Source organism: Dryobates pubescens, chromosome 3, assembly GCF_014839835.1.
Source record: "Dryobates pubescens isolate bDryPub1 chromosome 3, bDryPub1.pri, whole genome shotgun sequence".
Lineage (NCBI taxonomy): Eukaryota > Metazoa > Chordata > Aves > Piciformes > Picidae > Dryobates > Dryobates pubescens.
Window position 1 is genome coordinate 2,802,648 of NC_071614.1, and position 72,089 is coordinate 2,874,736.

The window sequence follows — 72,089 nt, forward strand, 5'->3', positions numbered from 1 at the left end:
CTGCTATCATTTCCATACCTGGCAGATATTGTGAAAGAAATGGATTATTTGCACAGAAAACTGCTCCTCAGACCTGTGGGAATGAAAAAAATGCAACCTGTTCAGTGAGGCTTTACCTGCTATGCCTAATTTTGCAGAGAGAGATGGAAAGGTGAAAAGGAAGGGCAACAAATGTAAGTAGCTTAGTTCTTAAGCTCAATTATGACCAGAAGCCATGAAAACTATGGAAAGCCATAGAAAGTATTTATTGCTAAACAGGAACTCACCAGGCTGTTAATGTTGCCCCTCATAAGTCTGAAATTCTAGAACAGATGTCCCACAGGAAAGCTACTTCAGGAAAAGGGCTTAATGGAGAGCATGAATGAAGTGTGGTGCTCCAAGGGAATGAACCCAGCCTCCTAGGATTGTTTATTTCAAAATGTGAGGATCTGTCTGAAGAGGGCAATAAATTTCCAGTCAGATGGACCAGAATAAGTGATGATGTAGGGGAATGCTTATTTTTCCCCCCCCCCCATGTGATCAAGCCAGGATTCAAAGGGACTGACACAAACACCTAGTGTGTGTTGTTTAAGAAGTCATTAGAGGATAAAAAATTAACAACCAACAAAGCCACTTTGGTATGGGAGACAGGTATGCATATACATGATATTTATAGCTAAAATTCATGCTAACCCCCCCGAGTTTTCTCTTTGTGCTGATGTCAGGTGCTTGCTATGTAAGGAAAAAGTTTGATTGTTTCCTTCAGCAAGCTGCAGCAGGGTTGTAGTTTGTCTGGGTGGCATGTATTCTGTCAAACCATCCATAGTAAAGATAGTAACTCATCATCCTGCAGAAGGGAACTTGTGTTTCTGTTCTGATCTTGGAAAAAAACCAAACCACCTCAGTACATTCCACTTCTTCTGTCCTAATTTTCTTGCATGCAGCTTGCATGAGCCAGTACTCTCTTTCATTAATGAATTTCCAGCTCAGTCCTTCTCCTTCCAGCTCAGTTTCACACTGATGGTAATTTCTGCTCCCATGTCAGCCCTGCACAGGAATCACAGGTACTACAGCTGAGCTGGGGAACACTGAAGCACAATGAGGTCCACACCCAGACCAAACCTTGTGGATCAACATCATGGGATCAGGATGTTATCCTCATCAGATACCAAGATGCAAGGATGTCTGGTCACTGTTTTTATGTGCCCAAGGATGGTAAGCAAAAGGCACTTCAGGGTTCCCATTCCCCTTGCTGTCACTGATGCAAGTGTTTGGGTCACTGCCTATGGGACATCGCTGTTACAGAGGAAGGAACAGATTGAAAAGAACTTCTGGAGATCATTTGTCCAAATCCCCTGCTCCAGCATGGCCACCCAGAGCTAGTTCCCCAGGCCCACGTTCAGATAAATATCTTCAGGAAGGGAGACCACAACCTCCCCAGGCAACCTGCACCAGGGCTTAGTCACTCTTACAGCAAAACCTTTCCTGATGTTCAGAGGGAACCTCTCCTGTTTTAGTTTGTGTGCCTTGTATCAGATCCTGTCACTGGTCACCACAGAATAGAGCCTGACTCTGTCCTCTTTGCATCTTCCCTGCAGGTATTTGTGCACACCAGTGAGATCCTCTCGAGCCTGCTCTTTTCCAAGCTGAACTATCCCAGGTCTCTCATGTTTTCCTCATAAGAGATGCTTCAGTCTCTTGACTGAACTCTCTTCATTATGCCTGTGTCTCTCTTGTATTGGGGACCTCAGAACTGGATCCAGCACCTCACCATTGCTGAGCAGAGGGGCAGCATCACTCCCTTGACCTGCTGGCATTGCTTTGCTTAATGTGACTTAAGGTATCATTCACCATCTTGCAGACAAGGGAACATTGCTGGCTCATGTCCAGCCTGGTGCCCACAGAATCTTAGCATGGTATGGGTTGGTAGGGAACTCTGGAGATCATCTAGTCCAACTCTGCATAAAGCAGGATCTCCCACAGCAGGCTGCAGACCCACAAGCTGCTCTCCAGCCTGATGGCCCCCAGTGTATACCTGTGCCTGGGCTGCTCCCCTCCAGGAGCAGGGCTTTGAAATTGCTCTCCCCGCGTGTTCCCTGGATGACAGCCTGTGCCCAGCTCCAGGGGCAGAGGGAGCTGCAGGCACACAGACCCACCCACCACCTACCCACCACCCACCCACCTAGGCGAGAGGAATAGCCTGAGGACGGAGGGAGGGCAAGGGGGCAGCCACCCAACACGGGACACCTATCCCGGACTGCGACTCCCGCTACCGACCCGCTCCCCTTTCACAGCTCCGCCGGCTGCCACCTCACCCCTCGCCCGCCCCTCTGGGACAGCCACCGGCTCCCGGACCCGCCCGGCGGCCGGCGGGGGCGGAGGGCGGTCCGCGGCGCGGTGCGGAGCGCAGGCAGCCTGCCTCGCCTCCTCGCACACGCTCGCAGCCACACGCCGCGACCGGCCGACGGCAGCCGGGGCTGCTCGCCCATGGCTGACAGGAGCCTGATCGAGGGCGACGAGCCCCTCCCGAACCGCGAGGAGGCTCCGGAGTGGGGCTACGAGGAAGGTGAGGAGCGGGCGGGCGGCTACGGAAGGGGAGAAACTTTCGCCGCGGCTAGGCAAAGGAGGAGGTGGCGGAGCGGAGGGAAAGTCGCACCCCCGGGTCTTCCCGAGGCGCGGGGAGCGGGGAAGCGGCGGCGAGCAGCGGTCCAGCACCGCAGGCTGAAGAGCAAAGCGGGGCGGCGGCGGCCACCGTGGAGCATCCCGGCAGCGCCTGTGATCTCGGCGGGGCCGGGGTGCCGCGGAGCAGTCCGGTAGCATCGCCGGTACCGGCGGAACGAGGTGCCGCGGAGCCGCCCTCTCCCCGCAGCCCGGCGGTGGGTGAGGGCAGCGGGCAGCCGCCGGGCAGCGCAGGGTGCCGCCGGTAATAGCTTTTTCTTGTGTCTCAGGAGTGGAGTGGGGGCTGATTTTCCCGGACGCTAACGGGGAGTACCAGTCGCCTATTAACTTGAACTCGAGGGAAGCTAAATACGACCCTTCGCTCCTGGAAGTGCGGCTGTCGCCAAACTACGTGGTTTGTCGTGACTGCGAAGTGATCAACGACGGGCACTCCATTCAGATTGCCCTGAAGTCAAAATCAGGTATGCTGAAACACGGGCTTTGCCTTCCTTGCTAAAGCTTGTGTCGCCTTGAGACCGGCGTATGGGTTGTGCTCCTTCGGCGAGGACTGTGCACAGTAAGGGCGTTGCTGGTAACTTCGAAAAGGAGCAAGCTTCGCCTCGGGAGCTGCAAGTTTCAACTTCAAACTGTCAGGTTGCTTCAGTGCATGGCCGGTATTTCCTTTGTGAAGGTGCCGTCTAATTCACTGGCATTAGCAGCCATCTGCAGTCAGAAGCAGTCCAGGCTATTGCTAGGATAGCTGGAAAAACATGTCCTTGATCTGAAGACCATGTATGTTTAAAGAGCTTTCTCCACTGATTTAAGTGGGCTCTGAATGCTAACTGCAGAACTGGGCACATTAAGATAAAGAATCCAGTTAGACCTGCTTGCAGCATTGATGAAGAGCAGGTAGCAAAGCAGACCTCATTTCTTAAGGGCTTTTATAGTGTCATTCATCAAATAAGAATTAGAAGCAAATAATAAAAGAAACCATTCCAACTTTAAGTGAAATTGCAGTATCTCATTCAGACCTTTCCTCTGGGTAAACTGCTCTGCATGAAGGAGACAACTGTCAAGAAAGTAGGCGGGGGCAGGGGGAAAGAAGTCCGTGGTGCTTTCCAGCACTCTGGTGGTTCTTAGCATGTGTTTGGAAGAGCATCCAAGTTATTCTAACCAGTCTTAGCTACTAACAGCATTTTGGGGGGTTGGGGGAAATTTAAGCAGCTGAGTACAGTCAAACCCTGAGGCTTTCCAACTTCTGTTTCCTTCTGAGATCCCGGTAGTCCTGGGAGTTGCAGCTGTGCTGAGAGCAAGAGTCAGTAGTTCAGTTTTACACTGAATTTTTGGTTCAAAAGGAAGGGTTTGTTATTTTTAACAACACTGCTTTCCTTTATACTTTTCTTCCCGTGATAAGTCCCACGGATTACTGCAAGGCAGAAAGCTTCTTTCTGCAGAATTTTGCAGGTTTGCAAAAGAATACACATTTTGTGCTTCCAGGCAGTTTTACTGCCTTAATCAGAAGCAGAGCTCTTTCCCATGGAGTAAGACTTTTTCTCGGTAGGATCAGGAAAGTTCTTGAATTCTCCTGTGGAGGAAGTGAGGGTGACCACAAATGACATCATTGCTCACACGCCAAAATGCAACTCCTTCAGCTCTGCCTTTCCCAAGAGCAGTTTGTCACTCGGTAGCAATAATTACTTAAGATGGAATCAACACCTCTAAAAGCATGTGTGAAACCACTGGAGGCTTTAGGGGGAAAAAAATTCCTCTTGAACTGGAATGTGGTTTGACACTGGACTGAATAGGCTTGAAACACAAGAAAATGTGAAATAGAATAAAAGTTTATGGCTGAGGTATGGGATTATGAGCTAGGAATTCTCCTTCTAGTTTCCACTTTTCCTTAGGTTTCATGCTATGTAATTTCCCATTCTCCATTTGTAAACTGGAGATAACTTTCCATTTTTGGGAGGGGAAGGACAACCTTTATTATCCCTACCAAGAGGAGAAAGGAGTTAATAAGCTGAGTTTGACCTAGTTTTCTGGCCAGTTTGGGGGGATTGTGGAAACTCCTGCAGCTTCTTTTCCTCACAGGGGAGCTCTGATGACAAATCCATTTAGCCAGATTATTTTAATGGGGAACTGTTGAGCCCTAAATGCTATTGAAACTCTGTCCAATTAATATGGAAGAGATCCTCAACTCATTGTAACCTTAGCAGTCAAAGAAAAACTTTTTTTGTGGGGGGAAAAAAAAAGTAAGCTGATTAAGATACATACTAAAAATTAATTTGTCATTGCTGGTGATCGATTTTATCCTTTAATTCAGGACACACAATCCATCTGGAAATCCCAAATCCTTCTCATTACTTAATTTCCAACATTTTCACGGGCTGTTTCCAGTTTGATCACTGTACATGTGTTGTGCATTAGGTGGGAGAAGCATGACCAGCTCTGTAATGGAACTGCACGTTGAAAAACGCTTTGGAGGGTATATGACTTAACAGACAGCCTTCTCCTGAGCCAGCTGTGCATTGCACAGGGATAGATGGTTTCAGAGGAATTTTCTAATGAGGATCAAAAACTGCTGAAAGGCAAAGGGAAGTTCTAAACATGCTTCATGCATTGACCTTGAGCACAAGCCCTATGAGGAGAGGCTGAGGGAGCTGGGATTGTTTAGCCCGGAGAAGAGAAGGATCAGAGGTGACCTCATTGCCCTCTACAACTACCTGAAAGGTGGTTGTAGACAGGAGGGGGTTGGTCTCTTCTCCCAGGCAACCAGCACCAGAACAAGGGGACACAGTCTCAAGCTGTGCCAGGGGACGTTTAGACTCGAGGTGAGGAGAAAGTTCTTCACTGAGCGAGTCGTTCGTCATTGGAATGGGCTGCCCAGGGAGGTGGTGGAGTCGCCGTCCCTGGAGGTGTTCAAGGGGAGATTGGACGTGGCACTTGGTGCCATGGTCTAGTTGTGAGGTCTGTTGGAACAGGTTGGACTTGATGATCCTTGGGGTCTCTTCCAACCTTAGTTACTGTGATACTGTGTGATACTGTGATACTGTGACAAGGATCAAGATATGAAAGGCAAAGGGAAGATAAACAGGTGTCCTGAACTGAAATACTGTTATCAACTTGAGCCTCAGAGATACACTTTATGAAGCTCCTGGAGATCCAGAATTACTTCATGAAGAGAACACTTGCTCAAGTTACACTTTCTCTAGGAGCAGTGTATTAAAACAGAGTAAATGCTCCATTTCCCTATAAATGGCACCAATTCAGTATCATGTTCCTTTTGATTTGTGCAGATTTCCCCAAATACTTTACTTGAGTGTTCCCCCCACAATGTTCACCAGACTTGCAGGCATTCCCATGGGCAATCCCTACAGGATGTATTTACTCACTGCAGAGGGGTTGGACTAGATGACCTTCACAGGTCCCTTCCAACCCAAACTGTCAGATAGTCATAGATAGAATAAAGCAAATTTAAGAGACAAATCTGAATCTCTTAACTACATGTAGGACATTTCAGTTTAGAAACCTAATGGCTGTTAGATTAGTTATGAGAATTATTAAAGAGAGATTAATTGGACTATTTTTCCTCTTTTCTCCAACACAATTGCTTATGAAACCCATAACTGATCAGTTTCCTTCCATTTCTTTATAGTTCTGTACTGTTGGATTTTGTGTTTATCCAGTTAGAATGTGGTTGCTGAATGAGGGTTTAGTATTACACTGGTTCTTGTGCTCCAAACTAAGGCCATTTACTTTCTGTGTCAAAATAACTTGATATTATGGAAGTTTAAATCCCTAAAGCTGTAGGCTATGCAGTTAAATAATCATTATCAATTATCAGGGACTGTAAAAGATTCATTCAGAGTCTATGAAATGTAAGCTAGGATTTAATGGATTCTGGGGAGGGCTGTGAATTCCCCCAAGGTTTAGATTGGCTATTAGGAAAATATTTCTTTACAGAAAGAGTGGTCAAGCACTGTAATGGGTTGCCCAGGGAGGTGGTGGAGTCACCATTCTTGGAGATGCTCAAGAAATGTGTGGACATGGCACTTTGGGACATGCTTTAATGGCCATGGTGGTGTTGGGTTGATGATTAAACTCAGTGATCTTAGAGGGCTTTTCCAACCAAAACAATTCTATGATTCTGCCCTGCCTAGAAGCCAATATTCAGTGATTTCAGTGGGAAGTGACCTACAGCTTGTGAGTAAAATTTACTCTGAAGCAGATCCAGAAATCCCTGGGCAAAATGTTTCCATTGATCAATTCCAAAGAGGATTTGGCCTCACGAAGTATAATTCCTTGCATTTACCACTTGTGGTGGAAGTCTCAATGCCAAACTATTGAGGTACTGTATCACTTATGTGTGTGTGTGTGTTGCAGTTGCGGACAGATGCTTTTAAGGAATTCTGGGTATTAAAACAACTGAAATCAATAAAGTCAGGGCTGCCTAAAAGCTGTTCTCAAGTTAACAAGCTTTGTTGTTGCTCCTGTGTGTAGGTTTGATTATATTTGGATATGGAGACATTCTGTGCCTCGGAAGCCTGACAGGTGGTATATGATTGAACTCCTTTACCTACCAGAATACTGGCAATCAAAAGTTTTCTATCAGTTTCTGTGACTCACAGCAAATAAAGGTGATGGATATTAAGGACTGGGATAGTTGGAGGCAGTTCCCAGGTCAATTCAGACCTCCCCTCACCATCTGCTTACAGCACACAGCTACTGTCTTGATAAGAGCAATAAACATATTCACTCTTTTGGCTAATAAAGGTACAATGCTTTTATTTTGTGTTGTGACCAGCTGGTCTGGCTCATAAAATGAGCACAGCATGACAGCAGCTTCACTGCCTGAATTCTGTGCCTGCACAGTGCCTCAAAAGTAAATATCTTAAGTCCATCGACTTCACTCTTCTCCTCTCCAATTCTGCTGATAATAAAGAGGCTTGCAACAATCTCCCCATTGTATGTGGGTAGCATATTCAGTAGCTTGGCTGCTTTGAAAGCCAAGTTCCTCACCAGTTGTCTTCTTTCCCAGTGTTAATAGGGGGGCCGTTACCTCGAGGACATGAGTTTGAGCTCCACGACGTTCGGTTTCACTGGGGGAGAGAAAACCAGCGTGGTTCTGAGCACACTGTTAACTTTAAGGCCTTTCCCATGGAGGTAAGAGTGCCACTGCACCGTATGACACCCACTGAATGCAAAAGATTTCATTTCATGGCCTGAATTCCTGGTAGCTCAAAAGAGAGTTTCTTTTTTTGCTCAGCTTTGTATTGTTTTAGATTTCAGCTGCTGAGGTGTGCTTGAGTGCAGGTAAATGAGGATGTGCATCTGGAACAGAATGCCTCCAGCACTCATCACCTTGGATGATTTATTGGCCATAAAGTTAACTTGCAGAATTATTAACTTCTGTCTTAATAATATTAATGTTCTAACAAGATCTGCCCTTTCAACACTTCCTCTGTCACCTTGAGTAATAGCTCTGGAGGGGAAGAACTAACCACTGGAAATATTTCCCTGGTGAATAATAACAGCTTAGGTAAATTTGGACTAAGTGCAGAGCAATTTGTTCATGAAATAGCTTGACACACCTGAAAATTGAAGATGATGTGATGTTCTTGGATATGTTCTGTACTATCTGAATGAATTACAAGATTCTGAAACACACAGCAAAGTGATAAAGCAATCTGAGAGAATTCAGCTGTTTGTGGGGTGTCACTCTGGACTCCTGGGCAACCCAAAATGCTGGGACTTATTTCTCTTGCCTTCCAGCAGCCATTTGTCACAGTACATTCGTGCAACTTTCTCCAGCAGTCTTTCTCACCAAGTTCTTCTCCTGCATGTAAACAGTGGTACTTTGCCTTTTGGCCAAAGTTACTTTGGCCACTGCTTGTGCTAAATACTTGGTAATGGTTTAAACATTGATAGCCTGCATTTTGCCAACAAAAGGAATAAGCTACCAAGGATTAGGTTGTGATTTACAGTACACACATCCAGAGAGTAGTAAAATCCACACCTACCTGAGTGACTTACCTGAGCCTGCTTTAGCGGTAAGAAGAAGAGGAAACACTTAACATCCTTATTCTTCTCCTTCATGCCAAGAGGATGGAGTGGAGAAGGAGGAGGAGCAAATAAAAATCTAATGAAACTCCTGACACTCTCCCTTACCTTTTTTGTGCAACAGGGAAGTGGACTGGGACAGGACTAGCAAATTGTTGCTGCTTATTTTTGTTAGCTAAGTTAAAACAGGAGCAGCTAAAATGGGAGTCTCATTGTACCCAATCTCTGCATCACCACAGCATATTGTTGTGGCAAGCTGAATCAACATGCAGATAAAAAAGACAAGAAAGACAGCAGGAGAAAGTGAACCATATGATGGTATCAGTGCTGTCTTATGGGGGGAAGAAAAAAAAGTAAAAATGTTTTCACTGCTTCTAAAGTGTAGGGAAACAAGAGAAATTATGCCTGAAGGGTGTCTCTTCCTCTCAGTTACTCAAGTGGTGGTGTGACCAAAGGCACAATCTCACCATAATGGAACAGTTGTTCCCAGGCTGCTGCTCTGAAATAGAACTGGTATCTGAGAAAATAAAAAGGTTCCTTTCACCACTTGTAGTATATCCAGGAGGATAATTCTCTGTAATCCATCCTCTTTAAAATGTAGGATTATAGTAGTTGTGAAACCATGTGAAAGCTCTCAGTAGAAGAGGATTGGCAGAAAATCATTTAAAAAATGTTTCCACGATGTGCAGGGAGATTAAAACCTCTGTTACTGTCAGCCCCATGGTTTTTGAGGAGAACAGAAGAAAATCCAGTTGCCTGAAGGGCCAGAATCAGGAAAAATGAATAAATAAAAGAAGAAGTTGTGTAGAGAGGAGCAGACTGATTCATTCTGTGGCTTCTTCCAGAGTTACTGAAATACTTAAATACAATGCAAAAAAACCCACATCCTACCCTTGATCTGACTTAAGCCATTAAGATTCCTTTTGTTCATGTGAAGCGATGCCTGCCTAAAGGTCTCACCAAGCAGAGGTGCAGCTTTAGGGCTTCAGGTTAGGCTGTTAACATTCTGCTTTCATAGAATCAACAAGGTTGGAAAAGACCTCAAAGATCATCAAGTCCAACCTGTCACCACAGACCTCATGCCTATTAGACCATGGCACCAAGTGCCACATCCAATCCCCTCTTGAACACCTCCAGGGACGCTGACTCCACCACCTCCCTGGGCAGCACATTCCAATGGCTAACAACTCTCTCAGTGAAGAACTTTCTCCTCACCTCCAGCCTAAACTTCCCCTGGCACAGCTTGAGACTGTGTCCTCTTGTTCTGGTGCTGGTTGCCTGGGAGAAGAGACCAACCCCCTCCTGGCCTCAACCACCCTTCAGGTAGTTGTAGACAGCAATAAGGTCTCCCCTGAGCCTCCTCTTCTCCAGGCTAAGCAACCCCAGCTCCCTCAGCCTCTCCTCACAGGGCTGTGCTCCAGACCCTTCCCCAGCCTTGTTGCCCTTCTCTGGACATGTTCAAGTATCTCAATGTCCTTCTTAAACTGAGGGGCCCTGAACTGGACACAGGACTCAAGGTCTTTACAGCCTTTATGAGTGTGGGGATTTCCCCATGCCCAGCGCTGAAATCAGATAGCTGCACACTGTGCATCTCCCTCCTGGCATTTCTGGTGAGGAGGTGTCTTGCCTTCATTAGGGAAATTTATTCTTTGCCAGCTTTTAATGTTCTTTGCCTCCATTATTTCATCTTGCTCTCTGTTTTAATATTTTTTTTAATTAGCTTGTTAGTAAATTATTTGGTTTAAAGCATGAGAGCAGCAACTGCAAAGGAAGGCCTGGGAGGTAGTGTGCACACAGGAAGAGTCTCTCCCTCTTCACACAGGGACTTACAAACTGGGGAGGGAATGGGTGGGTGAGAGTGACAGGCAGGATTTAATCCCTGATGACAGCAGTTTCTAATGTGTGAGCTCAGATCTGAGGATTTTTGTTTTGCCAGTAGCTGTAATGGGACTATGATCCCTGTCATAAACACTCAAAGAAAAGGCTTTAAACCAAGGAGTAAATTTTGTTGCCTCTGCTGATTGCATTCATTACCTGCTTGTGAAAAAGCAATTACTAATTCAACTCCCTTGTGCAGCACCATTGCTGTGAATGAGGAGTATCTTGCTTGGGAAGTCTCAAATTTAACAGGAGGCAAAGGGAACAGATTCCATTAGGCTTTCTGTAGCTCTGTGCTGAGCTCTGGAGCTCTGCTCAGAACTGATCCAAGTTTTCTGGTGGAAAATTAACTTCTTACTCCAAGGCTTGGATGATCTCCTATGTTTTGGAATCATTGCAGATGAACACTCTGAGCTGTGATTAAAACAGTGAGTCTTGTAAGAAAATGATGACATCCATGTAATAGTTCCATCCTTGGCAGGTTATGAATAACATATTAATAATGGTTTAAAGTGGATATGCCCATTGGACATTATCTAATTTCTGGGGGGCAGAGCTGTGGAAAAACACTGGGATATCAGGCCGAGAGCTCAGCAGATGTTTTCAGTTTTGTTGTCCAAATCTGTAATGATTTACACAGCAACCATTTTTTACACGTTATGTCAAAGCCACTTAAGAACATAACAATAATACTGAGCTTTACACAGCACTCCAGGGGCAAAATTGGTTCTCCTAATTGCTGTGACTTCTGTTTGATTTTTTCCCTTTTTTTTTTGTGTGTGGTAGTGGCACAAAGCTGGGGGGTTTCCATCCCCCTCCCAGTATATACTGGGAAACAGAAAACCAGCAACAAGATAAAGCCAAAGTCACCACCGTTGTAAAAAGCACACATGAGCTGCTTATGGCTCCTGAGATTGCCAGCTGCTAAGTGCTTCCAATATTATATTTTTACTGTGGCTGAGGGTTAATTTGACCTAAATAGGCACATTTAGTCTCTGCAGTAGGCTTTGTTTCTAGGCAATTTGTCAATAGGTGCTTGGCTTGGCCCTTGTTTTGCTCGCTCGTGGAGAGTCTGAACTTTGCAGGGACCACATCGATGTGCTTTGTGCTGGGGGTTTGTGCAAGCAGCTGCAGAAATGGGCTGATGTGCTAGCACAAACATGCTTTGGACTTGGCCAGCACCTCAGAAATGCTCAGGTAAGCTCTGTGGTAGAGTTGGACACGTCATCAGAGGTAGAAAATGTGATTTCCCTTCTCTGCATAATCTGCAGCTTATTTATTGGATTGTGGGAGACGTACAAACTGCCAGACACCAGGTCAAAGAAGAGTCTATAGCAAAGCTTCTTCATCCTCCTATCTCCCTTTTAAATGTTATCTTATGTACAGCCAGTTCTGTGTGGAGAATCTTTGCGGCTAATATGCAGCTAAAACTCTTTTGAGGTGGCAGTTACAGTAGTCTGTGATTTGTAACTTCTACCAGGATGGAAAATGTCTATATTCTATAAAGAAATCAATGGCCCAAGCTACAAATGACTGAGCAGAACAGGAAAAACTCTTCTAAGGAGAAATCTTTCAGCTGGAGACAAGTTTGTAGAACAGTTTTGGTCGGAAGGAACCTTAAAAGGTCATCTAGTCACACCCCCCCTGCAGTCAGCAGGGACATCTGCACCTAGAGCAGGGTGCTCAGAGCCCCAGACAACCCAACCTGGAATGGTTCCAGAGATGAGGCATCTACCACCACTCCCAACTTTAACAAGATGCCTACTTCTGTTTTCTTTCTGCTGTGGGAGAAGAGCTTGTACAGTTGTTTACAAGGTATGGCTCTGTAAAAGATTTAAACCCAGGTTTGAGTGCAACAAGATGACTTCTCGAGTCTCTTCCTCACCATTGTTCTTGGCTGTGTGCCCTTGCCATGATTTCCTTCACCTGTACATCATTTTCTGATTTCTGCCATGATCATGGCTGGCACTCTGCTGACTTCTTGCTTCAGTTTCCTGGTGCCTTGGTTTTCCTGTTTGGTTTTCCTTGGCACTTTTCCCTAACCACTAGACCTAACTGTATTTCTCAGACCTCTTACTTGTAGAAGAAGCTGGGAGAGTGGGCTGCTTATTTAGTCATTTTCCATGCTGCATGCTTGGGTCAGGACTGGTTCCTAGACTGGCCCCAGTGCATGAGTGAATACACTAAGAAAGGTAAAATAGCTTTCTGATGCTAATCCCCAAATGCTATGGTGTTTTTTTGTGTGCTGACACTGCATGCCTGGCTCTTAAGAAGCAAAGGATGAAATCTGTAGATCTGAAAACCTTAGAAAGCTTCCACAAGTATTTGCTGTCATGCCTGAGTGCTTCCCAAGCACAAATAATGTAATCCTTAAGACATCAGTTTGAGGAAGACAAGTTCTGCTATTGCCAACAAACTGGTAGCAAACAAGTTCAGGGGGATTATATTGTTTGGCCGTGGTCACACAATGCCATTTTCAGCACTGACAGAAAACTGACTCATGATTCCTGGATGGCTGAGTTCTGGTAAGACTTCCAGACACTGCAGGACTGAAATACCTGCCTTAGGTTGTAAATCCCAGCTCAGCAATTTAACCACAGGGACAGACTGTTTACTGGAGAGAGACTGTTTACAAAGGCTTGCAGCGATAGGATGAGGGGCAATGGCTTCAAACTAGAGGAGAGCAGATTCAGATTGGATGTGAGGAACAAGTTCTGCACAGTGAGGGTGGTGGAACACTGCAACAGGTTGCCCATGGAGGTAGTTGAGGCCCCATCCCTAGAGATATTCAAGGTGAAGCTTGACAGGGCTCTGGGCAACCTGATCTAGTTGAGAATGTCCCTGCTGACTGCAGAGGGGCTTGGATTGGATGACATTTGGAGGTCCTATCCAACCCAGACCAATCTATGATTCTATGATCTGATGGCCTAGGCCATAGCCCATGCTGTGAGACAGTCCAACTGGTCATTCCTACCTTCTCTCTGTGCCAGCATGAAGCCATGTAATGAAGTGGCCTAAGGGAGCAGTTAAAGTTTAACAAAATTGGGAGAGTTTATGGAACTATGGGAGAGGAGAAAATTATGACACCCTTATGCAATCTGCAAACTGTCAGTTCAGAAGAAAACTGCTGGAGAGGCACAATGAAATCGATCATTTCAGTGGAAGCTGAGCCAACATTGCAGACACAAACTTAGACTGAGTTGCCTGGGGGAGTGTAGTGTGGAAGAGCAACTGCCCACTGGAGAACAGTCAAGATCATGGCTCAAGAAGATAATATGCAGCTGCAGATTCTCATCTCTGCAGAGAGACCCTTAGCTCTGAATCACAGGGAACTGTGGGCTTCACATCAGTTATTAATACAGCCTAGTAAATCAGCAGGGAAGGAGTGTTTTTTATTTCTGCCTTCATTAGAGGATCTATTGTTGAAAATTAAAGTAGTGATTTAAAGCCTCCTGCATATGAACAGTCTGGTTTGAAATCCAAGACAACAGATTGCAGCCAAAGCTTTGTGCAACTGGACATGCTTAGTCCTATTAATAACACTTCCAGAACTGAGTGCTTAACCCACAGCACTTTGTGTTTTCTGCCTTCTTGATGGCATTTTTAGTCTGTAAGATCATCAGCTGTTCATCAAGGGCCAGTCCTTCCAAGCTTCACTCTTCCTAACTGTGGAGCTATCAAAGCAGATTCAGACATGCATGTTCACCCACCCAGGCTGGCAAGAGTCCAGAGTAAAAGCAGGCTGGGGTCTCCTGCACTAAAATCCGTGGGTTTTTTCCCTTCTTGGTCTTCATAGTTCAAGGGAAGGAAAATGAAAGCCTGGAATGTGTATTTATTGCTGTCAGCACAGGTAAGGGCAGACCCAGGGCACCTCAGCCTGCATGTTTGCTGGGGCTGGACATGGTATCAAGGAACAATAACCTGCTCCATGTAGCTCCTTGCTTCACACACTGAGCAGAAACTTGGCACAGGGAGAAGCCTGACCTAGGAATCTGACAGGAATAACTGCACAGCTATTAATTTTCTTACTGATTTAGGTTGATACCAAAACTCAGTCAGCACTGAGGGCTCTTTGCCTGTTTTATTCCTTTTCTTAGCTTATATACTTCCATTAAAGTGGGACAAAATGTTAGTTTTTGATTAATTCATGGTTTCTTTCCATTTCCTTTGCATGCCAGTAGAAACAAGCACTGCCTGTGCTTTCAAATGGGAAGAAAAAATAAATCCACACAAATTACAAACTACAACATCCTCAGTTTGCCCTCTGCCCTTTGATGTTTTTGCCAATGAGCCTCCTAAGAAACAGGCAAGCTACTGTTACATGGCAGCAGCTTCTGTGGGCAAGCAAGGAGATACTTGGAACTTCTGTTCAAGGCCTGGACAAAAAGGTCTAAGTGGGATTTGCAGATTGATGAACAGAAACTTGTTGCTTGGCTGGCTTGTTGGAAAAGAGAATAGACTTGGAAAGGAGTCTTTGTAACCCTCACTTTTATGATGCAACTGAAGTGATTTTATTTACAGCCATGGTATAGTTCCACCCTCTGTCAAAGGCATGCATGGGGAGCATCAGACAGCAAAGGTCCTGGGCTACCCTGACGTCCTGGTCTGCACGTTTTTGCTGTGCAATTAGCTTTGGGCCAGAGACCTGCAGTGTCCCACACTATGACTGCCAAGTTGGTTAAACAGTGTCTCCAGGATACCTTGTACTCTGCTCCAACTTAATTTGTTTGCACTGAATTTCTCTGATTTTAGATTACAGACTTCTTTGTTCAGGGAATGTCATCTTGTTCCATGCTTGGAGCCTGGACAGTTCACCCACAGACTAAACCTGCTCTGTCTTTAACACTTTCAGTGACTTGCAACAAGCAGCAGCTGAGAGAAGCTGTGCTCTCCCTTCTCCCACATGATATTAATCAGGAGGTTTTTAATGCTAACCATGTTGTCATCTGTGTTTCTTGGCACTGCTTCCAGCTTGTCTCTCTCAGTGCTGAAATTAGCCTTGCTTTCAAAGATAGGCACCGAGTTCCTTTGATGACATTTTTAATGGCAGTGATCTCAGATAGGAAATTCTAAAGAAGTTTTAATTCCTACTGAAATTCAGTGGCAGCTTGGCACCTCTCCACAACAGGAGCATTGAAAAATTCAAGTCTACCAGCAGCAACCAAGCACTCTGCTTAATAACCTAACTCCCTGGGTACTTCCTCAGCCCTTTCTTCTTGGTTTTGTCCAGAGTTCATGATTTAGTCATTTGCTTTTATTTGCATTTTTAAAGGAAGGCTGTTCACCTTGACTGAACTGCAATGCTCAACCATGAAGGCTTTGCTACTTCATGAGTTTTAGTTTCTTTGTCTTGTGGCATGAAGTATGCACACCTCCTCCTCCTCCTTCTCCTAAGATGTTTCCAAACAGCCTCTCCATCAGTTCCATTAACTTTCATTTCCTAAACCTCTCCTTCAGGCTGTTAATCACTAACTTTCTATTTTTTAAATCACTTTTCTTGCAGCTGTATGTGCCCTGGTCATACCCTTGGTTAGGTCCCCTTGTGAGGATTTAGGACTTAATTACTGTATGTTATGGTCAGTGCCAGCAGCTTAGTCAATTACTTCCTGAAACAATTCAGTGCCAAGTCAAGTATCAACTTATAAGTTCTTGTGCACATGTATAATGGCAAACCACAACTTGTCTGTGTTTTTGTCCTCCTGTGGTGTTGTTTACACAATATTTGTGCAGAAATTGCACATCATTTTTGTACAGCTAGGTTGTGTTGCCTTCCATTCTTACCAGCTGAAATCCTCAGCTTCATTTCATCCCCTTCAAACCAGGAAAGAGGCTCTATGCTGAGTTTCCCATTTGTGCTTTTCCCTCCTCCGCTTCTATGGCATGTTGTGAATGAGACTGCAATACACTGATCTCTAATAAACCTGGGTGAGTCCAGGAGAACACTTCCTAGCTTCACAATCTTCAGCAGAGCAGCTCCAAAGCTGTTTTAATTCATCTTAGGGACATAGCTTCATCCCTGTGATGGCATTTATGGGAAATCAAAGCAGCATTTCAGCTCCACTTTTATTCTCAGTGACAGACAAAAAGAAATGCTCAAAGGTTCCAGACTGCCATGTTTTAGATGCAGCTGGTTAAGATGTGCAGCTGCAGAATTAACCTCTTAGTCTTTTGAGGTACAGCTTATATGAACTGATAGGAGAGCTGGGAAGAGATCAGTAATGTATTTTTCATCCTTAGATGGCTTCTTGTCCTGTAGTATCACCAGACAGAGCCAGATTCTACAGGAGCTTGTAATTGCTGGTTGCACAGCTAACAAGACAGAGCTGTACAGCCTAGTTCTGACCAAGGAACAAAGCTTTCCAGAAGATTAAGAAGCTTGAGTTAGTTTAAAACTAGCTCCTTAGTAAAGAGTGTGGAGAGTGAGAAAAGTACAAGGGCAGTTGCAACAGCAGCACAGAATCAAGCCTGGTGATGATAGTGTCACAATCTGGTCTTCCAATTGTTTAATGTGCAGCTCTGAGGAAGAATTGTTCAAAAATGACAATCTCCTACTCTGTGTGGAGTATGACACACAGGTTTTTGTGTCATTTTTCTAGCTGATCCATAGACTTACCATGGGAAAATCTCTGCCCTGCTGAGCTTGCTGCCTAGGACAAGACAGCAGTCTGTATCTGGATAAACTGGGGTGGCTGCAGGCATGCTCAGAAGCCATTGCTCGTTTTCTTCTTTCCAGGGCTCAGCATTTTCCTTTCAAATCTTCAGAAAGCCCCTGCCTCTGTCAGAATGCAGACAAATGTCTGATCAGATTTCACCTGCAGAGGAGCGTAGCGCGGCGCGCCGCGGCAGCTTTGGCCCGGACCCGCCTGTTGACACAGTCACAGTCCTGCTCTCTTGCCATCGGGTGATCACCCTCAGCACTATTGTTCCAGCCACCAGAGGACAAGCCGGCTTTGGCGTTTCCAGCCGGCCGAGCGGCGGTGCGCAGCACCAAGGACATCGCCGTCCCTGCTGCGGTCACCGCGACTCGTTCGCTTCCCTTCCTGCCTAGCGCTGGGGGCTCGGCGAGGCGCCGGCGATTCCCTGAGCGCCCTCTCGTGGACAGCTGGCGCAAGCGCCAGGCTCCTCTCCGGGCACAGGAGATGTTCTCTCCTGAACCTTTCATGAGCAGCGTTGACTCTGTGTCTGGGCAATGCAAACTCCAATCTCAGGATTTCATCCTGTGGTTTTGTTCCTTTAGAAGCTAAAGGCAAATCGAGCACGCAACAGAGCTTTTCGTAGATGATAAAATATAAACACCAAGTAAATCCATGGGCAATAGACAGCTTGTAACAGGAACCTGCTCCTAGGTAGACGCAGGGCCATAGGCATGCACGTGTGTGTAGTTGCACATGCAGACACAGACATGCTGAGGCCTTGTTAATTGACTTTAGCTGCTGTTCCTTTATTACAAAGCATATTTCTCTACTGGTCTGTTTGCACTGCTTTGTTTCAGCTTCATCTAATGCACTGGAACTCCACGCTGTACAGCAGCATTGATGAGGCAGTAGGGAAGAAGCACGGCATAGCTATTATTGCTTTGTTTGTGCAGGTAAGTTTCCTGTGTTGCATTTGTTGCCATGCACTGTCCTTTGTCTGAGGAAAATGAGCTCCTTTCCAGCTTCTTTCATTTCTAAGGATTTCATAAATCAAAACAATGTATGACTGCAGGTGCTCTGTTCAAAAGATGCTTCTGGTAATTTCACCACAAACAAGGTGTTGGAAGGGACCTCTGGAGATCATCCAGTCCACCCCCCCTTGCTAATGCAGCAGCACCCACAGCAGGTTGCCCAAGTTAAGAATGTCCAGGTGGGTTTGGAATCTCTGCAGGGGAGACTTCACAGCCTCTCCGAGCAGCCTGCACCAGTGCTCTGGCAACCTCGCAGCACAGATTTATTTCCTTGTGTTCAGGTGGAACCTTCTGTGTTTCAATTTGTGCCCCTTTCCCCTTGTCCTGTCACTGGACACTACTGAAAAGAGTCTGGCCCCATCCTCTTGCACCCCACCCTTTAGCTTTTGCTAAGCATTGAGGAGATTCCCCCTGGGTGTGCTCTTGTCCAGGCTAACCAGCCCCAGGTCTCAGCCTCTCCTTCTCATAGTGATGCTCCAGTCCCCTCAGCATCTTTGTAGCCTCCACTGCACTCTCCAGTGGTTCCCTGTCTCTCCGAAAAGGTGTAATTCAAGCTGGAAGGTAGCCCCATAGTCTAATTGCTGTTGAGAGCTGCACCCTATAAAGAAGACTTTCAGTTTTAGTCCTCAAAGACCAGATTCTCATCCTCCTCATGAGAAATGACAAACTGTTCCATTTAAATGGGTTTGTAGGAAGAGGTTTAGAGTTCATGCTGAGATCAAATGGATTTTCTTTCACAGCAGTGTTATTAATTTGTTGTATCTCATAACGAGTTTATGAGTGCCTTTGAGCTTTACCTCTGTTTGAATTTAAAGATACATTGGTAACAGCTCCAACACTCAGCTAGAACTGCTAAAAATGGAATTTAGGAAGTCTTCAGCTTTGTATCCTAGAGGGCTGTGTGATAATTGCTTATGTAAGTTCTAATTCTAGCAGAGGTAACCTTCAGGTTAGTTAGAAAGTTATATATAATAAGTTCTTAAATAAATCTGAAACTTCAATGATACATTTTCCACTTCTAGTTTCTCACCAGGCTGCCCTCCCAAAGTCCCTTCCAACCTCTAATGTTGATTCTGTGATTCTGTGAAATAGCAGAATGCTGAAGCTCATCTTTGTCATGCTGTATTTCAGATAGGAAAAGAGCATGTAGGCCTAAAGGCTGTAACTGAAATTCTCCAGGACATCCAGTACAAGGTAAGGAACTGTGTCTGTCTGATCCAAGAGAAGGGCTTCAGATGTGTCTGTCCTAAAACTGTTTGTGAAAGACACCATCTGGGGGCCTGCATCAGGATCTCAGCATTTTACAGCATTCAGATAATGTGCTGTCTTTGTAGTGACTGCCTTTTCTGGTGACCAGAAAGGTTGATCTCCTGTACCAGTAACAGAGATGATGTTAACTTGCCAGTGGCTATCATGGAGTCAGTGTGAATGCAAGCACTGCAATGTGCTCAGTGAACACCAGCAGCAGTATCTCCAAGCTTATCTGGTTTGGATTTGCAGAGGCAGAGAACAGATGAACTGAGCAGCCAAGCTGACTTTCAGCAAACCCCACAATACCTCTTGTCAGGTGGATTATGTGTGGGGATCCTAAAGGGCAAATAAAAAGCCTGGCAAGACTGAGGAGAGAAGAGGGCTCTCCAGAATGTTGATGTTATCTTAAATGACCTTAGGCAAGTCATTTCCATCTCTCTGCTTTGTAATCTCTGTCAGCAACAGAGAAATAATCATACTTACCTTGGATTGCCAGGGACTTTTGGGCTGTGTTAATGAGGTGTTCTGCGTTGGTCTGAGCAGGTGAACTGTTCACTTCATGCTGAAGTGTGGCAAAAATTAGAAGCTGTTACTAGAAGGGAATTTGAAACCTTTTAGTCAAATAATACCTGGTAAACTTCAGTCATGATGTTCAACGTTGCAAACTCATTGTTCATGGAGGCGTCAGAGAGAGGAGCAGTGTGCAGAACCCTCTGGTTTCATTGCTGGAAGGGCAGCAAAGCAGGAGAACCTCATGAAAGGCCTTGCAATTGTGAGCATGTTGCACTAACAACTTTCAGAGGGTCAGCATCAAACTCCCTCCTGGCATATATAGAATTGTTTGCCTTAAATGTGTGGAACCAGCTTTATATTATGAAGCCTCATCCTGTTGGTCAAGGAAGAGCTCCTTTGGGCCTTTGTTTTTTTAAACTAATTTTGTATGGAACCTCTGAATTTCCTGTAGAGGTTTTCAAGGCTGGGAGCTGGAAAGAGCTGGAAAGGTACTAAAGGCAAAAAAAATGCTGAGCTAACCTTAGGAGTAAAATGGAAAACAGAATATAAAACCATGTTTGTGTAGCTGCAAGGGCAAATGCAGTGGGGGATTAAATGGGAGCTATTGATGAAGTTGCTTTGGGCAGGGATTCAAGGCTTGAAGTTATAAGAACACCTCTCCATTCATCATCTTTTTAATGAGAAACTAGAGATAAGATTGATTTGTATTCATTTTTCCAGGGAAAGTCCAAAACAATCCCCTGTTTTAATCCCAACTCTTTATTGCCAGGTAGGTGCCTTTGCTTACTTCTGTGTGTGTGGATTGTTAGCTGGATGCAGAGGTTGAGACAATCTTGATCTAAAGCAGAGACCAACTGTGTGCCTGAGAGTGTGTCCCATGAGGTGGTACCTAGTGGTACTAACAGGGATGGGGATGAGGTCCAGTTGGAACTTAGGATAAATCCACACCTTGGTGGTGTGAGTAGGATGTGAGCTTCTGCTCCATGCATTGCTGGCAGCACTGTGATGATTTGTGATGATTTATTGTCCCACTTGGTGGGGAGTGGTGTGCACTCCCTTCCCTGCTTTGGCATAAAATAGGAAGCATAAGGTTACCCACTTCCACAGAATCCCAGCATGGCAGGGGTTGGAAGGGAACTCTGGAGATCACCCAGTCCAGCTCTCCTGCTAAAGCAGGGCACCCACAGCAGCTTGCCCAGGATCACAATGTTCTGGGGGGATTGGAATCTCTGCAGAGAAGGAGACTCCACAACCTGTCTGGACAGCCTGCTCCAGGCCTCCAGCACCCTCACACCAAAGAATTTTCTCCACCTGTTCAGATGGAACTTCCTGGGTTCCAGTTTGTGCCCATTGCTCCTTGTCCCATCCCTCGGCACCACTGACAAGAGCCTGGTCCCATCCTCTTGACACCCCCTCTTTAACTGTTGATCAGCATTGCTCAGATCCCCTCTGGGGCTGTTCTTCAGGCTCAAGAGCCCCAGGGCTCTCAGCCTTTCCTCCTCACAGAGATGCTCCAGGCCCCTCAGCATCCTTGTCACTTCTGCTGGACTCTCTCCAGCAGTTCCCTGTCTTTCTTAAACTATGAGGTGCAGAACTGGACACAGTACTCCAGATGTGGCCTCACTGGGCAGAGTAGAGTGGGAGGAGACCCTTCCTCTATCTTAATGCACCCCCTGATTCCACTGGCCACCTTGGCTACAAGGGCACATTGCTGGCTTGTGGTGAGCAGGTCCTTCTCTGCAGAGCTTCCTTACCAAGGAAAGTTTTTGGCAGCATCAAAAGCAAAGCCATAATGCAATGACAGTCGTGTAGCATGCAAGGAGCAGTGGCAATGGGAGGCAAGTCCAGCTTCATACAGCTACAAGCTGAGGGGCAGCTGTAAGAAGCTGCCTCTACCATGCCTTGAATTAGAAGAGTGACTTGACAAATGCAGTGCTGCAAGATGAATGTTTCTGCAAGGAGTCCTGAGCTCCATTCTGTGTCACAGGGGCAGTATCTTTACTTTTACAAAGTAATCCAGGTCTACATTAAGTGGCGATAATGATATCAAAATAATATTGTTTAGGTTGCAAAGTCAAGTGCTCAGCAATTAGGAATTGCAGGAATTAAGGCTGCCTGTGCCTCTTCATGCATGTCAGAAAACATCTTATTTTTTACAGGACCCCTGCATCACAGCTCCTGTGTGATGCTGATGGAGTCACACAACCCACAGTTTCCATAAGTCATCTCTAACTGTGTCTTCCTCATTTTCTAGGTGCCCGACTTGAGATCATGGGGTCTGGTTTGCAGAAGTGCTGAGTGCTTTCACCTCCAACTGAAGTCAATGGGAGCAGTGCTCTGACTGCATTAAGTGCTATAGAAAGTTAACTACTCTGAGAAATCAGGTTCTAAGCATCTCACATGGAACACCTCAGATGGATAGATGCATTTGACTTTAACTTCTCTGTGCCTCAGTTCCCCAGATTTAAAGTGTGGGGGTAATCTGTCCTTCCTCACCACACTGGGGTGTTGGAAGGATAAATTGATTCATGTTTGTGAAGCACTCAGACACTGAAGAAATGAGTGCATTAGGAATAGAGGGCTGGGAAAATGTAACCCTTCTCACAAGCAGGATTTGAATAGCATGGGGTGAAGAAGACCAAGGACCACCTACTGTACTGAGGAATCCAAATCTCGTGAGATGCTTTTCAAAAGAAAAAAAAATCATTCACCTTTGCAAGCAGATGATGAAAGAAAAGGACATTTGTGGTCATGTAACAAGATGGTGTCACAGTGCATGCACAGGATGGGCTGAATTAATTCTTGCAGTTCTTAACTTTTGAGTGTTTGGTAATGCAACTTGCTTTCAATGGATTTGAACTTCCCTAAGTGAGAAAAAAAATTACACCAACAACCCCAAATCTGTTCACTGGCACTGACAGGCTTTGTTAGCAAGGCTTAGTTCTACCGATACTCCTCTGAGCAAGCAGTGAAATGGCAGTAGCAGGGTAAAAAGCGATCACCACAACCCCTCTGCCTTCAAAAGAGGCTGTAGCTTTGGACACTGAGAGGAGTTCTGCCCCTCTGTGTGACTCAGTTTAAGTGCACATGTGATTTTTCACATCTCCAAAGCAGCATTTTCATCTTTAAAACACTCATCTGCAGGGGGAAGTTGCTGTAATATAACGACCCCAGGTTCATTCACATCATGTAGGAGAGCAGTGGGCAGTGCTTGGCAGGTTGTGAATTCACACCTTAGCTTACAACATACTAACTTCATCATATGAGCAGTGGCAGGTTGTAAATTCACACCTTAGCTTACATCACACTTAACTTCATCATGTGAGCAAGCCCAAGGTTGTCACAAGCTGTCACGACTGGAAGACACCATTATCTTCCTTGATGGCATTAACCTCCCCCCTCCATTTCTTTGGATTTCAGATCCCCTCCTGCGTGACTACTGGGTGTATGAGGGCTCTCTCACCATCCCACCCTGCAGTGAAGGTGTCACCTGGATACTGTTTCGCTATCCTTTGACCGTGTCTCAAGTGCAGGTAAGAGCTGGGCTTCGAGTGACCTGGGGATGTGGTTAGGAGCTGAAGGTTATAGCGTGCAAAGATACAGCTATCAGGACATTATATCTGTTCCCCTTGAAGATCCCATTAGATCAGTACATGGCTTTTCAAGTAAAGGTTAAACCTTTTGAGTCACTGAAAGCCATGCAAAGGTCAGAGATGAAGAACCTTGTTATCCTTCATCATCTGCATTTAAAACAATTCTGCAGTGAAGTGAGAGAAGAAGCAAGGAGCCAATGGGGAAAAAGAAATTTGATTCTTTGGAATTGTAAGCTCTCAAATATCACTGCCTTTTGATGGCAGAGGAATTGAAAAAGCACAGGGAGACAGTGGAGGATGAAAAACATTAACACAGGACAGTGAGCTGTATGGCACTGAACTATATTTAACTTCTCTTGCTCTTCTTTGGTTCTGTTTGATTGATGTCGGATGGAAATCCCCTGCTTAAATTTGATTTCACACTTACATGTTTTAAAGTGGTTTCATTTTCCCCCTACCATGTGAACCTGTCGATGGAAAACATTTCAAATCTGTCTACAAATAACCCCTTTACAAACAATGAAAACTCCTGGTGATTATTCTCCCACAATCTGTGAATCCCAGATGGAGAAACGTGGGTTTGATTTAAGTGAAACTGCTTAGGATCCTTGAAGCTGAGCACGTTAATGTTCATTACCTGCTCCAAAGCCTGTGCAGACAGAAGGGGAGAAAAAGTGTGGAAGGTGATAAATGCAGATGTAAATTAATTCAGCTTTTATAATCTAAACATTTTGGTACTAATCCCAGCACAATATTATAACAATTAGATACCAACAGTGCTTCTTGTCATCTCAAAACTGAATTCTAGTTCTTAATCACGGGATAAAATACAGCTCCCAATAAGGTTATCTGGGTGGTAACTGCAACTTCAATGTATCCCATCATCAATCTGGTATTTATGTGCTTTTGGGAGGTGAAATTTTATAACTACTTACTGCTGAGTGAAAGGAAACAGAACTCTGTTGATCTGCATGATTAGATTCAGAATAACTTTTAAAGATGAGTGCATTTTGCACCTCGGCAGCTAACTGTCCAGATGCAGTATGGATAAATAAAAAGGAGTTAATCAGAAGTAGCAAGACCGTAACTATTGTGCTGTGGCATATTTTATTTGATGCTAGTTGCAGATTTTGTGGTCTTTTTGCCTTCTTAATCCAGTCAGTGCACAGAGGAGGGCATAGTTCGAGCAATCCCCATGTGGTGGGAGGCGGTGAGAGGGTGAAAGAAAGGGGAATTAAGCAGAGAAATGCAGCAGTTGATATTGTTATGTAGTCATTTACCACAAGAAAACAAGATGCTGGAACGTGGTATGAAGGATGTAAGTCTCCAGAAGAGCATATTGTGTCTGGGGAAAAGAGTGACCCACAGTGCCTGAGGAAATGAATGTGTTTCCTAACCATGACCTTTGGGTGAGGGGAGGCTGGTTGGTGGTGTTGCATTGTTTGGATTGGTATAAACCCAATCCAACAAGAACATGGCAGGGATGAAGGGCATTCAAATCATGGAGGGGAATTTTCCCTGCCACTGACACAGGTAAGTTCTATACAGAAAGAGTGATTACACATTGGAATGGGCTGCCTGGGGAGGTGGTGGAGTCGCCATCACTGGAGGTGTTCAGGAGAAGACTTGATGGGGTGCTTGGTGCTGTGGGTTAGTTGTTTGGGCGGTGTTGGATTGGTTGATGGGTTGGACGCGGTGATCTTGAAGGTCTCTTCCAACCTGGTTTATTCTATGTATTCTATGTATTCTATGTAAGATGTGACACTGGGGCAGAGGGAGAAACTGGAACAGATTCATGCCAGTATGATCCACAACACTTTGTACTTGTGGGTCAGCATCAGTGAGAAAACCTCCTCACTGCTAGTGATGAATGCAGCAGGATTAAAGTCAAGGTTGTGCAGAAAAGGCTTATTAAGAAGGAGGGATACAAATTGTACTTGCATCAGATACTGCTTTCAGATGTTGATTGAAAGAAATATGAGGACAAGCAAGTGAAAGGTGGTGATTCTGGGATTCTAAAGTCAGCAGGGACTGAGAGTTCTTCAGGATACCCAAAATAAGATTTTGAAAGTGGCAGAATATTTTGCTACAGCTTAGACAGCCAAGATTTTAACTTGTAATTAGCCTTTTGGCTTCAATTAAGTATCTGGCCTCCTTTGTGCATGTGGACATGAGTGGCCAGGAGAGATTCCATTCAAAGGGAGATCAGAAATGCAAGAGCTTTTGTCTCTGGAAAGATGCTGTATAGCACATAACCATTCTGAATCAGCCATGGAAGGCTGGGAAAGGCACTTCATGTTGTTAAGCCTACTTGTGGCGTTAAAGCACAGATTTCAGTGCAAATGGGTTTCTAATGGATTTAAATACATTGTTTTTGCATGTGTCATTAACTTGTGGAACTTTCTGCTGTGGGATACTAATGAACACAGCTTAGGAAAGTTGAAGAGATTTGTCTAAATGTTGGTAGCCTCTGTGGTTACAGCTGGGAAGAGATAAATTCAAGGCTTTCTAGTTTCTGTCCCTAAGTGCTACAGCTATGTGGTTTTTGGCCACTTGAAGAGACAGCAATCCCACCACTGGCCTAGGCAGCTTGTTCCTGGGTTTAACCACTCCTTCAGTGCAGAAATTTTTCCTAATGTCCAACCTAAAACCCCTCTAGCACAACCTGAGGCTGTTTCCTCTCATCCTGTTGCATGTGACCTGGGAGGAGAGACTGAGCCCTGAACACTCCAGCTTTCAAAGCGGCAGAAGTGGTGGACAGGGCTGATTTTAATCATTAGTCCCATCATGAAGAGTGTTCCTAAGCTTCCTCCTGCCTTTCAGATAGAGGAATTTCGCCGACTGAGGACACATGTTAAAGGTGCTGAACTTCTAGAGGGCTGTGATGGAATCCTAGGAGATAACTTCAGACCAACTCAGCCACTCAGCGACAGAATCATCAGGGCTGCATTTCAGTAGCAGAAGAGGAAGGAGAACAAACCCAAGTCATTATTCAGGTAAGTAAAAGCTCAGCAGGAAAAAAAAATCAATAACATTGAAAGAATAGAATAGAATAGAATAGAATAGAATAGAATAGAATAGAATAGAATAGAATAGTAGACCAGACCAGACCAGACCAGGTTGGAAGAGACCTTCAAGATCATTGCGTCCAACCTATCATCCAACACCACCCAATCAACTAAACAAACTAATTTTCATAGGGGAGGTTTAGCTGAAGGGGAGAAGACACTGAGTTCACTTCAGCCACATCCCTGGGTTACATGTTCCAGCATTTTATCACTCTCATTGTCCTATCTAGGTCAGTGATGGGGCTCCTTAGTTCAAGTCAGGCTCTGTGGTGGAGTTAAGCCTCTACAGAGCATTCTCTTGATCTTCATAAGAAGTTAACAATGACCAGGCAGCAGATAACCCCTAAAAGAGACTGATAATTCAGTCCTTCCAAAGCTGAATCTATTAAAACCAAGGGGGAAGATTATCTTTCCTCCTGCATGTGACAGAAATTATTAAATGGGCTGAGACAGCGGCCAACAATCTCACGGTCTTCCCACACACTGCAGGCATTCAATACAGTGGAAACGTTTTTATTCGTATTTTATAACCCTATTTAATATCTACATCCCAGAAGCTGAGCCAAGAAAGCAAAACACTGGTCCTTGAATATTATTTCCTCCCTCCCACATTTCATTTTGGGCACATCCCTAAGCCCAGTTCTCAATTCCACGGCTCTCTGCAGTCACCAAACGCCGTCGCTTTAATCTTGAAATGGATGTTGCAAATTCATCCTGGCTTCTGCATAAAAATTACTTTGGGGGGGGGGGGAAGGATAAAAAAATCAGAGCAATATTAAAGTACAATCTTTTTTTTTCTGAGAGAGTTGAATAATGCCCTCAGGCCAGTGCAGGTAATTCAAGTCTGTAACAGTGAAATTACTTGACACGCCGAGTTGGAAGTTTTAAGCACGGAAGAGTTTCCTTTACAATGCTGGAATTGAAATGGAAAAAGTGCCCTTTTTTTTATTTATTATTTATTTTCTCTCTCCTTTTTTTTTTTTTTCCTTTCATGTCTGAAATTTTATTACATTTGTCAATACTTAGATTCGTTTTGAATAATAGGATTTGTCTTGGCCACGCTTCAGAAAATAATCTGCGCTTTTGGAGTCCCAAATGATGGAAGCTGCGGCAGGAGCAGTGTGGCGAGCAGGGCAAGAGAGGGGATTCTTCCCCTTTACTCTGCTCTTGTGAGACCCTACCTCTGACACTGCCTCCAGTTCTGGTGTCCCCAGCATAAGGACACAGAGCTGTTCAAGTGAGTCCAGAGGAGGCCACAAAGGTGATCCAAGGGCTGGAGCACCTCTGCTGTGAGGACAGGCTAAGGGAGCTGGGGGTGTTCACCTTAAAGCTGCCTTCCAATACCTGAAGAAATCCTGCAGGAAGGCTGCAGAGGGACTTTTCATGAAGGTGTCTAGAGACAGGACAAGGGGGAATGGTGTGAAGCTGAGGGAGAGCAGGGTTAGACTGGAGCTGAGGAAGTTCTTCAGTAGGAGGATGGTGAGACTCTGGAACAGGCTGCCCAGGGAGGTTGTTGATGCTCTCTCCATAGAGGTGTTCAAGACCAGGTTGGATGAGGCCTGGAATAGCTGAGTCTAGTTGAGAGGTGTCCCTGCCCTATGGCAGGGAGGTTGGAGTAGACGATCTCTGAGGTCGCTTCCAACCTGAGCCATTCTGTGATTCTATGATTTGGCATGGTAGAAAAATGACTCTGAAACAGGAATAAAGGCTAACCATGATTACCACCAGCAGCAGTACATCCAATCAGTCTTCTGTCAGACAACATCTTAAGTGTTGCTATAACAAACACAGCTGAAATCTTCAGACTGCTTGGCAATTAGGCCCCTTTCCAAAAGTAATCCATTAACACAATAGCTGCCCAAATCCCAGTTCAACTTAATTTCACTGGCTTTGATTTTTGGACTAAAAGCATTAAGCTTGAACTAGTGAAAAATGTACAAAATGTGCATTCAATTAAGGAGTAATTAGATCCTCAATCACCCTTACATCACACTAGGGATTATCCAAGGAAGGAGAGAGATACTCCTCACTGCAGTATATAAAACACTTTTCTTAATTAGTTTAGCACTAATTGAGACTGAGAAAGTGTCACTGTGTCACAGTGCCTACACTGAACCTTAAGGACCCAAAGGTTTTGGCTTCTTTTGAGCTTCCTTGCTTGGATTTTTCAGTCTAATTCCTGGAGCCTGTATCTGCTGTCCAGGCAAGAGGAACTTTCCTGTGCAAGTTGATCCCTTCGCCCTCATGTCAGGAGCCTCCTGAAAAACATACCAAGAGAGGCTGCCCAGAGAGGCTGTGGAGTCTCCTTCGACTGGAGACATTCAAAACCTGCTTGGATGCCTTCCTGTGTGACCTGCACTAGGTGGTCCTGCTCTGGATGATCTTTTGAGGTCTCTTCTGTAATCTTCCTGAGCTGGAGAATAACTTGTTACTGCATGGTTTTGGATGTTACAGCCTTGTACCAAACCCCAGGAAGAACTGAGAATCCTCTGAACTACACCTAGAGTACCAGTGGCTAAAAACAGCTCCTCCATGAAGGGCTTACAGTCTCCCGTGGAAGGCAGCTGGCAGAAAGTTCTTCAAGTTGACCATCAGGTGGTCTTGATGCCACACACCATGACTTTTAGGGATATTGGGTGATGAGCAGGAAGCACATGGAAGACATGGCACCCATTGTCTTAATGGTGGCCATGGACTTAGCAGTACTGCTGGTGACTGGCAGCCTCTACACTCCCTGCCTCTATCAGAAAAAGAGGGGGAACTCTAGAGCTGTGTTGACTCTCTCTGAAAGCCTTTGTAGCCCCAGGTGACCATTTGCACCCAAGCACTTAGTGGTTTTTTTGTGTGTGTATGTACACACCGAGCTATAGTTAGCACTAAAATAACCTCAGGAAAAAATGAGGTGATGTGTGCAGCAGAAAATAATGGTTTGACACCCTCAGACATGCTGCTTCTGACCTGGGGCAACCTGAGCAGCTGGTTTCCTAAGGTTCTGCTGAGGCACAAGAAGATGCTTGCATGAAACCAGATGTTGATTTACCCCTGCTGCTAATGAGTAAGAATATTACTGCTATTAGAAGAAACAAATTGGGTGGTTGCTTTTTGTCTCCTGAGCCCAACTGACTCCCTTCAGAGCTCCATAGTCAGTGCTTCACTTGGTAGGGTCCCTAAAATAGTGGAGAGTGAAAAAATCCTCTGTGACTACTCTTATTTGCCTTCCTGCTTTGCAGCCACACTCCCATCATTAGAATCAATTACCTGATTGATTCAGAAGGCTGATGGTAAAGCTTTGTTCATCATTTTAACACTGTGTTTAACTTTGCTTTTTTATTGCCATTTCCTCCATTGCTAGTAAATCTTCCTGCACTGCCTTTGCCCTGAAAGAGAAGAATCAGGACCATTATGTCACTGAAGTATACCCTGGAACTGCCCCCACCTGCTGTCATGAAATCCTGGCTTTTAGTTTTCCCTGTCTCCCTGGCTGGACATAAACAGGCTTTCAGACCCACTGCAGAGGAATTTCAGTAACATAATTGTTCCATTCTCTTTTCAGAGAGGGGGAAGACAATGCTCCCACAGTGCCCTCAGATGAGAAATGGAAACTTTGGAGGCTGCTGCTTCAGTTGAACCACAAAGCCTGTATTGTTTGTCTCCATCTAATTCAGCCTTGATAGACAGCTGTGACAGTTGCTCTGTCCACACAGTCCAGTGACATTCTGGGAATGGGGCTGTAGGTTAAAAGAGGAGAACATTAAACCTTCCAATTCACACTGTTAACTATTTTTAAATGGTAATTATCATTGCTGACCTAAGTTTCTTTGCCATAGCACTCAATAGTCACCTGTGATCCAAATTCCACTGATTCTAAGCTGGGTCTGAATGTTACGATGTAGAAATCCTCGTTCCTGTTTTGACTGTTAGCTTGAATTTCATTCTGCATCATCTCCTGTGCTGTCAGTAACCATCCTTTCTGTAGAGGGGAGGTGCCTCCTGTAAAGCTAATAAAAACCATTGTTCACAGAGAGTATTATCCAAACTCAGAATTAATTTTGGGGTGGGAATGAGTGCTGCTCTGCCAAACCCCTGCACTTAACATGGTTTAGCTGAATAAAGCTGAATGACATTTGCATTACCAGGAACCTTACTGAAATAAAGGACAAAACCCAGAATCACCTGGATTGGTTTCTCCTTGGTGAGCCACAGAACTTTGCAAAGAAGTGTTAATTCAGGCAGAAAATGATCAGCCTGTGTTCTCCTGTGAATTATGACAGTTCCCTTTGTTCTGTACATTGCTGAGGGTGGTGGTCTGGGGGCTTGCTCTGCTTGTCCTGAGCTCTCTGCACAGCATGGGGATTGCCACGCCGGGCCACACATGGCACATCTGACAGAGCAGCTAAGGAAATGTCAGTCTAAGCCAGTTGAGTCAAGCACAGAGCTTCTGCTGCCTCCAAAACTCCAAGATTAGGATGAGAGGAGATGGCTAGGGCAGGTTTAGGTTGGACATTAGAAGAAGCTTCTTTACTGAAAGGGTTCTCAAACACTGGCACAGGCTCTCCAGGGAGGTAGCTGAATCCCCATCCCTGGAGGTGTTTGAAAGATACAGAAATGTGGTGCTGAGGGGCATGGGTTGGCACCAGACTTGGTAGAGTTAGAGAATGGTTGGACTCAATGATCTTGAAGGTCTTTTCCTACCAAAAGGATTCTGTGATTCTAAGATCTGGAGGACAGCATCACTAATGTGGTGGGGAGTAGCTTTGATGACCATGGCTGTCAGTGAGATCCACTTTACTGGCATGAGGAGGGCAGGTTTCTGCAGTTCATGTGAGTGGAAGAATGCTGGAGGTACAGATGGCAAGCTCCAGGCCAGGGCACAATGGAGATGCAAACCAAGAGTTCACAAAGGGGAGGTTACTCCTTTGGAGCAAGTCTGTGAGTCATCAATCACCAAGTCATCAGCAGGCAATGGTAAATGCAGTGTCAGAAGGCTTGCTTCATCTTCCTCCTCAAGGGCTATGGGGAGAGCTGCTACTGAACAATGAGTTACAAATTCTCCAGGTCATTTGTGTGTGTGCTAGGGACAGCAGAAACAGCAGGACAGACCCACACACCACCTATGAGCTGGGAGAGGGGCAGAAGGTCCTGCTGACTATTTCATGTGGTCACAACTGGATGTACTGGAGAGACACTGGCTTCTGCTGGCGAGACACAGCAGCCCTTGACAGCCTGCATTGCAATGAATGTGTAGAATGTGTACAGCCACCATGAAGTCATCTGTTTGTTTTGGGCTTCACAGAGTAGCAATTGGCAAATTGCTCCTGAGGCCTTTAGAAACTTGTATTTCTCAGGGTTATGGTCAAGGAAGGTCTCTCTCCACCCTGCACTCAAATTTAAGGGAGTGTAACCCCATCTTAAGTTGTGGTGTCTCTTTCTCTGGAGAGATTCCAAACCTGCCCTGGACATTGTGATCCTGGGCAAGATGTGGGTGTCCTAGTTGTCAGATGTGATGATAAAATCTTGATGTGAACTGGTTTCTGCTAGCTGAAAGCCTACTTCTCTCTCCTTGCACCCAGCAATGAAGGAATCCTCCAGAAGTGGAGTGAGCTGTGTGTTCTGAACCTGGCAATTCCCAGGCTGTAAGCACAGAAGACTATTCAGAGGATCATTTCCCTTTGCACACAAACTATTAGAGTAGCTACTGAGTATTATCTGGGAGGAACTGTAGTATTAATACCTTAAATATTGACATTGTGATGAAATCTGAACTAGATCCATTCTCTAAATAAACATACCCCTTATCTTGGAGCTGGCTGATGTTATCCTGCCTGTGAAATACAGATACATTGCGAAGCAGATGATGTCATGTCTCCACCAAAACCTCCATTATTTCCCTTTCCTGAGCTCCCTTCCTGTGTTTGCTGTTCTTTCCCCTGTTGCCTTGTGCAGTGAACTTCTGGTTGTAAAAATACTACTGCTGAGGAGCTGGGGTTAGCCTGTTTGTCTCAGCATTTGTCAGACTTCTTTCTTTCCCAGTCTTGGCCTTACTGGTGAAAGTACTTAGGACTGTATTTTTGTCTTTAGCACTAGGTCTAATTATAGCAGCAAATCCATTCACAAAGCTCAACCATTCCAATTAAAGGTTGGTCAACCCATATCTATGGTGTGTTGGGAAGAATTAACCTTTCTGGGTTTGGTAGGAATCCACAGGGAGGAACTTGCAGGAAGGGCTCTCTGAGCATTCCTTCATGGAATCCCAGGATTGTTTCACTTGAAAAAGACCTCCAAGATCATTGAGTCCAACCATCAACCTAAGACCAACATGGCCATTCAACCACATCCCACAGTGCCATGGCCACAGGTTTCTTGAACACTTCCGGGGGTGCTGACTCCACCACCTCCCTGGGCAGCCTGTTCCAATTCCTGACCACTCCCCCCCTAATTTCAGGCCATTTCCTCTCATTCTATCACCTGACTGCAACCTCCCTTCAGGGAGATGTAGAGAGCAATGAGGTCTCCCTCAGCCTCCCTCTTTTGAAGGCTGAACAACCCTGCTTGGCCTCTCTCAGAGCCTGACCTCATCTTGATCCAAAGAGGCCTTTCTCTTCCCCAAATGTGAGGCAAACAACTGAAGATGGGTTATGAGAAGAGAAGATACTAGATACACTTGAAAAGTCTGTGTGCCCTATGAAGTACACAGTGAGCTGGTTAAGCCTCGAAGGAAGAAGAAAGCACAAAGATAGCATAAAGTAAAAATACCAGAAAGAAACTTCCTTAAGTGTCCTCTGCTCTAGCAAGGATGTGGTTGGAAGTATTTCCTCTCTCTTTCCATTTCAACTCACTTGTTTTGGAAGTGGTCCATACTGGATTGTGTCATAAGGCTTTTTCTCCAAGTCTGCTGTTGTCCTGCCACTCTTCCACCAGTGCCAGGGAACTGGCTGCTCATCCCTGGGCATCAATCATTAGCCCAAACCCTGACTGTTCACCACATTCCCTGTGTTGAGTTACTTTCCCTCATCAATAAAGAAATAAGATCAAAACACAAATTCCATTTCCTCTGTAAAGCACTTGAGAAAGCTTGGAGCTTCAAGCACAGAAGCAACTCTAGGGCTTGTTATTCAAGGTGATGTTTGTGTCTGAGATGGAGACAAAACCACCTTGATCTCACCTAGATATAAATTCTCTGCCTCCCTTAGGCTTTAATATAAATAAACACAACAAACAGTGCTTTCTGAAGTGCCTCCCATGTAAGCATCTGGGGGTGGTGGGCATGAAAGAGATGAAAGCTCAGGTACATGAGTGGGACACAGATGACTGTGTGTGCTACACCCTGCCAGCAGTATTTTAAACAGCAGTTCTGTGTTTAACCTCCTGTTGTGCAGATGCCAGCTTTTTGTTTGATGGACTGAGGGTCTCTTGGAACTCAATTGTGGCATCTTGAACTGTGATTTGAAAAGGGCTTGGTCTCTTTGGTTGGATAATTGTCTGTGTGGTTGAGAAAAAAAACCAAAACCAACCCACCCAAAAAACAGCCTCAGCAAGCCAAAGGTGGTGGTGAGATGTATTCATGGCTCAGAAACCTGCAGTAATCCACATAGATCAGGAGATGCTTACTCAAGAGACAAATAAAAACCAAAGACCAAAACCCCTGAGAGCTGTGTGCTCTTGGCAGGGAAGGCAGCAATGGTTACCAAGTGCATGAGTCTCAGTGTGAAATGACAGGCTGAGGTTTAGCAGATGTGCTGCAGCATTTTCAACCTGCCTGATTTCTTGGCCTTTTATGTTTTGACCACCTCAGTTCCACACAATTTCAAACGAAATCCTGGAAGCACATGAGGCCAGAGCGGCTCCAAATACCCCTGACTAGGGGTGTAATGAATGAATAAAGGACTTGCAGTGCCAAAGAATCTGTTATCAACAGGACCCAAGGCATCTGCCCTGCAGATGATGACATGAGCTGTCCTGGGAAGATGCCTAATTGCACTGTAAGATCCAACCACTAGATGTCTGCATACCATAGAGCTTCAGCCAGGGTTTGCTCCCCAGCATCAAAGACAAGCAAAAGAAAATTCATAGCTGCAGATGTCTCTCTCTGGATCATAGCTGCTTCTGGTCTTTCCCCCTCACCTATGGCCCTCGTTCAAAGAGGAGGCTGTGTGCAAGGAGGTACTCTGCAAGAAAAACTACATGTGTGAAAATTGAGGCTGGCTTCTGTTAAGAGTGGGAAGAAACCTGCAGATTAAGATGTTTGTTGAGATCACATCTACTCAGATGAAATTCACCAAATCAAATCACAGAATCACAGAGTCACAGAATCACAGAGTCACAGAATCACAGAGTCACAGAGTCACAGAATCTGTTAGGGGTTGGGAGGGACCTTGAAAGATCACGTAGTCCAAGCCCCTGCCAGAGGATGCCCTAGAGTAGGTAGCATTTCCACTCCCTGGCTCATCACAAATTGCAATTAAGCTGATTTTGTGGCACCACAGAGCAGCAGCAACCCAAGGCAGTGACAGTGGCAAGTCAGAGTGCAGTGGCAATGTTCCTGGAAGGAAATGTGACTATGAAGCCAGTCCTGCAGCCCCAGAAATGCTCAGCACTGTTTTCCTGACACTGTCGCAGGTACATCATAAATCTCCATGGTGTTTGGACTGGTGGCAGCAGAGCCACCAGTGGCTTTGAGGAGCACCATGAAGTGCTGGAGCATGTCCAGAGAAGGGCAGTGAAGCTGGTGAAGGGTCTAGAGCACAGGTCTAGGAGCAGCTGAGGGAAGTGGGGTTGTGCAGCCTGGAGGAGAGGAGGCTGAGAGAAGACCTTCTGGCTCTCTACAACTCCCTGAAAGGTGGTTCACAGTCAGAAGAGAAAAAAAAAAATCAAATCATGGTGTCCTTCCCAGCAATAAATCAGAGCTGGCACTTTAGGTGTGATGGATGTCTGCATGCAGGAGTAGGGCTGTTGTCACCCAGACCAAGGCAGTTGCACCTGTAAGAGGAGGACCTTTGGCTAGAGGAAAGAGAGGAGTTAGAGATTTGTCAAGTCTAAATCTACTCTCAAGAGTTCTTCAATTACTAACTTAATGAGATCATGTGGTATTTTTTATCTCCTTAGTCTCTTAAATTGTCTTTCATTAGATTTTAATGAGATTTTCTTCATCTCCTCTAGATAAAGTCCTCCTGTTTTATTGGTGCATTCTTTCTGTTTGTCTCCAGCTGCACAGCCTGACATTCAGAGCTGCAGGATCCATACATTCAAGTATCTATGTGCAGTCCAGACTGCTTCACCGGAGTGACTGCCAATTAATTATTATCAACCAACATTAAAATAGCAAGGTCCACCCCATTTGACTTGATCTTCATAAAACAGACCACAAATTTTCACTCAGTAATTCCTCCACCAAGCCAAGAAGCTTGCATCAGCCTTCTGCCTAGAGCTGCATTTCTTTTAATCTGTAATCTCAATGTTTTACATCTGATCACAGGATCACAGGATCACCAAGGTTGGAAGAGACCTCAAAGATCATCAAGTCCAACCTGTCCACAGACCTCATGACTAAACCATGGCACCAAATGCCACATCCAATCCCCTCTTGAACACCTCCAGGGATGGTGACTCCACCACCTCCCTGGGCAGAGCAGCCTTGGCAAGAGAAGGCTCTAGGGGGAACTTGTGTGTCCTTTCAGTAGTTAAAGGGGCTGATCAGAAAGATGGGGACAGCCTTTTTAGCAGGGCCTGCTGTGGCAGGACAAAGGGTTATGGCTTGAAACTAAAAGAGAGAGATTCAGTTAGGAGGGAAGGAGGAAATTTTCTACACAGGATGGTGGGACCCAGGTTGCCCAGAGAGGTGTAGATTCCAGGTCAGGTTGTCTGGAGCTCTGAGCAACCTGCTCTAGTTGCAATGTCCTTTCTGACTGCAGGAGGGTTGGACTGCATGACCTTTAAAAACCCCTTCCAACTCAAACCGTTCTGTGCTCTGTGATTCTGTGCTCTGTGTAATTATTTGCATTGCATGAAGTTTTGTGTGATTTTCATTGCTTTTGTTTCAGTTCTTTTTTTCCTTTCTAATTCAAATACCTACTTTTTTTTTTCCCTTCTCATCAGCTTTCCATCAGCTTTTATACTTTTAACTTTCTTCCTCGATCCTTTCTGTCACATACCATTTCTGTCAGCAGGGCTCACGTGTGCTGTGCTTCTGCAGCGTAATATCTGTGTGCTCCTGCATCGTCCCTTGGTACAAATCTGATCTGAACAAGGCAGGGGCACATTTCTGATGAATTAGGCAGAGTGCAGGCTATGGATTTATACCAGGCTTTATCCCAACTGCGGGTAAACAGACGATGTGTGTTCGGCATCAAATTAGAGTGGGCAGGATGAGCTAAAAACTGATCTGTCAAGACAGATTGAAGTTGTACTGAGAATTCAAAATATTTGGAACAAATTTGAACTGACAGACTGAAGTTGTTTCAGTGTTTTGTGTCATATGGCCACGGGGTTTTTGATCTTGTAATAAGCATCCTAAAGCAGGTTTATCATCTTCTCTAACGGCAGCCTCAGTAACAGCAGTATCAGCAAAGCGACAAACTTCCTGATTTTAAGACCAAAAAGAATGCTTTGAGTAATTTAACAGATTCATAGACTTATAGAGTGAGTGGGGTTGGAAGGGACCTTAAAGATCATCCAGTTCCTACTCCCTTGCTATGGGCAGGGACACTTCCCACCAGCCCAGGTTGCTCAAGGCCTCATCCAGCCTGGCCTTGAACACCTCCAGGGAGGGGGCAGCCACAGCCTCCCTGAGCACCCTGTTCCACTCTGCACTCTCACTCTAAAGAATATCTTCCTAAACTCCAGTCTAAATCTGCCCTCCTGAAGCTTCAATCCATTCCCTCTCATCCTATCACTACAAACCCTTGTGAAAAGTCCCTTCCTGTTTTTTATTGTAGGCCCCTTTCAGGTACTGGATCCCCAGATAACCCAGACCTCAGCTTAGAAATAGCCACCCTCAACCTGAGTCTTGGCTCCCCCTGAGGTGCCTGCTTTCAGAGGTTGTTTTGTCCAGCACTTTCATCCATGCTGTGCTGTAGGAGAGACTGCTGAGACACATTTGCCCTGGGACATTGCTTCCAGCTGCCTTTCAGTTTCTACTTGAAAGTCATCCCTGAAGCACAGCTCAGGAGGGCTCTGCTGCTCTCTGCCTTCTGGAAAACTACTTTCTAGAAGTCCACTCATGAGGACATCACCAGAAGACAAATACTGCCCCTTCCCTTCTGCCAGAGGAGATGGGGCCAAGAATGAGTGTGCTGCTTGGCTCAGCTCAGCAGCCCTCTGCTCCTGGATGCTGGCAGCCAACTAGCCACCAGCAGACCAGAAAGAGGAGCTTAGGCAAGTGCTGGTCTTATCAGGAAGAGACAGGCACCAGCAGCTGCCCATGCTCAGCCTGCCTGTGAGAGCCTTTCTTTGCCATTGCCATGCTACAAGGCAAGTGGTGAAGCTGCCAGCATCAGCGTGGCTGCGAGCTGGAGGCTGCCAGTGCTGCCTCCCACATCTGGCCAGTGTCTGTAGCTTAGGGTAAGGCACCAGCTGTGGACAAGAGAGATGTGACTGATGAGCTCTACATCCAATGTGGGATGAAGGTGGTCTTCTGTTCCCCAGTGGCTCCTTCTGCCCAAGTGAAAAAAATGTGTCTGTAATACTCGAAGACAAAACCTGTCAATTCTTTGCACACCCAACTGATATTTCCAGAAGCTGCCAGCAGAGGATGTACCAAGCACATTTTTTGCTGGATTAACACATAAACAGATTAAAATAGTGGATTTACCAGCAGAGGTAGCATAACTTCTGTGTAGACATAGGAAATTTCAGTGTAAACAACAGTTCATGAAAAAGAGAATGCAGAGAGAGGAGGAAGTTATACACTGTTCTCAGATGCATTTATCCCACCAGGTCCTGAATCACAAATATATTCAATGGTAAATGCATTCCTGGCTTCTTTAATACATTGTTAATACTGGGAATATCCAGGCTAGGAGATCTCCAGTTTGTAATGCAGTTTCTTGTACAGACAGCAGCCATTTTGATGGTTGAATATTTGTCACTGCAGTCATTTATCTAAATCTGGGGTAGTCAGAAATGAGGGCAGAATAGAGTGTGCACAGAGACAGTGGCTACCAGGCTGAGTGGCTCAATAGCCATTTAAATGATGGTTGCTATAAAAAGGAATGGTAACAGCATCAGCTGTAGATAACAAGAGAGCATTTAACAGTGGTAGTTGAGAGAAAGATTTGTAACCCACCCAAAGAGAAATGTTAAAGTTTATGTAGGAGTTGCAGCCTGTAGCAACAGGTGTACACTTGTAACTGAGAAAAAAAACCCAAACAAGCCAGTCAAACCCCAATCAATCTCCTCACAGCAATTTGTTCTCTTTATTACAGGCACAGGGAAGCCACAATTATACTTCAAAATGTGCATTCTGGACGCAGTGAAACACTCAGGAATACACATTGATCCTTTTCAGGCTGCACTGATGGTCTGACTCCAGCCATTTAACACCTGGTTCTGCGGCAAACCATCCCATTCAGCATGGAACAGGAATAATAAAAGAAATACTAAAAATGTTTTTATTTGTAAATCAATTATTTTTCATCACACCCTGAAATGAAAATGACTCCTGACAGGAGTTTTAGCTCCCATGGATAAGCTGACTATGACTAGTTAACTGCTTTACATCTCTGTGTTTGTTTAGGGCACAAAGTCTCAGCTAATTACTCTGTTATTAATGTTCTAAACCAATCTGTTTACTCACCCCATGTTCTCTCTGTATTATAAACAAACATGACATCAGGTAGATTAAGAGACTCAGTGGTCTGTATGGATGCTGCAAGAGTTATTCTGGCTGCATGGTAAATTGCAGGTATCCTCTACTTGAATGGACTTGTCAGTATGAAAATTAGCAGAGTAATTTTCCTTCAGTTAGGTTGCTGACAACATCTGCAATTGCTGTAGTAGAAAGCAGTGGATGAAGAGATTCATCTTCCTTATTGGAAACACAATCAGGGTTGTTTTGGCTGGCAGCACACTGGGGTGCACTTTTTAAGCAGCCACCCATTTCTCAGTTGTTGGTGCTATCACTAGCAACTTAATCCTCTCAGTTTGAACCCAGTGTGCAAGTGCATGGAAGCCTGAGTGCTGCAGTGAGTTTGTTTATTGAGCAGCCAATTCTAAAATGAGTATTTTTGATACTTCCTAATGGCAAAGGAGCAAATCCCGAGGGCTTTCTCTTAGTCTTGTCTTCTCATGGACAGTTTTCAGTGTCTCAGATGGGTGGCTGACACAAAGCTGAGTGATTACACAAGTTCCAACACATCTTTCAGCCAACCCCAAGCCCCAAGATCTACTAGAACATGCAAGGGCATCACGTGGATTTGGGTGTTTGCTTGAGGAGGCTGGAGCCATAAACCAATGACTGGGTTGCAATGAGATAAATACAGCATTTTCTCTTGCCAAATGCAATTCTGCCCTGCTACTTTTCTTTTGCATTATTTAATTGAAAGCAGCTCCCATTTTGCTCAACCTAGCAATTTCAAAGTTTGAAAGATCAGCCACATTTCTTTGTTTAAATATGCTGTCAAATGCATTTGAAAATAAAATGCTCCATCATGATAATCTTAAGCCTGCTCCTTATGTTAGTGGGTTTAAAATGTTAAACCTAATAATACTCCCTTTTTGAAATGGGGCCAATCCTGCTTCACTGGAAGTCAATGGGAATTTTGCCAATGACTTAAATGAAAGCAAGGTTGGGGCCTATATATTAACTGCAGGCTTCAGGTCTCCACAGGAGCCCAGAACTCTTCCACTTTCTGGAAATTAAATATTTCCAACTGCACTGAGCTGTCTGATTGCAAATTGCTGCCACATCTCCAAAAAGGCATTAAAACGACCCCTGACAAAGAGTGAAATAAGTTTCTCATATTGCTGCCAGATTCTGAAGTTTTAAAGCAACAGTGATAAACTGAAAATGTGCCCTTTTTTTTGGGTAGTTATTGTGGGGTTTTATATCTTTTTCCTGAAACAGCTGAGTATCTCAGAGCTGTGAGACATGGTGCCAATCCTGCAGGCAAATAAACTCAAGGAGAACTGCAAAGCACAGGTCCTGTCTGCTTGCCTCCAGCAAGCCTGTGCACAGCCTGGGAGCCCACCTACGTGAAGCCACTGGGTAGCAGGAGCTGCTACAGCTGCTTCAATACTGTTGGACTGGATGATCTTCAGAGGACCTTTCCAACCTCTACCATGCTGTGGTTCTGTACCAGCCTTTTAACAGGTCATTGAAAAAAATCATGGCTATATTTTTTGCAGTGCTCATGTCTCTCCTTTTGAATGGTTCAAAAGGCAAGGTCAGAAAGTTTGAAACAGTTTTTTTGTTGTCAGTTCTAATCAAATTGTTTTAAAACTCTTTCCCAACTATTAAGAGATCCTAATAAACTCAGTAGGCAGATGAAAGATGGACCAGATAAGTTTAACCTGATGGAGAGGATGAATGGTCCTCTCAACCACCAGGCAATCAGTACTGTTGAATGAACAGTCAACACAGCTGCTGGAAAATAGTTTCTGCATTTGGATCAGCACTCTATGAAACCCCAAGTTGTTTCAGCCAATGCTTTAATTATAAGCAAACATGAAGGAAAGCAAGAAAGAGACAGGACCAAACACACTACCTGACTCATTCATCAGTTTTAAGATGTCAGTTTCCCCAGACACCAAATGAATCTCCTGGGTTTGGAGAGGCTTCCATTTAGTAACCAGAGAGCTCAGAGAAAAGCACTGCAGCTCAGGTACAAATCAGGTGCCTTGGTGACACCGGGTCACTATCCCCGTTTCCTAGAACCCAGACACCTACAAGGCTCAAGCTGAGTGTTAAACAAAGGACTTCCAAAGAAACCTGTGAAGATGGTTCAGCAATCAGAGAATCACAGAATGGTTTGGGTTGGAAGGGGCCTTACAAGATCATCTAGTCCAGCTGCCCCTGCTCTGGATTGGTACCTGTCATAAAAATACTATTTTACTCATGCTTGCTTTATTTTGGGCACATTATTTCTGCACAGAGGAGCACAAAAGTTGTGTTCTCTTTGCTGTGACATACCACAAGCAGTGGTCTATCTTCCTTCACCTCATAATCTTGAGGACCACCAGAGGTCTGTCCCTCACTTGAAAACCCCCAGCATTTTGCAAATCCCTGAGCAGCTCTGCATCCTTTGCAGCAAACAGAGAGAGTCCACCTTCTCCTTCCCTTTGCTGATACCACAGTAAGTGGGGCCTGATTTAGAGACTCAGAATGTAGAATTATAGAATGTTTTGGGTTGGGAGAACATTTAAAGGTCATCTAGTCCAACCCCCAAGCTAAAGTGGAAGCTACAATCCAACCTGCAGACTCTGAGCACTGATGAACATTCTGAAAGCCAACAGTCAATGCCTGTGTGGAGATCATTCCACAGGAGAATACGCATCTGCAAGTTGAACCTGAGGCACATTAGCAGTGTGTTATTACATCATTCTAGGAATGATATGTGTGTGAGAATAATGCCGTCTCCCTTTGGATGGATAATGATGGGTTTGGTTTGTTTATCTGGGAAAGATGGAGTTTGGGGTACAATGTGGTGGTTAAATCATTGCCAAGTCACCATGAAGACACTATTTAATGTGCACAATCATACATTCAGCCAATACATACTGCACAAGCCAAGCAGAACTAATCAATACACTGAAGGTGGGTGCTTGCTGCCAGCATCTCCCTGCATTTACCAGACAAGCTATTTACGAACCTAGAATTGTGAACTTCATAACTGCCAGGGAATTGAGGTTTAAAAACAAAATGTAGCTCAACTGAAATACAAATGTTCAGGTAGAAAAGTTGGGGAGTTACAGGCTAGCTATGGCTTGCATTTTCAGTAGCTATATCCCGGAATCCCAGCATTGCAGGGGTTGGAAGGGACCTCTGGAGATACATAGAATACATAGAATACATAGAATAAACCAGGTTGGAAGAGACCTTCAAGATCATCGCGTCCAACCCATCACCAATCCAACTCCGCCCAAGCAACTAACCCACAGCACCAAGTACCCCGTCAAGTCTTCTCCTAAAAACCTCCAGTGATGGTGACTCCACCACCTCCCCAGGCAGCCCATTCCAATGTGCAATCACTCTTTCTGTATAGAACTTTTTTCTAACATCCAGCCTGAACCTCCCCTGGCGCAGCCTGAGACTGTGTCCTCTTGTTCTGGTACTGCTTGCCTGGGAGAAGAGACCAACATCTGTCTGTCTACAACCTCCCTTCAGATAGTTGTAGAGAGTAATAAGGTCACCCCTGAGTCTCCTCTTCTCCAGGCTAAGCAACCCCAGCTCCCTCAGCCTCTCCTCGTAGGGCTTATGTTCCAAACCCCTCACCAACTTTGTTGCTCTTCTCTGGACTCGTTCCAGCAAGTCAACCTCCTTCCTAAACTGAGGGGCCCAGAACTGGACACAGTACTTGAGGTGCGGCCTAACCAGTGCAGTGTACAGGGGCAGAATGACCTCCCTGCTCCTGCTGGCCACACTGTTCCTGATGCAGATCACTTAGTCCAACCCCCCTGCTAAAGAAGGGTCACTTACAGCAGCTTGCCCAGGATCACAACGGCCAGGTGGGTTTGGAATCTCTCCAGAGAAGGAGACTCCACAATCTCTACATGACCTGCTCAAGGGCTCCACCACCCTCACAGCAAAGAGGTTTTTTTCTCATGTGCAGATAGCTCACCACTGATAATAGCATTGCTTTCAGGCTGTTCACTGCCCTTCCCAAGCCATGCATCCATTGTTACAGAGCAATGGATGACAACATTAGTTCCCCTTGAATTGTAGAAAACATGGGTGAAAAAACCCCTCCAGAGATCACCTGCCTCTCTCCTCAGCATTGCCCTCATAGTGTGAGATGCAGTGATAGGTACCACTGTCTGGTGTCTGTGGAGCTTGGGTGCCAGGAGAACAAGTGAACTCTGTGAGACCACAAATTATCAAGCAGTCTCAGAACTTTTGGTGCCTGAAATATATGGATGTCTGCTTGTCCACACCTGTGAGAGGAGAGCGCTGCTTCTTCATTAGAGGAAGCAGTTTCCCGTGGGCTCTTAAAGCAGTGGATGTTTATTGACCTCCCCAGAAGGAAGAATAGATCCAAACCGAATGTAGGAGGCAGGGTGTTCATTTATTTTTGTACTTACTGAAGCTTATTTGTGTCATTTGCAGAATCTTTACAGAAAATTTCAGATTTGTTGCCTCCACCAAGATCATTTCTAGACAATGTGACATTCTCTCAGAGCTGCCTATTTGTGCTCAGGGTATAACTTGACCAGTTCTTTACCTATTTATTATCTTCTTACATATGTGACAGCTTGTAAGAGAAAGAAAACAAAGAGAGCCTTGTGGTGTTTCCTGAGTTTGGGTTGGGGTTTTGTTTTGCTTTGCTTTCTTTGCCAGAAAACTTTCTTGCAAAAAGTAGATAGAAATGTTTGATTAAAATGTCTTCCCACTAAATTAAAGCAAACCATTCCTAAGCACATACTAATTAATTCCCTTTAAATGGATTCCAAAATATAGGTCTTAATTACACACAAAATTTATTTTCTTAATTACATTGAGTACCTTTCTGGTCTCACGACAGATCATTTGTTTATTCATCAGAGCTGAACCACATAAAGGTAGCTTCTGGTGTCTTCTTCTGGAAGCTACCTCTGCAATCACCTTCTAGGCAAAATCTGGCCACATCTAATGCCTGCTGCTTCCAGTCCTGGATGGCAACTTGTCACCTTTGTTGCATGTTGACTCAGGAAATTAAATATCAGTTAGCATTTTTTCCTTCTTCTCTGATTTTTTGTTTCGTCCACTCTCATGCTCTCAGCATTTTCTGCCTTGGACAGTCTGAAATCTGTCACTTCCCATCCACTGTGCAGCTCCAGTAAGTAATACATTTCCAAAGAACATAAAATCAGAGAATCATAGAATTTAGGTTGGGAGGGATCTCCAAAGGACATCCAGTCCAAGCCCGCTGCAGTCAGCAGGGACATCCTCCACTTGAGCCGGTTGCTCAGTGCCCTGTCAAGCATCACCTTCAGCATCTCCAGGAATGGGGCCCCAGCTACCTCTCTGGGCAGCCTGTTGCAGTGTTCCAGCACCCTCATGGTACAGAACCTGTTCCTAACATCCAATCTAAATCTATTCTCTAATTTCAAATCATTGCCTCTTGTCCTGTCACTGCAGGCCTTTGTACACAGTCCTTCTGCAGCCTTCCTGTAGGATCACTTCAGGTACTGGAAGGCTGCTATTAGCTCTCCCCAAAGCCTTCTGTTCTCCAGGCTGAGCAACCCCAGTTCCCTCAGCCTGTCATCATAGCAGAGGTGCTCCATCCCCATGATCATCTTTGTGTCTCTCCTCTGCATGTGTTCCATCAGGTCCATGTCCTTCCTGTGGACTAGATAACGTTTGGAGCTCCCTCTTAACACAAATCATTCTATGACTTTGATTCTGATCTTCCCACAAAAAGATCAAAGTTGTAATATTTATAAGGATATGATGGTTTTCTACACCAAACTCATTTGGAATCTTAATATGTGGTTGAGTACCAGAACAGATATTTTCCTTTCAATATGTGTGCACATCACCCACAATATAAATAATGTATTTGAATGGAATATTTTGTAATTAAGTGATTCCTTGTAATTAATGAACTAAATCATGCTCTTCATTTCAGAATTCTCTAATTTCTGAGTGCTTCACTATGGAATTCAGCATCCTGCTGCCTGACTTTTTTATCCAGATATCTCTGTCTCTAGTAACAGCCAGTATTTAAACATGCCTTTGGTGCTAGGAGTTAAAAAAAAAAAAAGGGGGGGTTATCTATCTGAAAAGAAAAAATGTCAAGGAAATAGATGGTGGGATGGAAATGCAGCAATATTCCAATATCACCACATATGTGGGCTTCAGAGAGCTGCTAACAATTTCTGTATAGATCTTGACATTTGGTTTCATTATTTGTTTGTTGCTTATTTATATTCCTCAGAAGGCTCATGGATGTTCTCTGGTGTATATTTTCATCAGCTATCCTTCTTCTTAACCTGTTAAAGCTCATTTTGATTCTCCTAGACAAAGCATCTTCATCTGATATCAGCCTTCTCATATCAGTAATTCTATTTCCTTCTGTGAAACCTCTGATGATCTGGCTGCCTGGTAGCTACCACAATTGTCTGACACATGTTATATCTCTACTACTTCTTCATTGCTTTCCACCATTAAACCAGAGGGAAAAGTGATGCCAGGAGATAAGAGGATGAGTCAATAATTTTACATTAATAAAGCCTACAGTCACGACTGACTGATAAGGAACTAAGTGGTGACTGTAGAAATATAGTTGCAGAAAAAAGGGTGGATGGATGGGTGGATGGATGGATGGATGAATGGATGGATAGATGGATGGATGGATGGGTGGGTGGATGGATGGATGGATGAATGGATGGATGGGTGGATGGATGGATGGATGGGTGGATGGAAGAGAGGAGGTCTGTATAAGAGTCATCACAATTGCATTTGTTCTTAATCAGGAATATCAGTGCACGATAAGTGAGTGACTTAGTGAAATGCTGAGTGATGAATCAAAATGGCCAACATGAGCATTCTGCATTTCCTTGCTTGGTTGCAATCTTTTGGAAAAGACTGGAATGAAGAGCCTGTCCCTCTCTTCAGGTAGGGTGTTCCTACCTCCTTAACCAGGGACTCAGCTGCAAATAACAAACCAAACTCTTTTTCCCCCCTTTTAACAGAAATTAATAAGCCAAATCTTGGTAAAATATAGGGTAGTATATAATGAGCTGAAGATTTGGGCAGTGTCTGCTGAGGGTTCTGGTGGAAGCAGATGAATCCTCACCAGGAAAAAACATGAAGTCAAGATTATGTATTTATTTAAGAATAACATGGAATCATTAAGGTTGGAAAAGAGCTCTAAGACCATCAAGTCCAACCATCAATCCAACACCACCATGCCCACTAAACCATGTCCCAAAGTGAATATCTAGTGTGCAGAAGTTTTTAGGTGAGGAAAAAAAAAAAGAAGAAGGAATCCAAAATATGTTGTCACAATAAATCTATTCTCATCTGCTCCTGGTTTAGCATTTTCACTTGACAGATTAACAGAGATGTGTAGCATATGGATTGCTCTGAGATGAATTATTGCATGTGGTATTCAGGCTTAAAGTACATAACTCTTCAAAAATGATCTGCATTGGAAAATTCTTAATACATTTCCCTGCTAGTATTAGTGACAGGAAAATCAATTAAGATTCAGCTAAACCCAAAGTTTCTCGACATTCATATGTATATGGCTAATTTTAGTCATTTAGTTCTCCTGCTTTCTCCTTTCCAGTGTTCTTGCTTATAGCTCACCCCACCCCACCCACCCCAGCAAAAAAAAAAGGCACCAAAAGCTGCAGAGCTGATGAGTCCACACTGCCCTATTTTCAGTCACTGAATCCATAAAAACTCACACATTTGAAGCATCTGACTATTGGTCTGGGTGAAAAAAAGTGAGGGCCATAATGACTATTCTTGAGTGTCCAGGCCAGATGGAAGAGAATGCCAGGATGCACACGTAGATTACAGGTTGAAAACACAGCACTGATATATTAATAGCTCTATCCAAGTCAAGGTGAGCCTGAGAACTGTTTAATTAGTAAGAGATGTGTGTGGTTAATTTCATGTGCTAACAATCCTGGTATTTTATTCATTTGGTACATTCTCATAAACATTTAATATCTGCCTCTTAAGTGTCATATCTTGCTGTAAAAATGTGTTGTGGAGTTTACAACAGCAACAACAACAACAACAACAACAAATTATTCCAAGCCCCAACGCTATTTATTTGAAGTGCTGCTTGAAGTGGAATATCACATCCAATCCTCTGCCCATCTACTGCATCTGAAGTGTGTTACAAACTTTGGAAATCACATCGCCTCATCCATACAAAGCATTTACTTTTCCTTCCTCTAAAATAAATAACTCGGCTCAAGTGGCTTCTTCTAGTCACGTATTTCTGCAGGGAAAGGAGAGGGAGACTCGGTGTTTTTCTTACCAGGGCTGATACTTGCCATCTATGAAAACCATTGTGCCTGGCTTTTTACAAATTCTTCTCCCAGGCCTCATTGCTCTTCTCTGGATTAGACATATTGCCCATTTCTGACATCAACAGATGCAGGGCTTTCAGACTCCACGGAAAGTAATGGTGCCTGACATTTCTGGGGTGAGAGCCTCTCTTTGGGTTTAGTGCTAATGGAAACAGACTTCACGTCTTCTTGAAAAACCCAAAGCCAGAATGTAAATGGCTCTGTAGTAAACAGAACAGATTCCTTGCTAATCCCAGAAAATAAAGGGGAAAAAAAACACGTTAAAAGATGCTTCTCACTGCAAAGTTAAGGTGGAGCTTTGGGAAAAAACCCTCCACTCTCTATCCAGGGCTTGCTTGCTTTACTGTTAGAAGTCCATTCACGCTGAGCACCTACCAATGTTTGTATTTTATACATAAAAGGATTTGTCAATGGCTCGTGCATTGTATTTCTGAATGAGAACAAACCAGGGACAGATTGGCTGCAGTGATTCACAGGACCATTTCACACCAGCCTGATGTGTTCAGATACTAAACAAAATTCTCACTTTGAATTAGTCCTGCAGCAGTTCTGAAGACTTGGATTCTCTGCCTGGTGAAAGAAACCTGATAAATAACATTTCATTTCTGTTCATAAGAACTAAAGGATCCAGAGCAAAGAATTCTCTGTGGTCCAAAACAGGAAAAGAAAATATGAGGTATTATTATAGAGGATAGTTTGAAGGGCAGGAGGGTCTCATAATGGGAGGTTTTCTAACAATGGTAAATGCCAGGGCAGGCTTAGCATCTGGAAAGTGATATTTCCTAGAAAATAAGTACTGAACAATGATCCTTAGATATCATCTAATTCCTATAATAACATATTTGCAGTGTACAGGATGGCTTCTTTTGAATTCTTGCTTCAGGCTCGAAAATCTATGGTATTCTCAGTGCTTGATTGCCATCATACTTATGTTAGACTGAGAGGGGTTGCTGAAAGAGTGCTATTACTCAAGGTGCTGAAGCTTTCACAGCCCAACATACAAACCCATTCTGCTGCACCCGTGTAGCACATGCAGCTCAATACAATGGGATGAATCCACGTTCTAAGTATGCATCCCCATCTGAATATGGACCTCTCCAAAGTCAGTAACCATCAGCTGGGCATAAGCCACTTCAGAGAGCAGCAGGAGGTGACTCAGAAGGTGTCATGTTCTTGCTATGAAGAACTAGATGCTTGTGTCTGAGCACTGGTACAGCCTGACTCTGATCTGTTAGTAAATGGTCTTCCTGTATCCATTCTGACCATTTTCAAAAGTAAGTGGAAGCAGATTTCCATTTCATATTTTTTGTTGTTGTTCTGTAATACCAGACTGGCAAATCCATGGAGAGAAGCCACTCATCTTGTTCCTGGAAGTCTGCAGCAAACCACATGAGTTTGCTTGCTTTCTCTGAAACATTTTTAATGGGTTTATTCAGCACTGCCTCACAAAGAAAGGTAGGTTCATGTCAACAGCAAGCAATCACTTAAAGCTCTGTGCAATCAATGCCTTTATAAATTTTAAATGGACATGCATATGAAACTCTGAATCTTGCCTTCAGTTTTGTCTTCCAGGCCAGAGCCAAGATTCCTAACTAACTAGCAATCTAACAAAGCAACTGAGTAAAGATCAGGCACTGGACACATTCTTCTTGTCCTTCTGCAATTTTTATCTGGCTTTTTAATTCCTTTCTGAGTAATGCTATTTATCCAGGGGAGCTCTGTGAAAATGTAAGTGCTACTTATTGTGAGCCAGGAGCAAAGGCAGAAAGCAGTAGTTTCAAGGCTTTTTTGGCTCCAATGTGCTGCTTGCTAGATAATGAGGTTTCTTGGTGTCATAATGGAAGGCAAACATATCATTAGGAAAGAGCTCCCTAAAAACTGCCTGTCACATAACTGGAGCTTCATTAATTTGTATTAATGACTGACTTGCTATCCATGACAATAAGGGAAGCAAATCTTTGTTTATTTATTGACAACTGCATGTAACTGTGGCATGGATAAACAGGCTTCCTCCTGATGAGTTCCATGTTTTAAAATAACTTTCTGTTCTCAAACTTGTTAACCACAGTATCATTTCATTGAACTCTGCTCTGGGAATGATGTGATCTACATTGAAAGGCGTCAATATTGCAGCCATTCCTGGCAGGCATTGGAGCATTATGTACACAGATTGGAGTAGATATCTCATTGTACAAATCCATGGACCCAGAAAATGTCCAGTTATTGAGACTGCACAGAGAGGACAATGTTCTATTCATAGGATCTGCAGTGCAAGGTCAGAGAATGAAACCTGAACTAAGTGTAAGGTGCAGATTAGTTTCACGGTTTTGCAGAGGACCTCCCTGAAAGTCAGGACTCTGAAAGCACCAAGCCTTTCCCAGACATCCCTGGCAAGGATTTGTAGCATGCAACATTCATATGAATAAATAGTTGAGGAGTTATTGCCAGTGTGAAGCTCCTGTAAAGCTCAGTGAGAGAGAGAAAAAGGGTGGTAGGAAGGGAGTTAAAAGATCCTTTTGTAACAGAACTACACTTTCAGAACATGCTGGTGGAGTGCTGGTACAAGAGGATGAATTTTGACTCTTTTCTTTTTTGGGCTTGGATGGAATAATTTATATTTAGATCCAGTTAATTTGGAAGCTGTAACCCCATAACAACGTTGAAATCCTGTGGCTCCTCCCTATTAGTGCTCCTGAGAGCTCATAGCGAGAAATGATTTTATTTTTTTTCAAACAGTGGCATTTTCAGGCAGAATTGGTACTGTTGTCTTTTATCATGCCAGTTTTGCACTTTCCACTACAAAGGTCTCTTTTCAGCCACTTCTAAACTTGCCAGCCTCTCTGGGCTGATATTTTATGCATTGAGCCCGGACTTCAGGTTGCCAGCTGAAGTAGTTCAAAGGAGCTGACCTAAAAACCAAAGGTCAATGTCAAAGAAAGGGTCAAAGAGGGAGGAATGGGAAAAAGAGTCTTTGGGCAATATGCACACTGCTGGGTGAGCACGAGTGTCCTGAATCTCACTATTGTTCTGCTGCTGGTAAGAAAGACAATGCAATGGCAAATGATTATCTCAGGGCTCCACAGCTGACCTGCAAGGGCTGCATTGCTGCTGTCTCTTAACATCTCCAACGTTCTTCTCCAGCTCTGTTGTTTCTTGTCACAGGACAGAATTTCCTCCAGTTTCTTCTTCAAAACTACCATGAGATCTCATTAAAAAAACCCCCACACCAGAAGATAACAAAATCACACCCCACCCCACCCCTTTTTTTATATCCTAAAATAGGACTGAAAAGCCTTCAAGAAAATATATGGGTCCAATAGTTGATCAAGTTGTGAAAGAAACATTCCCCAAGGTGATGCCTGATTCACATGACCTCTAGAATAAGAAGCCAAATATTGCTGGAGGTTGACTCCTTCTCTGCTTACACTGCCCCGATGGACCCGTGGGACCAGGCTCACTTTTGGTGTCACTTCTTCTTTGCAGTCAACCTTCAGACATCAGGAAACTGGAAAATTAAGGATCTCTGTGCAACTGGGATGCAAAAAAATAAAATCCTTTTTGAATAAGCATTGTGACATCTTTTACCCACTGATTTGTCCTTTTCATCTCCCGCAGTGCCCTTTCATTCCCAGTACGATTCCAGGAAGAAATTGGGAATGGAGCAATGCTGTGTACAAAGGTGACTCTGGTAGAACATATTGCAGTTGTCTGGTGACTGACACAGAAAATAATGAATCAAATAAGGTCAAAGTCCCTTGAATACAGCCTGGGGAATACTTTCAACAGTTCCTTGTCCTGTGTGTTCATGCTCCAGGCAGGCAGATATCTTCAAAACTCCTCCTGCCTTTGAAGGCACAACACCAGCAGTGGAACTGCAGCCTACCTACAGTTGTTACACACCAGCATAGCAACAATCTCTTTCTTAAAGGACTTCTTTAAGAATCCCTTCTGAAAGAAGGATTTAAATTCAGACCATTTGGGCAAATTTAGGCTCCCAGCCAAGAAGATAAATGCCAGGAAGGTACATCAAATTGGAGCTTTCACAGCTCATCCCTGATTTTTACTGTAGTGCCAGGGAACCTGGTTGAGGAGAGCACCAGGAACTCACAACTTCAGCTATAATCAAGAGGATTAGGTAAGCTGCTGTATGATATTAAGTGCCCTGATCTTTCTGTCTCAAATTCTGCCTGCTAATCAGACCGATTTGGGTGTTGAATGAGGTAGGTGGTGTGTGAGGAACTATTTTGTAATTGTATAATTAAAGAAGATAACAGAAAAACAGGCAACCACACAATGGCAACTCTCATTCTGTCATTTTCTCCTTCCTATTTTGAGAGCCTGCTTTTTGAACAGATGATTTGTGAGTGTGTGTAAGAGAAACCATGAGATTTTTATCAGCATTGATTGGTAGAAATTGTATACATATATGTATTTATCCCACGCTTCTGCTCCAACATTTTTGTATCAATTGAAAATAAACATCTTCTAAGGCAATTTTAGAATCATTCACATTTATGGTTTAGCCAGTGCAGGGTAGTGCTAGATTTTTGCATAATGATACCATCACATTCAAAGGAAATAGAGGGTTTGATAGTGGATGGACTATTGCAGATCAGTGAAAACAGAAAGATTGGTTTTCCCCTTCATATAAGGCCTGTATTTAGCAGAGTGTGACCATTCCATCACACCACACCCACACACAAAATGATAAAAGCAGGGCTCTACATCCAGGCTACTTGTCTTAAAAATAATTTGCTTTCTATTACACCCAAGTGGTGAGAATAATGCTGTCTAGGGGGTTTTAATATTTGCCGACTCTTGAGCAGCAATCTCTTGAGCAGCAAGAGCATAGGCTCTATTTCAACAAGTACAGTCTGAATAACATCATTTGTAACTTTCTTTAAAATAACAGGTAGTACCAAAAAAAATATAAATCACCAAAACCCACAGCAGAAATCACAAAATCTGGTTGTAGTTTGTCCTTCTCCACAAGGACTTGGCTTCTTTCTACTCTGCTCTCATGAGTTAAAACCCCCTGGCACTAGAACACAGATAGCCAAGAAATGTGAGGCCCTTAGAACTTCATCCAAAGTGTTTTAAACCTTCCTCATATTAGCTTGAATTGACCAGCAGTCCAAGGGAGGTGATTTTCCCCCTCTAGTCTGCTCTTGTGAGACCCCCCACTTGGAGTACTGAGTCCAGTTCTGGTGCCTCCAGCATAAGAGGGACAAGGAGCTGTCGGAGTGGGTCCAGAGGAGGCCGCAAACATGATCAGAGGGCTGGAGAACCTCCTTTATGAAGACAGGCTGAGAGAGTTGGGGCTGTTCAGCCTGGAGAAAAGAAGGCTCCAGGGAGACCTTAGAGCAGCCTTCCAGTACCTGAGGGATTTGATTTATCTCATAGGAAAGATTTCAAACTGGAAATTATGTTAGAGCATCTCCTTGGTCAAAGAGGATAAAAATTTACATCAGCCAGAGAGAGAGCCAGTCTGATAGCCTCTAATCACATGAATAATCCTGCTGAAACCTAGAGAGTCCTGCAGAATGGCCTAGTGGATAAAGACCATCATGTTTAATAAATTTGATATATATGTATATATTTCCCATTGAGAAAGAACAATAGAACACATCTAATTCATTTCAGTTTCTAAATGAAAAGAGTGACTCAGAAGCCACAGACTGATTAGCAGACAGGAAATGGAGAAAGACCTCTGAGTTGTAATTTTGAGACAATATTCTACAGTTAATCTCTTTGAAAAATAATGGAAGCAGACTTTAATATTAACCTGTCATTGCACTGCAAAAGGATCGAGAGAGTAACAGTAAGCAACACCAATGACATTAATCCAGTGGCATTTTATTGTAGCCACAGACCAGAAATCCAGGGATTCAGCAGGAAATTATTCTGGATTTTCTGACAAAATCTGCTGTTGTAAACCTTTTCTAGATTTTTACTGTAAGGTACACTTGGTGTCATTTCAAATGTAAAAGCCCAGTTTTCATAAACAGGTTGTGTCATCCTTCCTTGCTGCCAGAGCAAATGTCAGCAGTGCTCTTGACAAACAGGATGCTGAGGTCTTTTCACCAGGCTGTTAAAACCCCCTGCCACTAGAACACAGATAGCTAAGAAGTGTGAGCCCCTTAGAACTTCATCCAAAGTGTTTTAAACCCTCCTCATATTAGCTTGAGTTGACCAGCATGCCAAGGGAGGTGATTTTGCCCCTTTAGTCTGCTCTTGTGAGATCCCCACTTGGAGTACTGTGTCCCGTTCTGGTGCCTCAGGCACAAGAAGGACGTTGAACTGTTGGAGTAGGCTCAGAGGCCACAAAGGTGACCAAAGGGCTGGAGAGCCTCCACTATGGGAGCATGCTGAGAGAATTAAGGTTGCACAGCCAGGAGAAGAGATGTCCCCAGGGAGACCTCAGAGCAGCCTTCCAGTACCAGAAGGGGCCCTGCAAGAAGGCCAGGAAGGGACTTTTTATAAGAGCTTGCTGGGATAGAATGAGGGGCAATGGATTGAAGCTTAAGGAGAGGAGATTGAGAGTGGAGATTAGGAAGAAATTCTTTCCAGTCAGGGTGATGAGACACTGGAACAGGCTGCCCAGGAAGGCTGTGGATGCCCCCTCCCTGGAGGTGTTCAAGGCCAGGTTGGATGAAGCCTTGAGCAGCCTGGGCTGGTGGGAGGTGTCCCTGCCCATGGCAGGGGGCTGCATCTAGGTGATCTTTAAGGTCCCTTCCCATCCAACCCACTCTGTGATTCTATGGCTTATTAAAAATACGATATTTCTGTTCTAAAACAACAATTAGTGATCTAATACAATTTTAATTGCAGCCTCCACATAGGATGCTAAGGGACAAATGCATCGTTCCAGGGAGGTGGTGACTCAAAGCAAATTTAAACCAAGAACAAATGGAGGCATTATCCCATGAGAAAGAGTCTTCTGAATCGATCTATTATTTCTCAGCTTGAAATGTGCCACTATTGTACTTCCACTTGATTATGAGTCTTGTTATCACTTCCTGCAGTTGATCCAAATTGAGTGCTTCTGACATTTGCAAAGTTACTCACATATTCCGCTGCGCAGCAGGGAAAACCTTGCTAATGAAGAAATAACAAGCAGAAGTAGTGAATAAATATTTAGCTGGTTGTTAAAGAGGTGCAGTTGCTGGTATTTAAACACTGAAAATGAAATAAAAAACCCCCACCACGAGACCCCCAAGCCACAGAGACACGCTTTCTCCTGTCCTCTAAAAAGGGGTGCTGGTGCTGATTGTCTGCCTGCCACAGGGCACTTTCATTTCCTGATTCTATTATACACTAAGTGGCCACCTGAACCTGCCAATGAACTTGTTCCTTTGTGTTTTGCTATTTTTAATCTGAAAGGAGTAAACACATTTCTCATCAGAGGTGTCACACACTGCTCTGCGTTGGGGAGATTTATGAAGGTGTCACCGAGTTATTACACAGCCATTCATTTATAAATAGGTATCCATTCTTCAGGAAATCAGAAATGATAGGAGCATTTCCAGCATTCCACAAAATCTGTATGGTAAGAAGGATGCCCATTTGTGGCCCTTGCTTGACTACTCTCCGCTCATATCGTTTGTTTTTTGTTCCTCCTCCCTCACGTATTCCTTCTAGGCTTTCTCTCTGCTTTCCTCTTCATTCATGCATTGCGTGGTTAGCTGTAGTGCAGCAAGGATCAGAGCAGGTATTTGAATAGAATAAAAATTAAATAGAATCATAGAATCAACAAGGTTGGAAAAGACCTCAAAGATCATCAAGTCCAACCTGCCACCCAAGACCTCATGACTACTAAACCATGGCACCAAGTGCCATGTCTATTCTCCTCTTGAATACCTCCAAGGATGGTGACTCTACCACCTCCCTGGGCAGCACATCCCAATGGCTAACAACTCTCTCAGTGAAGAACTTTCTCCTCACCTCGAATCTAAACTTCCCCTGGCACTGCTTGAGACTGTGACCTCTTGTTCAGGTGCTGGTTGCCTGGGAGAAGAGACCAACCCCCTCCTGGCTACAACCTCCCTTCAGGTAGTTGTAGAGAGCAATGAGGTCTCCCCTGAGCCTCCTCTTCTCCAGGCTAAGAAACCCCAGCTCCCTCAGCCTCTCCTCATAGGGCTTGTGCTCGAAGCCTCTCCCCAGCCTCATTGCCCTTCTCTGGAAACCTTAAATCTTCTCTTTCAAACTCTTTGTCAGGTGTACTGCCCTGTATATATGTACATATATACATATATTTTTTTTCCTTGTAGTCTTTATAATCACAGAATAATTTTGGTTGGAAAGGAGCTTTGAGACCATTGAGTCCAACCATTCTCTAACTCTTCCAAGTCTGGTACTAAACCAGGTCCCTCAGCACCACATCTACATTGCTCTTCAGCAGCTCCAGGAATGAGGATTCAACCACCTCCCCGGGGAACCTGCTCCAGTCTTTGATAAACCTTTCAGTGAAGAAGTTTCTTCTCATGTTCAACCTAAACCTCACCTGGTGCAATTTGAAGCCATTTCCTCTCATCCTATCACTAGGATGTTACTAGGGAGAAGAGACCAACCCCCACCTCAATCCAACCTCCTCTCAGGGAATTAGAGCAAGAAGGTCTCCCCTCAGCCTTCTCCATACTAAACAACCCCAGTTCCCTCAGCCACTCCTCACAAGACCTGATCTCCAGACCTTTCATCAGCTTCATAGCCCTTCTCTGGACTTGCTTCAGGATCTTAGTACAGAAAGGGCTCCAGAACTGAACAGAGCATTCAAGGTGTGAAGTACAAGTGCAAGCGGGCCAGCACCACAACCTAGAAAAAACACAACCCTGTTTGCTTAGTGTGTTGGATGTCACCAGGTGTTGTGCATGTCACCTATGCATCCAAGTGAAAATGAAGAGTCACTTCCCACACTGTGGAGAAGTTTTTGGGGGAGGATTTATTTTTTTTCCCTTTGGTGCTTCATTTTCAATGAAAAATGTCAGGAAAAAGCCTAGGAAAGAAACAAAAATGCCCCTTACCTTCGCAGATGTCATGTAATGTCCATTTAAGAATAGCTTAATGGGATGGTTTTGGAGGCTTTCAACTCTCCAAAGCTGGTTTTCATTTGGTACAGAGGAGTTACAATGGTACTTTGTACCAACTGATGTCTGGCGTCCTCAGCTGTGTCCTCAGCAAAGTTAGGATTTTTGCACTGACAACAGGAGCTTTGTTCCACTTTTGAAGTCCTCTTTCACGCATGTAGAACATTGTGTTAGAAAAACAAATGCCTTCACTCTGGCACCAACTTTAACAGCCAAGAAATAACATGAAAATCCATGTGCAGGCTCCAAACAGCAAATGGGATTGATTGACGGATGTTTAAAATAGATCCCTGTCTGCACTCTAGCTGATTTCCATGGCCAATCTTTGAAGTCTAAGGAGCACTCATGAGTGTAAAATCTGTCTGGGCTCCAAAAGGAGGATTGTGCATACATATGTGGTGTGTTAGAGGAGAACTTTCTACTCACCTTTGTGATGGACTACCCTTAGACAGAGAAGGATCCTTGCTCTTTATGCTCAGCTGCATTTACAGACTACTGTGGATGCTGGCAAGTATCTTTCAAAGGCATAGAAAAGATGCACATAGGGTGACAGTGGTTCCATGGACTGTCTGAGACCTTCCAGTACCTGAAAGGGACCTACAAGAAAGCTGGGGAGAGACATTTCACAGAGCTTGGAGTGATAGGATGAGAGGCAATGGATTGAAGCTTGAGGAGGGCAGATTTAGATTGGAGATTAGAAAGAAATTCTTTCCAGTGAGGGTGATGAGACACTGGAACAGGTTGCCCAGGGAGGCTGTGGATGCTCCCTCCCTGGAGGTATTCAGGGCCAGGTTGAATGAGGCTTTGAGCAACCCGGGCTAGTGGAAGGTGTTCCTACCAATGGCAGCAGGAGCTGGAACTGAAACTCTTTAAAGTCCCTTCCAACCCAAACCACTGTGATTCTCTGATAGCACAACTAAAGGCCCAAACCCCTTACTTATCCAAAGAGGTTGAATAAAAGGCAAGAAGGGATTTGTTTTTCCCCACCATTCATCCACCCTCCATCATGAAGCCACTCTCCAGGTATCCCCACTGACTCCCATTCCTTGCAGAAAGTGTGGATCTCTCTGCTACTACTACAGTGCTGTGTCCCTGTGCCACCAGTTTCTCTCCCCTCAGCCTCCATCTTCACATTTAGCTTTCTCTACACATTTTAATTCTTTTATACATTTTCTTCATACTGATCACTACATTTCCTTTGCTCATGGCTCTCTTGAAACAATCATCTCCTGCTCCATCTAGCAGAACTCTCACTCATCAAAACAAATCAGACACTTCCAATGGAAAAATGCACTAGCACAACTCTCTCAGATGTTGGTCAGCGTCAAAGAGAGAAATCCCACTATGCTCATCTCATTCTGTGTCTTTCTTATTCAGCTTTGAAGACCAAAAGGTAGAGCTGCAAGAATTAGAGGAGGAAAAAGCCCATAAATATTCCTAAGCATGGCTTCAGTCAGCCAGCAGCACCTTGAGCGTGAATCCAGCTCATCTTAATTGTTTCACATTGCAGCAAGGTTTTAATAACATCAAGATCTACTGCTTGCTTTTCCAGCAGAACATATACCAAGCTCCTTGGGGCAAAGATGAGTGTCTTGTTCTGTATAGATCTGCTCAATAAGTAAATAATAAATGGTTTGGCCCAGGGGTATTAATGGCAATCAATGGTACCCTGCTTTTAATGTAGTGGTATCAGCTGTGATACTGAGTTAGATATGGCAAATGTTGGAGTCTCTTGTTAGCAATATCTGATAGATTGCTCAAAACATATCTGTGACAAAGGAGACCTAGAGGTTTTTTTGGTGTAGAGAGTATGGCAAAGCTGAATCTTGGTCTGTCCCACGGTTCAGTGACTGTCCCCTGCTGTACCACCCCCCCAAGGGGTGTTGTTTTCATTCATTATTATTTCCTCACTTGCCTGTCCCTAGCAGTAGTTTGCATCTAGTGAGGAGGTGGTGATAAGAGGCTCTTCCATTTGAATTTTCCCTCCTGACCTTTGAACTTCTTAGATAAACAAATTGCTTCCCTTGATTTTATGGAACAACACCTTTCTAACTGACACAAACTCCCTGGGGGGAGCAGAAGGAGCTGATAGTGACCCAGGCCCGTTTTCATCGCGTGGTGCTGAGCTCTGAATGGAGTAACTTTAGTTATTATAGCAGAATACAAAATCAATGACCTGAGTACAATAGCTGTGACCCAGAGACTGCAGTGGCAAGGATTTTTTTCCAGGATACAGTGAAAACTGAGTAACCAGCAGTGTCTTATATGCTGCACCTATGGGCACACATATAACCTTGTGGGTGTAGCTGTACAGAACTAGCCCAAGGCTTGGAGAATTAATCCAGATAATTAGAGAGTGTGCTGCACTTTAACAGGCTGCATTCCCCTTTGTATAGGGGAAAATGATATTTTAAGGGATTACCTGTGAGAACAGGATTCACATCCCAGAGTATTGGAGGAAGTTTAGGTAATGACCAAGTTGCAGCTGATCTCCACCAGGTTTAGGAAGCATATGATGCACAATGTGTGGTCTTGTCATTGTTTTGATCATTGCCTGAAGAAGACACAGACCTGCAAAAGAGAAGCATCAACATCAGTATGGATGATACCATGCTATGGTCCAGTATTGCTGTCAGCAGATGAGCTTCTTATAACTCCATAGTGATGGGACCACAGGAATCACATCTAAAGAGGATTGCAGGCTATCTGCCTGCTTGTCTTCTCACTTCACTTTTGCAAGCCTAGACATTTCCATTAAAACTGACATTGGAGTGAAGAAACAGAGAACTTCGGATCTGATGTGCATTTGTCACATGTAGAAAGAACCTTGGTGTTATTTCTGCTCGCAGACTTTTGCAACTGCACTGAAGCAGAGGCAGAAAGAGAGGATTTGCAAACCAACTGCAGATTGTGTTGGTGTGTCTAACAGCGGAGAGCACATATTTTGTGTTTCAATGTGCCCCCAGAGGATACTTTCCCAACCTAAATGATTCTGTGATGCTGCAGCATCATCCCAGACTCTGTGTGTGACTTGCCCAGTGTTTATGGATATCTAAGCTAAGCACACTTTAATTTATAGAGGAAGTTAACCATACAGCCTACTGGAAAAGAAAAAAGTCCATTATAAGAACCTTGGACTTGAAGAGCATTGGGACTGAGCATGAGCAGCCAGCTGGGAAGATAATCAAGAGTTTGGTTCCTTAGGCCATCCACAATTCAGGTGCACAGGGGTCTGTAGAAAGTTATATTCTGCAGAAGTAATACATACTGTAAATAAATCAAGCTAGAATAAATTATTTACCCTCTTTCTGACATTAAGCAGCACATTGCCCATCAAAGTTAGCGGAAGAGACAATTGCTCAGTTTTGGGGAAAAGCCTAACTCTTTTCTACCTCAGCTGTGAGAGGAACTTCATCTGAATTTATAGATGGAACACCACAAACACACAGCCTGGGCTTTTTTTCCTTCCCCAAAGAACTTTCATTGTTTGTAAGAAGCAACCTCAGTGGAAAGTCCTGAGCACAGGAACTGCAGGCTTGGCCCCACAGCATCTCTTGTTCCGCCTTAGGAGGATGCTTATCCCAAGTCTGGTCCCAGCAAGCCACATGTGTTGTGATTTGGGGACAGCCAGAACCACTGCTCAGTGGCACCAGCCCTGGTCCACCTGAACCTGTGTTTTTGTTCTGTGACTGAAGGGGTCTGGGGGAGGGAAAGAGGTTGATGATATAACACTGCCACCTCGTGACCACTGCCAGAAAAATGAATCTCGAGGAGAGAAAAAACAGCCTCACTAAATCCCAGAACAAATGTAGGGGTTAACTTGTCACTGGGTGAGGAGGGACTGAGCAGCAGGGACAGGCAGCTGTGAGGGCAGGGGTAGCTTCAGCTGCCATCTCTCCTCCACCAGCTCTCTGCTTAGTCCTTAGAGAGAGGTACTGAGCAGGGCTGGTTTAAATTTAATTATTGGGAGAGCTCATTCATTCAGGTACTGAGAGAACCTAAATATGCAGAACATAGGGTTTCCTTCTCTCTCTCTCTTTTTTCCCCTTCTTTTAAGAGTGGCTTAAATACAGTTTCCATGGCAGTTAATCCAACTTTGACCCAAATTAAATTTCAACGTCTAAAAATTCATTCAGCCTGAGAAGGACAATGTTTAGCCCTCTCTGAACCAGGCAGAGCTGTGTGAGATGAGAAGGCTCCAGGGAGACCTTATTGTAGCCTTTCGGGGCTTAAAGGGGCCTATAAGAAAGGTGGGGACCATCTTTTTAGCAGGACCTGTTGTGACAGAACAAGAGGTGATGGCTTTAAACTAAAAGAGGGGAGATTTAGACTAAATATAAGGAAGAAGTTTCTTGCACTGAACGTGGTGAGACCCTGGCTCAGGTTGCCCAGAGAAGTGGGAGATGTCCTATCCCTGGAACCATTGCAGGTCAGGTTGGTTTGGACTCTGAGCACCCTGCTCTAGTTGCAGATGTCCCTGTTGACTGCATGGGGGTTGGACTAGATGGCATTTAAAGGACTCAAACTAGATGACCTTTAAAGGACCCAAACCATCTATGATTCTGTGATCCTACGCTTTTTGCTCTTTGCATCAGGAGCCTGTAAAATCATGAAGCTAGTTGGTACTGTTGAAACACTTGCCTGGGTGCATGAGGCAGCCCAGTGACCTTCCTGGGGATCCTGTCCTAAACATGGCCCACTCAGGGGCTAAGGATGTGGCTGCATATCACAGCAAGGATAGGAAAGGCAACCATTCAAAAATATCTTCTTGCTGTGAGAGACTTCTGTGTTCAAAATGATGATGAATCCATTTTGTGTCCTTCTGAGAAAATAATAGTCTCATTGATGTTCACTCTCATAAAACACTCTCTATTTTATGACACTATCAGCACAAAACAAGTAATTTTGACATTATAGCAGTATTTTAGATGCTACCTAATATCAAAGACTCTCTCACCATAATGGTGGTGAAGCACAATAGAGGTTTTCTAATATGGGCAGAACTTTCCCTACCTCTTATCAGGCAGACGTGGACATAGTCCCTGCTTCAGCCTTGCCCACTGTGGCAAATTACTTTTAACATGCTATAGATTTCAATGATATCTAGTTAAGATTTCATTATGACATCTCAGTGTAAAATCTAATGTACAATTGCTGCCGTGTTTGCCTAAAACATTACCGTGGGTGAGCTTTTTCACATTAAGCACAATTGCAGGAATGACTGATGTTTAAATCTGCAGACAATTTGAGTCATTATTAAACTTCATTATGAAATAAAGTGTGGGGGTGGAATTGTGCTTTGATGCCTTTGTAATTTGCTCTACCTTTTTCTTTCCCTCTCCCCCCTGCCCCCCCCCCCCCTTCAATGTACTTTTCAGTTACATTAACTGAATCATTTCATCTTCTAGATGCAAAGAGGAAGGAGAAGAACAAAAACATGCCCATTAACTGAAGCAGTGCAAATGTGCATGGTTAATGGAAACCGTTTTGACATTTTGTATTTGATTCCATGGTGTGTCTACTCAAACAATTTCAATGGCATATTAGAACAAAATGCTGCATTGTGCTCCTCACTAAGCATGCAAGTAATAGACTTCAAAAATTACCTTTCCACTGAAAGTATTATCTCTTGGAAATGAAGAAATGTTTTACATTATGAAAGGCTAATAGCAGTAAGGGGGAGCAATGGGCTGTAATGAGAATTCAGGCAGAGAGGGGTTTTTTGACCCTGTGCTTCCCAAAGGCGTGTGTTTTCACAAGGTAGGGCCCAGTTGCTCAGACAGTGACATAAACTCCTGTGTTTACTGGCAGTTATTTCACTCCTAATGCAAAATCATGTAAAATATCAATCATTCATACAAAGAGAGATTGGCCATTGGAATGGCCAACATCACTGGTAGTGTCTAGGAAGAGCCTAGATGAGGCACTTGGTGCCATTGGTTAGTGGATTAGACGGTGTTGGGTGATAGGTTGGACTCGATGATCTCAAAGGTCTTTTCCAACCTGCTCTATTCTATTCTATTCTATTCTATTCCATTCCATTCCATTCCATTCCATTCCATTCCATTCCATTCCATTCCATTCCATACTACTTCTATTCCATTCCATACTATTTCTATTCCATTCCATTCCATTCCATTCCATTCCATTCTATTCTATTCTATTCCATTCCATTCCATTCCAAATACTATGGCAATATATATATATATATTTTCTGTTGCTGTCACAGCACAGACAATTGATTGCCTTTCCAAAACCAGTTATTTTTTTTCCTCTCCCATGATTGAATCAACTCAAGGACCAGATGCCATCCAAAATATATTTCCACTCTGATGCTGAAGCAAGGTTTACCTATTAAACAAATCCTGCATTTCACCACAGGGTAATTTATCTGTTGGTAAGCATATCATAAATAATTTTTACATGTGTTTAAGTCTGATTGATGAAAGTGTTTCCATTTCTTGTCATTTTCAGGCCAGCTAAAAATGGCTGCATCTTGAATTTCACATTTGAAAACTCATAGAGGCACCATTCTTCTGATTGCCTCCAAAATATTACCTTATAACCACTTCTCTGTGGCAATGCACCCAGTGTACTTAAGAACAGCTGGGCTGCAACTCTGGAATGCAACTGGAAAAACAAAATCCCCTTTGCATACACATTTCAGCTAAGTGCTGGTTTTGGCATTTCAGTGAAATGGTTGGCTACAGAATTTTGCCTCATTCAGATGCACGATTGAGTGTTTGGCTGATGGATAGGCTGCAAGCCTCTGCAAGCCAATTCAGTTTAACAAGAGCTTAGGCTATGCTTGCCTTCCTTCTGTCCTCCTGCCTGCTTTCTTCCCCTTTTTTTCCCCTGTGTTAAGTTTTCTTTCCAGATGATGTCTGGAAATTCCATGACTGGCATCAAAAACTTGTTGTAATTTCTAGTGGTTACCCTTGATTCACTCCAGGGAAGAAGGTTGTCACTTTTTGGCTTCACTTGATTGCCCTACCATACATGTACCATTTCTGGTGACTATTGCAATCTTCCACAAGAGTGAGATATCAGAATTTCAGCGCCTCTTATGCATTTCTAAAGAGAACTAAACCTCCATCCCTTTAGCTTCATAGTCTTCCCTAGTTCCTCAGTCTTTGCTCTGCAGCTCTCCTGTGCTTCCAACAGAGGTGAAAATACTGCAAATGAAAACAAACAAAATCCCCACTTTTAGACACATTGACTTCCATGCAATAAAGAAGCAAAACAGAAAATAAGAAAACCAGAAGCAAGAGACCCATGTTTAACTTTCAGGCCAGCTCTTATCATATCAGTGTCAGCTGAAAGGTGTAGGTAGGAGCGAGCTGCTGATCCCTATTGGTGCCTCCCTCCCTTCCTTCAGAGTTATTCTTTTTATCATAGTATACATTTAATACTCCTAATGCTTGCATAATGCTAAATAGTTTTAGTATCAAATATTTGTAAATGGAAGAGAGGAATTAATATCTGCAAAGAAAGAGGCTGCTTACAAAGCTAAGCATGTTATCTACCCTCTTCTGCCCCATTACCATCAGGATTGGGATGAAAGATAGTCTATTAATTTTTTTTCCCCCCTCCCTAAATACTTAAGCTATTCTTCAGCTGAAAAAGGAGGAAAAATATCTGCTTTGCCTCTTCCAGATAATTCCCATTAATTGAAGATCAAGTTCTCTGATTTTACTGGCTGCTTATTGCTTTTATATGCTTTAAGACCCCGTGGAAAGCAAAACCTCTAAGCAAAACGTCAGCTCTTCAGCAGGTTAAGGCAGTGCATCAGTGCTATCTGTGCTTTAGAGAGCTTTATTTCTCTCTGTTTGTGTCTGTGTGTGTGTGTGTAGGCTATTGGAAACATTACAAATCTTCTGTCTTACAGTCTTAGGCAACCTGATTATAAAAAGATCTGAAAACAGAAGAGCTCCTAGCTAATGTATCTGTACACAGGGGATAGAATCTCAGAGCCTGATTCACCGTGGTGTTATTCATGATGTACACTGCTGAAATTCTATTGGCATAAAACCGGACTAACAAACAGAAAAATTAGGTCCTCCAACTCTTTTTATAGCAGCTGAGCTGCTTTGTTGTGTTATCCTCCTATCCAGAGCATAAAATATGTATGAATAAGGCAGTTTCTGTTGAGTCATTGTGTTGAAAACATTCTGTTAACTCCAGCCAGTATAAAGATGTGCAATGTTTCCTGGACAAAGGTGGGACTCAAGGTCAGGACACAGGTGGGAAGCCTAGAAGACAGTGTTGGTGGGAGAGAGGGAAAACCTGGAGGTTTTATTCTTATTGAAGTGAATGGCAAAGCTAAATTCAAGTAAAATGATCAGAAAAAGCATCCTAAATCAGCACATAAGTTAATTTTACTGTAATCTGCTAGGGATAACTCTTACCCAAGCCTCAGACAAAAAGCTGCAGACAAGTCCCAGTACAGCTGGAGACAAGGAGTTCAATGCTCAACAAATACTTCTCCAGTGCAGAACCCTTCCATTGCCAGATGATTCTTAGTGAGGAGCAGCTTTAGTACAAAGATGTCTGAACATGGATTGGATTTTTTAATCACCCTCTATGCCAATTATTTCTCATTGTTTTTATGTTAAGCCTAGCTTAAAATCGTGGCTAGTCCTAATTAGCAGAGGTGAAATGTTCTTTGTGGCTTCTTGCCACTGACTAGATTTTGCCTTTTCTTTCCTCAGAATTGAAAAGCTTTACAATAACTGTTTTCAGAACATTCTGCCATTATAAACTAAAACATCTCCAAAAGTCTGTCTGTTACCTTTTTCCTCTGCTTTTCTGGTTTCGCCTTTCCATGTTGCTTTTTGGTTCAGGATCAGCTTTTGGTTTCAGATCTATCTTTGACTCTTTTTTTTTTCCCCTTTACTTTTTCTTTTTTTTTGAAGTTAGGTAACATAAAGTGACCTGGATATATGACTTGGTCTTGTTGATGCTAAAGGCAAGGTAGGGCAGGAGGAATAATCATCAAAGCTATAATGCCATTTCAGGTTATGGCCAAGATTTTGGTAGGCAGTGGGCATGCATATTTATAACTGAGCACAGCCCATTTCCCAGCCATCCACTCTGCTGCTGAGCTAGGTTGTAAATCACCATTTGGAAAGTAGCCAACTCCTGACAGTCCTGTGACACATCAGTTTGATATTGACAGGCCCAGCTTTTGGCTAGTCAGCCTCTGGGTTCTTCTTCACAATTTCAGACCATTTCATCCTATCACCTGATATTAGGGAGAAGAGACCAACCCCCACCTCACTGCAACCTCCTTTCAGGGAATTGTAGAGTGGAATGAGGTCTCCCTTCAGCCTCTTTTTTACCTTTGTCCTAATATCTAACATTACTGAAGCAGGTGGTGAATAATTTATGTAAAAACCATCTTCATTTAGCACTTGTAGCAGTAAGAAAGTTCAATGCAGTCACCAGCTTTGCTTTTTGATAAGCATGCAACCAACATCTGTGCACGAATCAGCCTACGGTAGGTGTCATGCTCCCAAAGCAAAGGAAATGACTGAAAAAGCAAACCCATCAACCTTTGTCTCTGAGTTATCTTTTGTAGCCCCTTCTCTCCCATCATTCAGTGTTTCAGTATGATTGTCAGCAACTGGGTGGATCTGAGCTGCCCAAACCACCAGCAAGGTTACCCGAAGAACGGATGGCTGTCCTGTCACCCTCAGCCTACACACTGACTCATTAACATGGTTGGATTTTGAAGTCCTGGGAACTCTATCGAGAAGTCTGTGAAGGAATCTTCAAAAAGGAAACTACTGGAGATATCCACTGAGAAAATGTGCAAAGCAAGACCATATTTGGCAGACTGGCAGAAACTGCAGCCCGATTTCTTCCCTAAGAGCTCAGGTAACAAAATACAATCCAAGAAACAATATTGGACTAGAAGACTAGAAAATAGAAGCATGCTGGAAAGACTTTCTGATAATAAAATATTAATTTTGGCAGAAGTTTCATAAACAGAACAACACCTACCTTACTAAAGCAAAATGGAAGGAGCAAAGACCAAGCTTTGAGACAAACAGGAAGCGGCTGAGATTTCTCTGCTGTACTTACAATGCTTTGTTGTACTGACTTGGGTGGAATCAGTAGGCTTCAAAGGTGTTAAGAGCATCAACTAAACAATCAAATAAAGTTCACATTTTAATTGAAGAGTACTTGACTTGCCCAGTCCCATGACATGCAATTACCACTACAAGTGTTTTAGGCAAAGATAAATATTGTATGAAAGAGGGAACAAGAGATGAAGTGTAGTAATGTGGTGTTTTATTTTAATAACATTCCTTATTCCCATACCCTTCAACAGCAGAGAATTTAGGAAGGAAAAGTCCTTTGACTGACAGGAATTCAGGTGCTTTATGGAAAGGAGAAACACATTCAAGGTTTGCCTACTTTATTGATGTTAGTATCCTGAAGGCAAAGTGAGAACAACAAATGAAAACTGGGTAGAAAAGAAGAACCAATAATGTAAAGAGAACATCTGCTTCTGGTTCAGAGTTTAACTTTTCAGTCTTACCTCCTGTAAATATAATCAAAATAGCCCAAGTTCTTCATAACTGCTCTTGGGGCTGGCCAAATCCATACCAACATGAGGCTGTTTAAAGACCTCATTATTACCACCTCTTTTTGAGCATAGATTTATGCATCCTGCCAATATGGAAGAACTGACCAAGGCAGACTTATGCTAAACAGCAGCCAACAGGAAAAAAACCCCTGACTATTCAGCTCCAGGTTGTAGAGGTTCTTCAGGACTGAGGATACCCAGAGAGGTGATGATGCTTTCTGAATTGTTTTCTCTAGCTCAGTATGGACAGGCTTACTGCTTCAGAGTGTGATGGAAGTCTGAAGATGTCATAGTGGAGTTTAGCATCCACAAGAAGGATGCTAGGCTTACTTCTTACTTCACCCATTCTCTAGGCATTATTGATAAATCAAGGATTCCCTAAAAGACAATTAATAGAATATGCCACACTAAATATCTGATATGACACATTTCATCCATGAGTTTCTGACCTTAGACTGCTCTGTTTACCATGTATCAGTTTTGGTACAGTCCTTCTCCTAACAAATAGAAATAGTGGTGTTTTTTCATACTAGCTCAGGTAAAATGCTTGTTGTGGGGATAGACCTAGGGGCTGCTCATGAGGTACACTTTTCACCTTGAAGTCACCAGCCCAAGTTTTAACTTCTCCCAAAGGACAAGAGCAGTTTCCCTCTGGGGTGAGTTTGTGGCTTCACTTTGAAGTTAACTAGAATGTAGTGTTCTGTACTCAACAAAAATATTCACATTTCTCTTTCAGCAGAACCCACAGGGCTGGGAGCCTGGGAGAGCCCAGTTCTCTCTGTGTGGATGGAAAAGTCTGCCCCATGGACTGGTGGTAGGAATAGGCATCCACAAAGCTAGTCACCTGTCTGCAGTGGACCTGTTGCAGTTTGCCCTTTTTTGGGTAGGGCATGATATAAAAGCATTTTTGACTTTTCTTCAACACCTCCTCTGCCTCCTCTATTAATCTTATCTAGTCTGGAAGGAAACAGAGGAGTTGAATACTCCTCATCTGCTGCAGCAGCAGCTTCACACCACTCCACTTCTACCCTCCTGCACATTATTTATGACCATGATACCAAAACAGGAGACAGAACTAGTTTTATTTTTTTGCTCTGCAAGGCTTTCTGTTTAATTAAAGGCCTATTGTGCCTGAGCTAACTCTCTGGTCTTCCAGCAGGCCTCTGTTTAAAAGCAGGGTAATGAGTTATTGCAATCCTAGAGAAGAATATTTGCAGGGAAATATTTTTCTCCCCCCTCCCCCCCCAGTTCAAATTTTTGTGGAATACCACCAAATACAAACTAAATCCCTTAATCTCTGTGGCTATCTTGAAAACTTATTACTAAAAAATATATATAAATGTGTAAGTGCTATTCGTTTTCCAAATGTTGGTGTGTTGTAAAATCCTGTTTTCTTTTCATTTCATGCTGTTGTAAATAAACTGAATCTGTACAGTAGGTTTTTGTCAGGCACCCAGAAAGACAATTTTATTTTATGGCACATCCTAGACTGACAGCCAGAAACTGTTCTGCACCACCTCAGTACAAACAAAATTAGCTTCTCACAATATTTTTGCAGATGTTAAAGGTCATTAATAGAATGAAACCAGATGACTAAAGCAATACATTTGGAATGATTTGGCTTTATTTTCTCTCCCCAGCTTAAAGACACAGAGTCCTCTTTTCTTGACTGTTTGGCTGCGTTTCAAATGTTCTCTATTTTTTTTTGAAACTATTTAATGGTTTCCAAAATCATAAAAGTGAAAGTAGTGGGATATGTATTTCTTGGCTTATGCAACCTCACTTGTGTGAAAGATCTGGGGGTTTGGTTGGTTTTTTGTTTTTACAGGGGTGAATATAATATTAACTGTTCAAACTACACATTCCTGGAACAATTGCCCAATCTCCACGTTTTGATCAAGGTCACACCTTTTCAGTGATCAAAAGAAAGAGGCCTGGCAGATGCAAGAAAAATCATCTTCAACATGGAACTCTATCCAGCAATAAGAAGCAGACTCCCCTTAGAAATGGAGGCAGTTCTATAGATTCTGAAGTGCATTGTTTGAGTGAAAGCTGATGTTGGTAACAACTGAAAAATAGCCTTTTTCCTTTTCTACAGAAGAGCTCTATCGCAGTGTGATTATTGTTTTGTGATGATAATAAAAGCCTTGGTTGTCTTCTAATTTAAAAATATTCCTACTGCATAGACAATAATATATAGAATCACAGAATCCCAGCATTGTGGGGGTTAGAAGAGGCCTCTGGAGATCAACCCTCCTGCTAAAGCAGGGTCACCCACAGCAGCTTCCCCAGGATCATGTCCTTGTGTGTTTGGAATCTCTCCAGTGAATAACAGAATAACAGAATCACCCAGGTTGGAAAAGACCTCAGAGATTATCAAGTCCAACCTATTATCTAATACCCAACACCTCCTTTAGGAAGGAGACTCCACAACCTTTCTGGGAAGCCTAATCCAGTGCCCTCTCACTCTCAAAGTATCACAGAATCACCACGGTTAGAAGAGACCTCAAAGATCATCAAGTCCAACCTATCACCACAGACCTCCTGACTAAACCATGGCACCAAGTGCCACATCCAATCCCCTCTTGAACACCTCCAGGGATGGTGACTCCACCACTACCCTGGGCAGCACATTCCAATGGCTAAGTAGAAAGTCTTGCCCCCCTATCTTCCAATTCAAACTATTTTATGTTACTTATATGCTTCTGAAATGGAAGGGAAACAATAATTAATTGCTTGTCAAGCAATAACAATGTCTCAGATGCTTTTAATGGTATGACAACTCTTCCCCAAAAACTTGTAATGTAATTTGAAAGTGCAAAGCAGATCCATTCTGAAGGCTGAGATGAGTGTGTCCCTGCTTTGCAATACTTTTCAAACAGGTGTGAAACAGCAGAAGGAAGTGGGAGAAGCTGTCTTGTGCTAAGGGTCCCTTAAGAAGTCTTTCCTTCCCTTAAGACAGTTAAGAAAAATCTTATGCGGAATATAGAGTAAAAGCCAAAGGAAAAAGAGATGAGAGGTTTCTTATCTTGGTTAGTGCAAGTTCTGGACAAAGACTTGAACTCTAAATCCAGGCAAAGAGAGGGGAAGAGAGATTTTTGAGATATTGGGTAGAAGAAGAAAGGAGGCTTTAAACTAAGTATGAAAGAAGAAGTATCAAACATAAACCTGGTTTTTAAGTGGGATGAGCTGCAAGATCATAAATGTGTTTGAAACAGGAGAAAAGGGAAAGGGTAGGCTGGGTTTTGGGGAAGCAAGGCAAGGAATTTCATTTTAATATGGTCTGTTTGAGATAGCGTTGGGATATTCAGGTTGAAAACTTGGGGAAGATAGCCAAAGAGGCTCAAGTGAAAGACTAGAGACATGATTTGGCACAGAGAAACAAAGCAGTAATTCGTCAGCAGAGAACTACAGTAGTGGTAGTCAAGTCTTCTTACTGGTTAGCTTAGGAGGGAACACTACAGAGGAGAGAAGATCAAGAATTAAAAGCTTTGAAGACACACAGTTGAATTTATGAGAGAGAAATGCTTAGGTTAATAAGTTTAAAACCAAAAAAGCAGCCTGGTGAGGTGGCAGAAGAAACTGATACAAAACCCTCTGGAAACGATTCTTCTTTTTTTTACTCAGAATAAAGAGAACAACATACTTAATACCTGTCTATAAATGGATGGATGAACTAATCAAGGAAATAAATATTTCCCCCCCTATGCCTTCTAAGCAGGAAAGTTGGCAGGGAGGGAGTAGATGCTTCTTGTACCTTGAAATAATCACAGCATGGCAAATTTCCTGTGCTGTTTATTGCAAACCAAATGGTGTGGATTTTCTGGCACATGCCATCATCATCCTGATACTGGATAGTTTTGTTAGGAAATTCTCCAGAAAGAATTTTTTTTCCCCCCTTCTGAATGACTTTATTTTGGTTTAGACTCCATCAGGAGGCTCGTGCAATGCTTTTGTCTGACTGGCTCTGACAACTACGGTGAGGATGAATAACTGAGCTGGGGAGGGGGAAATCTGTAAAGGTTAATGTAAAATGCATGCAGATGTTTTATGAGCCAGACCTTTAAAATATAATTTAAACAGTTATGGCACAGGAATACTTCCTACTACAAGCATATAGTGGAAAAAAATAATAATTGTGTATTAAACTAGTGGGTAAGCTTCCCCAGTACATTAAGAGGCAACTTGTCTTGCTCTCCTCAAAAAGTGTGTGGAGAGCTGGCTGAGCTGTAAAGGCAGATGGTTCACAACTGTTTAACATGAGAAAAATGATGTGGTCGATTTCTGCTTCAGCTAAAGAAATCTGGATGGATGGAAATCTCAACCAGAAGCAGTTAACTTTCATCAGGGTGTACAAATTACGGAGACTACCTCTGGATCACCAATACTGTCAGCAGCTAAGCAGTCTCTGAGGGCTGCTTTAGAGGAAAGCTCCCTTAGAAAGCAGCATTTGTCACAAAGGCAAATTGATAGATAGTAACAGAGTGGATTTTCTATTCTTTTCTTTTTGCTGAATCTCATGGAGAAGTGTTTTGCTTAAGTAAGAATGCCACTGCGTGCTCCTTG

At 43.7% G+C, this 72,089-nt stretch overlaps 1 protein-coding gene across 1 annotated transcript; it reads left to right on the forward strand.

Annotated features, from left to right (window-relative positions):
* The first annotated feature begins 2,276 nt into the window (after positions 1-2,276).
* Positions 2,277-31,065, forward strand: CA8 (carbonic anhydrase 8). The gene is made up of 9 exons (XM_054179276.1): positions 2,277-2,545; positions 2,928-3,119; positions 7,676-7,800; positions 18,068-18,163; positions 19,373-19,435; positions 20,726-20,774; positions 23,426-23,538; positions 26,422-26,594; positions 30,220-31,065. Exons 1-8 carry the CDS (start codon positions 2,467-2,469, stop codon positions 26,554-26,556), a joined length of 852 nt encoding a protein of 283 aa, XP_054035251.1. The 5' UTR covers positions 2,277-2,466; the 3' UTR covers positions 26,557-26,594; positions 30,220-31,065.
* Positions 31,066-72,089: the final 41,024 nt, after the last annotated feature.

Excerpts from the sequence above, each read along its gene's own strand:
- CA8 (XM_054179276.1), top strand. The coding sequence starts at position 2,467 with ATGGCTGACAGGAGCCTGATCGAGGGCGACGAGCCCCTCCCGAACCGC. Across the intron at positions 3,120-7,675 it reads TGCCCTGAAGTCAAAATCAG|TGTTAATAGGGGGGCCGTTA; the intron begins GTATGCTGAAAC and ends CTTCTTTCCCAG. Across the intron at positions 18,164-19,372 it reads TTATTGCTTTGTTTGTGCAG|ATAGGAAAAGAGCATGTAGG; the intron begins GTAAGTTTCCTG and ends GCTGTATTTCAG.